Here is a 72,089-nt window from a genome sequence, read left to right on the forward strand (position 1 = left end):
TTGTGGTAGCAAGCCGCTCATTATTGGCAGTCTGCAGTCTCAGGCTGGTTAGTATTGGCTGTCTGCAGTAGCAGGGTATTTCTTTTGGCTGTCTGCAGTAGCAGGCTGGTTATTATTGGCTGACTAGAAGATGGTTATGGTTGTTGGAGGTCAGTCATCTCAGCTGCAGGACATCACTACTGGAGTTCCTCAGGGTAGTGTCCTAGGCCCAGCCATCTTCAGCTGCTTCATCAATGACCTTCCTTCCATCATAAGGTCAGAAGTGGGCATGTTCGCTGATGATTGCACAATGTCCAGCACAATGTTCGCGACTCCTCAGATACTGAAGCAGTCCATGTCCAAATGCAGCAAGACCTGGACAACATCCAGACTTGGGCTGACAAGTGGCAAGTAACATTCGCGCCACACAAGTGCTAGGCAATGACTAGCTCCAACAAGAGAAAATCTAACCATCACCCCCTTGACATTCAATGGTATTATCATCACTGAATCCTCCACTATCAACATCCTGGGAGTTACTATTGACCAGAAACTGAACTAGCCATAAAAATACTGCAACTACAAGAGCAGGTCAGAGGCTAAGAATCTTGCCATGAGTAGCTCACCTCCTGACTCCCCAAAGCCTGTCCGCCATCTACAAGGCATAAATCAGGTGTGTGATGGAATACTCTCCCCTTGCCAGGATGAGTGCAGCTCTAACAATACTCAAGAAGCTTTGTCCAGGACAAAGCAACCCACTTGACTGACACCACATCACAAACATTCACTCCCTCCATCACCGATGCACAGTAGCAGCAGTGTGCACCATCTACAAGATGCACAGCAGGAACTCACCAAGCCTCCTTAGACAGCACCTTCCAAACCCACAACCACTACCGTCTAGAAGGAAAAGGGCAGCAAATCATTGGAAACACCACCACCTGGAAGTTCCCCTCCCCTCCAAGTCACACAACATCCAGATTTGGAACTATATCGCCATTCCTTCACCGTCGCTGAGTCAAAATCCTCTAATTTCCTCCCTAACAGCACTATGGGTGTACCTACACCACATGGACTGCAGCAGTTCAAGAAGGCAACTCACCACCACCTTCTCAAAGGACAATTAGGGATGGGCAATAAATGCCTAGCCAGAGACCACATCCATTGAACGAATAAAAAAATATTGGCTGTCTGTAGTAGCAGGCTGCTTATTATTGGCTGTCTGCAGTAGCAGGGTATTTATTATTGGCTGTCTGTGGTGTTCCTGCAATGATTGGTGTGCATGATGACTGTTGGTAAAGGCGCCTGTTCATTGGCTGATTCGCCTGGTTTTCCGGCCGTTTATTGGTTGATTGGTCTGGTTATCCGGCTGGTTATTGGTTGGTTTCATTGAATGACAACAGATATCCTGGAGCTGGGCAGGTCTCTCTTTCTGGAAACTATTTCCTGGTGTGTTAGAATTGGGCGGCTTGTCGGACGAGGGAGTATGTCGGTTTTAGGAGGGGGGAGATGTGTTCGGGTTGTTTTGATTATTGTGTTCAGTTTAAACGTGCTGCTTGCAGAAGAAGTTAAATTGAAACATTCACCTCCTCCGCAGACAGCTGTCCGCCTCTTTACCGACACGGAATTGGCCAAATACAACGGAGAAAAGGTGAACAAAGTGTTTGTAAAAGTGACTTGATGGTAAACTATTTAATGCTTTTGTCTTCTCGCGTTGTGGCGGGTATTTGGTCAGAGGTTTCAAGAATATTTTGTGAAGTACCCAATGATATGCTGTGTCATTCCATTAATTTCTAGGTGTAGTTTCCTATAGCCTATACCCACCCTAATATTTCTCAAATAATTACTCGTTATTAATTAATAATGAGACTAATCTGTATTATACATCAGAACAAGTTGATAGCACACGAATCGTTGCTTTTTGTAAGTCCCTAATTGTTGATAAATATCACTTTGTGAACTTTGCAATTATTTTACATTTTAAAAAATATGATTGTAATAGTTCTGAGCAACCAGCCTTTTTTTACTATTTGTTCATGGGATGTGGGCGTTGCTGGCTCGACCATTTATTGCCCATCCTTAGTTGCCCTTGAGAAGGTTGGTGGTGGACTGCGCCTTAACCGCTGCAGTCCATGTGGTGTAGGTACAACCATAGTACTGAGGAAGGAAATTCCAGGATTTTGACTCAGTGACAGTGAAGGAGTGGTGATTTAGTTCCAAATCTGGATGTTGTGAGACTTGGAGGGGAATTTGCAGACGGTGGTGTTCCCATGCATCTGCTACCCTTGTCCCAGATGATAGAAGTTTGTGGATCTGGAAGGTGCTGTCAAAGGAGCCTTCGTGAGTTCCTGTAGTGCACCTTGTAGATGGTTCACACTGCTGCCACTATGTGTTGGTGGTGGAGGGAGTGAGTGTTTAAGGCGATGGATGGGGTGTCAGTTAAGTGGGCTGCTTTGCCCTGGATGGTGTTGAGCTTCTTGTGTTGTGGGAGCTGCACTCGTCCAGGCAAGTGTACAGTATTCCATCACACTCCTGACTTGTGTCTTGTAGATGGTGGACAGGCTTTGGGGAGTCAGGAGGTGAGTTACTAGCCACAGAATTCCCAGTCTCTGACCTGCTCTTGTTGTCATAGTATTTATATGGCCGGCCCGGTCCAGTTCAGTTTCTGGTTAATGGTAACTCCCAGGATGTTGATAATAGGGGACTCAGTGATGTTAATGCCATTGAATGTCAGGGGGTGATGGTTAGATTCTCTCTTGCTGGAGATGGTCATTGCTTCGCACTTGAGTGGCACAAATGTTATTTGCCATTGATTAACCCAAGCCTGAATGTTGTCCAGATCTTGCTGCATATGGACACGGACTGCTTCAGCATCTGAGGATTCACATATGATGCTGAACATCATGCAATCATCAGCGAACATCCCCTCTTCTGACCTTACGATGGAGGTACGGCCATTGATGAAGCAGCTGAAGATGGTTGGGCCTAGGACACTACCCTGAGGAACTCCTGCAGTGATGTCCTGGGACTGAGATGATTGACCTCCCAAAACCACAACCATCTTCCTTTGTGCTAGGTATGACCCCAACCAGTGGAGAGTTTTCCTTCTGGATCCCATTGAATAAGTTTTACAAGGGCTCCTTGATCCCACAGTTGGTCAAATGCTGCCTTGATGTCAAGGGCAGACACACTCAGCTCACCTCTGGAGTTCAGCTCTTATGTGCATGTTTGGATCAAGGCTGTAATGAGGTCAGGAGCTGAGTGGCACTGGCGAAATCCAAACCAAGCATCAGTGAGCAGGTTATTGCTGAACAAGTGCCACTTGATAGTAGTGTCGATGACCCCTTCCGTTACTTTGAGAAAAGCAAAATACTGCGGATGCTGGAAATCTGAAACAAAAATAGCTGGAAAAACTCAGCAGGTCTGACAGCATCTGCATAGAGGAATACAGTTAACGTTTCGAGTCCGTATGACTCTTCATCAGAACTAAAGAAAAATAGAAATGATGTGAAATATAAGCTGGTTGAGGGGGGTGGGACAGATAGAGCTGGATAGAGGGCCAGTGATAGGTGGGGGCAAAGAAGAGATTGCCAAAGATGTCATAGACAAAAGGGTGTTGACGGTGGTGATATTAGCTAAAGGCTGTGCTAATGGTGACATTAAAAGTAGAAAGCAGGACGAGCAAGTGACAGATGACCCTAGTGGGGGTGGGGTAGGGGGAAGGGATCGAAATGGGCTATAAAGTGGAGATAAAACAATGGATGGGAATAAATTTAAAAATGATAATAGAAATAGGTGGGAAAAGAAAAATATATTTTAAAAATATATAAATTATTAGAAAAAAGGGGATGGGGATGGAGGAGAGAGATCATGATCTGAAGTTGTTGAACTCAATGTTAAGTCCGGAAGGCTGTAAAGTGCCTAGTCGGAAGATGAGGTGCTGTTCCTCTAGTTTGCGTTGAGCTTCACTGGAACATTGCAGCAGGTCAAGGACGGACATGTGGGTATGAGAGCAGAGTGGTGTGTTGAAATGGCAAATGACAGGGAGGTCTGGGTCATGCTTGCGGACAGACCGAAGGTGTTCCGCAAAGCGGTCACCCAGTCTGCGTTTGGTCACTCCAATTTAGAGGAAACCGCATTGGGAGCAGCGAATGCAGTAGACTAAACTGAGGGAAGTGCAAGTGAAATGCTGCTTCACTTGAAAGGAATGTTTGGGCCCTTGGACGGTGAGGAGGGGGGAAGTAAAGGGGCAGGAGTTGCACCTTCTGCGTTTGCATGGGAAGGTGCCGTGGGAGGGGGTTGAGGTGTAGGGGGTGATGGAGGAGTGGACCAGGGTGTCCCGGAGGGAACAGTCCCTATGGAATGCTGAGGGGGGGGGGTGAAGGGAAGATGTGTTTGGTGGTGGCATCATGCTGGAGTTGGCGGAAATGGCAGAGGATGATCTTTTGAATGCGGAGGCTAGTGGGGTGATAAGTGAGGACAAGGGGGACCCTATCACGATTCTGGGAGGGAGAGGAAGGCATGAGGGCGGATGCATGGGAGACGGGCAGGACACGGTTGAGGTCCCTGTCACCCACTGTGGGTGGAAAACCTCAGTTAAGGAAGGAGGAAGACATGTCAGAACTGTTTTGGAAAGTGGCATCATCAGAACAGATGCGACGGAGGCGAAGGAACTGAGAGAATGATATGGAGTCCTTACAGAAAGCAGGGTGTGAGGAGCTGTAGTCAAGGTAGCTGTGGAAGTCGGTGGGCTTGTAATGAATATTGGTGGACAGTCTATCACCAAAAATTGAGACAGAGAGGTCAAGGAAGGGAAGTATCAGAGATGGACCATGCGAAAATGATGGGGGGTTGGAAATTGGAAGCAAAATTAATAAATTTTTCCAGGTCCTGACGAGAGCATGAAGCGGCACCGAAGCAATCATCAATGTACCGGAGAAAGAGTTGTGGGAGGGGGCCGGAGTAGGACTGGAACAAGGAATGTTCCACGTACCCCCTTTTCCCCGCTTTTTTTTCTAAAAATTTATATATATTTAAATATATTTTTCTTTTCCCACCTATTTCTATTATCATTTTAAAATTTATTCCCATCCATTGTTTTATCTTCACCTTTTAGCACATTTCGATCCCTTCCCCCTACCCCACCCCCACTAGGGCTATCTGTCACTTGCTCGTCCTGCTTTCTACCCTTTAATTTCACCATTAGCACATCCTTTAGCTAATATCACCACCCGTCAACACCCCTTTGTCCTTTTGTCTATGACATCTTTGGCAATCTCTTCTTTGCCCCCACCTATCACTGACCCTCTATCCAGCTCTACCTGTCCCACCCCCCTCAAACAGCTTATATTTCATCTCATTTCTGTTTTTCTTTAGTTCTGATGAAGAGTCATACGGACTCGAAATGTTGACTGTCTTCCTCTCCGCAGATGCTGTCAGACCTGCTGAGTTTTTCCAGCTATTTTTGTTTTTCCTTCTGTTACTTTGCTGATGATTGAGGGTAGACTGGGTGTTAATTGTTTGGGTTGGATTTGTCCTGCTTTTTGTGGTCAGGACATACCTTGGCAATTTTCCACATTGCTGGGTAGATGCCAGTGTTGTAGCTGTACTGGGACAGATTGGCTAGGGGTGTGGCAGGTTCTGGAGCACAAGCCTTCAGCACTATTACCAGAATGTTGTCAGGGTCCATAGCCTTTGCAGTATTCAGTGCCTTCAGCCATTTCTTGATAACACATGGAGTGAATCGCATTGACTGAACCCTGGCATCTATGTTGCTGGGAATCTCAGGAGGATGCCTGGATGGATCATCCACTTCTGGCTAAAGAAGGCTTGTGCTCCAGAATCTGCTGCACCCCTAGCCAATCTGTCCCAGTACAGCTACAACACTGGCATCTACCCAGCAATGTGGAAAATTGCCAAGGTATGTCCTGTCCACAAAAAGCAGGGCAGATGGTTGCAAATGCTTCAGCGTTGTGTTTTGCACTGATGTGCTGTGCTCCCCCATCATCGAGGATGGGAATATTTGTGGAGCCGCCTCCAGTGAGTTGTTTAATTGTCCAGCACCATTCACAACTGGATCTGGCAGGGCTGCAAAGCTTTGCTCTGACCTGTTGGTTGTGGGATTGCTTAGCACTGTCAATCGCATGCTGCTTTCACTGTTTGGCACGCACGCACTTCTGTATTGTAGCTTCACCAGGTTGACAGCTCATTTTTAGATATGCCTGGTGCTGCTCCAGATATGTCCTCCTGCACACTTCATTGAATGAGGGTTGATCCCTGGTTTAGTGGTAATGGTAGAGTGGGGGACATATGCCATGAAGTTGCAGATTGTGGTTAAATACAATTCTGCTGTTGTGGCCCACAGCGCCTCATGGATGCTCAGCTTTTAGTTGTTAGATATATTTGAAATCCATCCCATTTAGCACGGTGTTAGTGCCGCACAACACAATGGAGGCTATTGTCATGAACAGGGGAGAGGGAGACAGACTGATAACCCCCTAATTCTTCTACCCTTCTGTCCGTAATCAGTGTAGTTTAATTTGGATAAGGCTAAGGTTCATTCTCAAACCCCTGCCTGTGTGTAGTTAGATTTTACAAAATCACTAGTCTCAGACTTGCATGGATTTTTAAACCAGGAGTATTATTTACACTCTCTCTCTTTTCCTGTAAAGGTTTACTTCATGCACATCACATACAGACGAGAAAGATACGGTAAAAGAAAGTTTTATTTCAATGGATATTCAAACCAAACATAGTAATTAACAGTTCATGTGTTTTTAAGAGACCACTTCAGAGAGAGGTGTAGCAAATAGAGTAGACAGCCTTGATAATGCTTGTAGCCAGAGAGCCGGTTTCCCTTTTCCAGGCAAACTCAGGATCTTTCGGAAACAAGCATTCAAGGAGGCTTTAAAACTTTAGGTCTTGTGGCTTAGAAGACTAGATGTTATAGCCTGATTTCAGCTGTGATGCTCCTTCTGATGTTACTCCTGCATTCTGCTGTCTGCAGGGCTTCTAAGAAAAGGCTTTCAGAAAGCAGAGTTTTGGTCTTGTGCCGGCTGGCCATTGATGCACGATGGAAAACTATCGATAGTCTATTCATGTTAATGAAAGTTTCCACCTCCCATAGTCAAAAACCATTGCCATACAATAGAGGCAGACAGGGTCCTTAGCATTTCTCTTGTGCATAATCAATTTCATTAGTTCTCCTTTGTTACCTGGTAGTCCTGGAGACAGAAATTCTGAGACCTTATTGTCCTTGCTGTTTTGAGGTACGTCCTGGCAATGGCAGGTGCGACATTCTACAAGGATGTTGTCTAGGCATGCTCAAGTAATCCACTTTTAGAAGCTTCCGGAAGCATGGCAAACTTGCAGTTCTAAAAGTCAGGTGACCTGTGGCAGCCATCTTGATGATCAACAGTGCCCTTTTTAAAGAGGGCATGCAGGTTTTTAAAAAATTGCAATATCCTTATGTCTGCTTGGCATGACAGTATCCGTAATGTGAAGAGGGGACATGTCTCCACAAGGATTGTGCACTCATCATTTCTACCAACACTGTCATGGTCAGATGCATCTGCAACAGGTAGATTGGTGAAGATGAGGTCAAGTAGGTTTTTCTTTGTCCTTTAGGATTCGGCCAGCTTGATCAATAGTGGTGGTACTGAGCTATTCTTGATAATGAAAATTGATATCCCCCACCAGAGTACATTCTGTGCCCTTGCCACCCTCAATGCTTCTTCCAATTGGTGTTCAACATGCAGGAGCACTGATTCTTCAGCTGAGGGAGGGTGGGGGTGGGGCGGGGGGGGGGGGGGGGGTGCGGGTGCAGGGTAGTGGTGGGAGTAAGTAGTAATCCTCACCAATGTTGAGGACTCCCAGAGAAACTGTATACCATTGTGCCACCGCCTCTGGTGGGTCTGTTATTCCAGTAGCATTGGACATACCCAGGGATGGTGATGGTGTTGCCTGGGACATTGTAAAGTAAGATTTGATGGTTTTTGAGTATAACAAGCTGTTACTTGACGAATCTGAAACAGCTCTCCCAATTTTGGCACAAGTCCCCAGTTGTTAGTAGGATGATGTTGCAGGGTTGACAGGGCTGGGTGTGCCATTCTCATTTCCAGTGACTAGGTTGATGCTGGATAGCCTGGCTGATTTCATTCCTGTCAGGCTTCAAAGTGGTTTGGCATGATTGAGTGGCTTGCTAGGCTATTTCAGAGGACAGTTAAGAGGCAACTACATTGCTGTGGGTCTGGAGTCACATGTAGGCCAGGCCAGGTAAGGACGGTAGATTTCCTTCCCTAAAGGACATTGGTGAACCAGGTGGCTTTTTATGAGAATTGGCAATGGTTTCATGGTCACTGTTGGGATTAGAATAGTTAGGTACTTGCTTGACCTGCGCAGACTTGATGGGCCAAAGGGCCTTTTTCTGTGCTGTAGATCTCTATGACTATATGACTGCTACTGAGACTAGCTTTTAATTCCTGATTTCTTAATTGAATTTAAATTCCACCAGCTGCCACGGTGGGATTTGAAGCCGTGTCCCCAGAGCATTAGCCTGGGCCTCTGGAGTAACAATGTCACTGCACCACCGCCTCCCCAGACCATTTAAATCTTATTAGATGATTTTGTCCTCCTTCCATTTAGCTAACTGTTTACTGAATTATCATGTTAATTACATTATTTTTATTATTTACCAATAACATTGGGCAAAATCTTTTTTCCCCCCAGTTCCCATCATATCATAGCAAAACATTCTATGCCATTAGGCCCCTGTCCTAAGCTCAGACTGAGAAATGTTTGATTGGAGTATGCTTTAACTTTGAATCTCATCAATTGGATTAATGTTTTCTCCCAGGAATATAACTGAAATAATAACTTGTGTTTGTATAATGATGCTGTGGAATAATGTTTAAAAAAACGCCAAGATGTTTTGTAGAAATGCAAAGAAAATGGACGCAGAACCAAAGCAGGAGCTAGTAGCTGGTGTGACAAATTCAATCAAAGAGGGTCTGAAAGAAAGAGGAAGCTGGAGATATACGGGTGTGTAGGGAGAATCAGCAACGCTGGTCTAGATGGCTGAAGGCACAATTGCCAAGTGTGAGGCAAAGGGGAGCATGAGCAAGAGTTAGAGAAACCAAATTTATAGGTTTGAAATTTCTCATTCAACCCCAAGACATTGGGCATCTGGGAGCCAACGTAGGGAAGGGGTGATGGGCAAATAGGATAGGACATGCTCTGCAGAGGTTTCAATGAGTTGATGTTTAGGTGGAGGATGGAAGCTGGCCAGGAGGACAGTCAAATTTGCAGATCACAAAAGCATAGATAAGGACTATAGCAGCAGGTAGGGTGAGTTTATGGCAAAGGTAGGCAATATTATCTACCTCAATGCCACTTTCCCGCACTATCCCCATTCCCTTAATGTAATTTTTATCCAGAAATCTATAGATATCTGTCTTGAATATGCTCGATGATTAGAATTCTCTACCCCAGAGGGCTGTGCAAGCTCAAAGATTCACCACTGAGTGAAGAAATTCTTCCTCATCTCGGTCTTAAATGGCCTGTCCCTTTTTCTGAGACTCTGCCCCCTGGTTCTAGATTCACTAGCCAGGAGAAGCATCCTATCTGCATCTACGCTGTCACACCTTGTAAGAATTTTGTAAGTTTCAGTGAGATCACCTCTCATTTTTCAAAACTCTAGAGAATACAGGCCCAGTTTCTTCAATCTCTCCTCATAAGACAATCCTGCCATCCCATGGATTAGTCTGGTGAGCCTCTGTTGCACTCCCTCTATGGCAAGTTTATCCTTCCTTAGGTAAGGAGACCAAAAACTGTACACAATACTCCAGGTACTCTAGCACCTGTGGTTGTAGGAGGCTAATCATCTCAGTTCCAGCACACTCAACAGCACTACCATCACTTAATCCGTGATCATCAACATCCTGGGATTGCCATTGATCAGAAACTTAAGTACAGTGGCTACAAGAGCAGGTCTGATGCTAGTTGTCCTGTGGTGAGCAACTCTCCTCCACACTCCCTAAAGCCTGTGCACCATTTACAAGACACAAGTTGGGAGTGTGCAACCCTCCTCTTGTCTGAATGGCCACTGTTCCAACAACATACAAGAAGCTTGATGCCATCCAGGACAATGCTGTTTGTTTGATTGCACCCCAACCACTGGCTTAAATATCACTCCCTCTACCAAAGGCACACAGTGACATCATGTATACTATCTACAAGATGCACTGCAGCAACTTGTCAAGGCTCCTTCCAAACTCATAACCTCTACCACCTAGAAGGACAAGGGCAGCAGGCGCATGGTAACACCACCACCTACAAGTTCCCCTCCAAGCCACTCATCATCCTGACTTGGAACTATATTCACTGTCACTGGATCAAGAACCTGGAACTCCACTTTGGATGTACCTTCACCACATGGACTGTAGCAGTTCAAGAATGCAGCTCACCTTCTTTAGGGCCATTTGGGAGGGGCAGTAGTTACTGGCATTGCCAGCATTGCTGAAGTTCCATGAATTAATTTTAGAAGATAAAGTCCAAAATCTATTTGCTAAATTTTTAATCTGCCATTAATTCTTTCTTTTGCTGTTCTTAGAAAGATCAACCCATCTACATGGCAATTAAGGGAGTTGTGTTTGATGTCACATTGGGAAAAGGTAAACATTATGTTGCACATGATGACCTCTTTCTTAGTTCTGCACTAATGTTAAAGCTTGTGTGTTGTTAAATCTGTAACTGAAGCCTGATGGTAAATCTGAAATGGTAGTTTTTTTATGTTTACCCATAGTGTTATTATGGGTTTAATAAACAACGCTCTTCATTCTGACTAAAATTATCTGAGACATATTGTTAACTTTTGTATGCTTGTTCTAAATTTCCCAGTGACTGTAAAATTATGTATGCTGGAGATCCCTGAAAGCTTGTTCCCAACGCTGCTCTTTACTTAACATTTGGAGATTTTCTCTATCTTTTACTTTCTACAGTAACTAAACCAGGAAATTTTTGCTTCACTGTCTTAGTATATTGGAGATAAAATTACTATAGTTAGCCTCTTAGGAAACAGAATTATTAGGGACCTGGTTACATTTCTTCTGCAGATATCAATCTGCTCAATTGCTACCTCACCTCAGCTTTTGGTGTCCCTGTGCCCAGTAAACACTTAACACTCTCTCCCTCCTGCTAAGGCCCCATCTTCACTTTCTGAAGGGTCACAGACTGGAATGCATTTGGCTCACAACTGGTTTGAGCCATTCATTGTCCGATTCGACTCTGCTGCATTGAGCACTACTGGGCTTTGCTCTTGTCTGTCAACACCTCTCCCTCCTGAAATACCATGTTCACCCCCCACCCCATGACCCCTTCTTGTCTCCACTATTAACTGTCTCTCTGAGCTCCTGCCCTTCTTCACCCTTGACTCCAATAGAGGGTCTCGTAGAATTCTTTGTCATTAAAATTGAGACCATTCATTCAGTTAGCTGTTGCATTCCCCACCTCTCCCTTTCCCACCAAGCTAAGCTTTCCCTAAGCTCTCCACTCCTGCCTCAGCTTGAACCTGCATCTTTTTCCACTTGCTCTCCTATCACTCCACATACTCTCTTTCACTCGTTTTATCAGTGAAACTCACCTCCTGCTCTCTCGACTCTATTCCCACTAATCTGTCCACCGCTCTTTCCTTTTGGCCCCCATCCTAACTGTCACAAAAGGTTCCCCCTCCTTGGATTTTATCCCCATGTCTTTGAAAACTGCCATCATCGCACTTTCATCAAAAATTCACCCTTGACCCTTCTGTCCTTGCAAACTACCATTAGAGTTTGTTTTTATTGTATTGTACTGGACAGAACACACTTGATGGCCTTTCTCACTACTTTTTGTATGATAAACCACTTTCTATTTTTATTCGTTATATTGATATAAGCTGGGTGGCCTGTGTTTTGTTACTACGATATTTCTAGACTTTTTATGGCAAGTCTTCAGGTGCAGAAAGGCAATAGTATATTTCTCTGTGAACCTGATAGATGGAGTGACTGTCTGTCTGCTGTAAAAGTGTTTTTTCATGTGCATTGGAAAGGAGAGAGTTGTTTCTAATGGCAAAAGTCATTATTCATCTCGTAGGTATCATTAATAACTTTAGTAATTGAAGTAAATTGTAGTAGATTGTAAAGTTTAAATATTCATTCTAATATATTCCTTGACCGCCCACCTCTTTCCCCCACCATTTCTGTTTCACTCAATCTTTCTTATTACAGGCCCATAGCTGAACTTCGGGGGAAAGTTCAATGTGAAGACATTTTCATGTCTTCTCCTGGTTATCCTCTGACTGACTTTCGTTAAGAAGCCCTTGAATGAAATGGATGGATCTTTCTTAGCAATTTATTGTCATATTGTTTTGTTGTCCTCTGTCTCTCATGTCTCCTTTACTCTTCCACTGCTCCAAATAACTTATCCAAGATGGATAAAGTCCATTCCTGGGGTGGGGTGAGAGGGGGGTGATATGGTGGTGTCTGCACTGTTCAGTTATTTTATAGGAAAATCAGTACAGTACTTCCTTATCAGTTCAAATCCTAGACCTCTCTGTCAATCAGATTTGCTTGGCATAGTTCTGATGAGTGCTTTTTGTTCTCCACTGAGTCAAAATGCAAAGCATTGAATAAGTTGCGAAGATTTCATAGTGGTTGTGGTTGCCAAACTTTTGCTGAAAGTGGAAAGAAGAAATCTAATCTGAACCTTTCCATTTTCCAGCTGGTTGATGAGGGGTTGGATAGCATTGGCGTGTTTAAACATAATGCATCGAATACAGAAGTCTGCCCTTTTTTTAACTATAGGGTTTTTTGAGTGAAAACTACTAATAGGCCAGGCAGTGTATGCACTTGCAAGTGGTCTGGCCCACAGTCTTCAGCAAGGGTGTGCAATGTATATATTGAGCTGGTTCCATTTGAGGCTCAGGAATAAAGAAATTTGTATGGCGCATTCATGCTCAACAAATTTGAGTGTCAATTCCATGTGGTATGCTTGGTTGCAGCATAACAGATTCCTCAGCCTTTAGTACAAACGCTTGCACGAGGAGCTTGACATCTCTTCAAGACAAAAACCTGCTCTCATGAATCTGGTTGTCTTGACTTAGACCAAATGCTGCCAGGACCATTAGTCCTTGGATCTTTCACATCAATATTTTTACATGTGATGGCAGAACATTCAACATCAAGACTGTGTTTAAATTGGGAAGGTTTTAAAAAAAAAAAAATTCTTGACTTTTTGGGGGAGAGGTTTGGAGACCAGGCACCATTCAGACTCGGAAACTTCAGTTAGAAAATTGAAAAAATCAGTTTTCAATTGATAAAGCCAATCAAAAAAACTAAATATTGTAGAACAGGATGTAAATGGTGAATCTATTTTTAAAAAAATTTGAAGAGGTAGAGTATCACATGTAATTCAAAAATATGCATTTTTTCATAAATATATAACCTTGCCTTTATAGATTTCAATGTCAGTCTGTCATATTTTTACCCATTTTACCACCTTCACAATATCTCCTGGCAGCTCATTCCATGCTGGAGGGAGCGAAGTGTGTTTTTCTATTGTAGGAATTGAGTACTTTTGCATTACTGGTATACAATAATGTGACAAAGACCAAAATTTAAATTTATTAAAACAATTAGACAAGAACTTTACTTAATTCTTCAACAACTTTGTAATAACATCAGGAGATAGGGGGGAGAGAGCCTGAGAAAAAACAGTGACGGATTTTCCATTTTAAAATCAAATCCTCTTAAATTGACCTCAGAATTTGCAATGAAAATGTTAGATTTATGCAACAGAAATACTTGTGGCATTCAGGTCACCATGCAAAAATATGAAATAACTGAGTTTTAATCAAGTCCCTTTGTAGTTATCTGAATGGAAATGCTATCAAAAGGGTGTCCACACTACTTCAAAAGGGAAATAAACAGGAACAGGAATTTACTTTTACTTCTCGTAGATCCAGATAACATTTGTTACACAACAGGACAGCAGCCACAGCAACCATTACCATGGTTTTGTTAGTCTTGTATCTTGCCAGTTCTTTGTGACAAATCCATACCTTTTTACAGGGTTATTGGCTACACTCTGATCTCATTGTTTTCTATCAGATTTTTTGTTTCAAGTACCTTCTAATGAATTATCTTAATTGCTCTAAAGGTAATTTTTAAATGTCACATATCAGTATCCATCTTTGAAAACTACAATATAATTGAATCATCACAGAAAATATTGCTTCGATGTTCATAATGTTATCTCAATTATATTTATCCTATATATTCTATCAAATGATAATGCTAATGTCCTTTACTCCGACATTTATATCAGGCCAATTTTAAACTTAACCAGCAAAATCACTCCTGTATTGAAAAAATACTCATTTAGAACTAGTTAGGAATTATAACATGGTTAACAGGCCAGCCTGTGTTGGTGCTTATTCTCTCTGTGAGCAATGGTGCTAATCCCATATCCATCAATACTCCTTTTGTCAACCCCTTGTCTATTTAATCCTTTAAGATTAACACAGTCTCTCAACTCTCTGTTTAAAGCAGAAAGTTCCTCCTGCTTCCTGTCCTGAAATATCTTGCATTTAGTTTTTATCTGTGTCCTCTTGTTCTAGGTTCCTCAACCACTTGAAACAATTCTGTTTCAAGTTTACCCACCATTCATAACCATGCCTTCAACTGCCTAGGCTCCAAGCTCCAGAATTCTTCCCTAAATCTCTCTGCCCCTTTACTTTTCTCATCTCCTTTAACATGCTCCTTAAAACATACCTCTTTTATCAAGTTTTTGGTCAGCTGCCCTAATGTCTACTCACTTAACAAATTTTTAATTAATTTGTCAAATTTTAATTAATATTCTTATTAAGTGCCTTGGGATGTTTTCCTATGTTAAAGGTGCTATATAAATGCAAGCAGTTGTTTCTATACATTTCATAATTTTAAATAGCTCTACGCGATCACAGTTTGTTAATAAAAACAGGCCTAATTTTTCAAACCTGTCAAGGCAGTATTCTAGTGAATCTGCACTTGTATCTCTCTCTTATCCCAGCATGCTTCCAACAGTATGGAGCCCAAAATTACATAAGTTCTTTAGCCCTTGTCTTACTAAGATTTTTATTTAAATGGATTCACCATTATATCTCAACATTTATATTCTGTGCTTCCACTATTTTGTTTTTTTTGCTGGTCTTAGCCACTTAAACTGGTTTTAATGTCTTATGAACCTGAACTTTGAAATTTTGCTCCTTCAGATCATCTACCTTTCCCTCATTCAAAAAATACACTTTATTTCATAAAAATATACCACCATGCCTTTATGGATTTCGATGTCAGTGTGCCATATTTGTGCCCATTTTACCATCTTTTCAGTAGTCCCTTCCAGCTTTTTGCCCACGGAGTTTTGCAAATTTATCCACCGTCCTCTTTTATGCCTGTATCCAAATGATATTGCATTTTATAATCGCTATCCGCCCAGACTTCCAATGGAAAGTTACTTAGCAGGGTAAGGGGAGAGCATTGCATTTGGAAGGAGTGTTTACAGCTTTTAAGTTTGTTGCCTGCACAGCTGGCGAAGAGAAAGATAACATTTGTAAGTTAAAGCCTATGTTTTTATGTCTAGAATTTTATGGCAAAGGTGGCCCGTATAACGCACTAGTGGGGAAAGACTCCACTCGAGCTGTAGCAAAAATGTCCTTGGAATCTGAAGACCTGACGCATGACGTGGTAAGCTTTCCTTCCTGAATCAGTGAATTATTTTTCTCTTGAACGTTTGCCTCTGCTCATCCTGACTATTTTATCATGATAGGATGGATCCTGTTTAGATGTGTAGCAAGGATAATTTGGAATTTACCGTATATATAATTCTTTGAGGAATCACTATCAATTTAAATTGTGATATGTCCTTGTTTTAAGAGGCTACCTTGTTATTTTATAACTGCATTCTCTAATTAGTGGAATTATGCACATTAAATGTGAGTGTAATCAGAAGAGCTGTTGCCTCAAGTGAAATGTTATGTCAGATATTTAACACGGGTTTGGCTTTCGCATTATTTCACCTTAACCTTAAGGATGAATAGATCTTAAGTTATATTTTTGATGCCATAATCCAATGAAACTATTAAGACATGGTACGATTTTGTAATTTATAGTTTTTTTTTTAAAGCTGTAATATCACAAAAGCATATCTAATAGGAAACTGACTGTTCTTAAGTTTGAGAAGTGAGTGCAGTTAGTTATGTAGAATTAAATCCTGTTATAGCTTATATTTACTGTTTTACTTCTATTGATAAAACTGATGTCATGAAAGATGTCAGCTGTTTTTGGGAAGATTGGGGAAATGCTGCCACTTTAATCTTTTGAAAAAAATATTAAATGGCTCTTGCTGCATAAGTTATGTATTAATTCTTCTTTATTTCACTGTTCCTCTGAAGGAGGCCCTTCATTAATCCCACTATAGCTGTCATTTCTTCAAAGACAATCAGCCCAGATTTACGTTGGATTTTCTGAACACTTCTCAGTTTGTCAAAGCAGCAATGCTTAAGGTACTTAGACCCCCACCCCTCCCACCCCCTTTACTGTGCATCAGTGAAGAGGATACCACTGAGGCAGAAATACTAAATGAATTCATAAAGCCGTAGAATGGTTACAGCATGGAAAGAGGCTGTTCAGCCCATCAAGTCTGTGCAGGCTTTCTTCAACAGCAATTTAGCTAGTGCTACTGCCCTTTCCCCATATCCTCATAAATTTTTTCTCTTTTTGGCATTTATCCTATTCTCTTTTGAAAGCCACAATTGAATCTGGCTCCGATCCTAACCATTTGCTGTGTAAAAGTATATTGTCCTCATGTTGCCTTTGGTTCCTTTGTCAACCCCTTTCTACCAGTGCCCTCTGATTCTTGCCGAATGGAAACAGATTCTCTCTATCTGCCTTAGACCCCTCTTTTTTTTTTTCAAGCACCTCTATTAAATCTCCCCTCCATCTTCTCTGTTCTGAGGAATCTGTCTACGTAACTGAAGTCCCTCCTCCCTGGAACCATTCTCATGAAAGTTTTCTGCACCCGCTTTAAAGCCTTTACATCCTTCCTAAAGTGCGGTGCCCAGATGTAGACACAATGCACTAGTTGAGGTTGCATCAGTGTTTTATAAAGGTTCATCATAAATTCCTTGCTTTTGTGCCTCTATTTATAATACCCAAGATCCCATTTGCCATTTTAACCATTTTCTTAACCTGTCGTGCTATCTTCAATGATTTGTGCACGCCTACCCTCCGTCTCCCTGTCCTTCGCACCCTTCAATAGTTGTACCCTTTAGTTTGTATTGCTGCCTCTTGTTCTTCCTACCAAAATATATCACTTCACACTCATCTGCATAACATTTCATTTACCACATGCCTGCCCATTTCACCGGCCTGTCTACGCTCTCCTGAAATCCATCACTGTTCTTCCCATAGTTCAAACTACTTCCAAGTTTTGAACCATCTGGAAATTTTGAAATAGTACCCTGTACACCCTAGTCTGGGTCATTAATATATGTTTTGAAAAGCAGTGGCCCTAGTACTGGCCCCTGGTGAATCCTAGCATACAGCTTCCTCCAGTCTGGAGAAAAAACATTCACCCCTACTCTCTCTTTCCTGTCACTCAGCCTTAATTAATCGATATTTGTCCGAGTGATTGTTTATTTTATTCAGGTTTCCTGTTTCTCAAAACTTTCTCACTACCTGAAAAATTGTAACAATTATCCTGGGTTTATCTTTAAACCTTTTTTTTTCAGCAAGAGTGTAGGATTTGCAATTTCCCATTTCTCTGGCGTCATGCCTTCTTATTGCAAGGAGGCTAGGAAGATTATGACTTATATGTCCACAATTTCCACCCTTACTTCCTCAGCATCGTCCTGGTGACTTATCAAGCGCAGTCAGCCTTTTTAATACCTCTCTTTATTAAGTTTTAATCTATCCACACAAAAAAATATCTGCTCAACACTTCTGCCACTTCCTTGTTTCCCATTATTAATTCCCCAGCCTAACAGTCTAAGGGACCAATACTCACTTTAGTTACTCTTTTCTTTTTTAAATACTCATAGAAACTCTTACTAATTATTTTTATATTTCTAGCTAGCTTTCTCTTATTCTCTAATTTCTCCCTCATTATTTCTTTATCATTCATTGTTGGTTTCGAAAAAATCTGTCCAATCTTCTGACCTACACAGTATTGTATACCTTCTTCAATTTGATGCTATCCTTTAGCCCCAGATGGTGCATCCTTCTCAGAGTCTTTTCTTTTCTCAATGGAAAGTGCCTTTAAGAGCTATGAAATATCTCCTTAAACGTCTGCCACTGCTTCTCTACTGTCTTACCTTTTAGCATATTTTCCCAGTTCATTTTAGCCAACTCTGTCTTCATACCCTTGTAATTGCCTTTTTTAAAGTTTAAGACACTTGTCTTAGGCCCACACTTCTCAACCTCAAACTGAATGTGAAATTCTATCATGTTATGATCATTGCCTAGAGACGCCTTTACTATGAGATAATTAATTAATCCTGTCTCACAGCACATTATCGGGTCTGAAATTGCCTGCCCTTTGTGGTTTTAGAACGTACTGCTCTAAGAAATTATCCGAAATACACTCTTATGAACTCACTTTTCAAGCTACTTTTGCCAATCTGATTTGTCCAATCTGTATGAAGATTAAAATCACCCATGATTATTGCAACACCTTGCTTACAAGCCCCCATTATTTCTTCCTGTATACTCTGTCCTCTAGTGCAGCAACTGTTAGGAGGCCTATAAACTACTCCAACAAGTCATTTCTTATCTCTACCCAAGCTGATTCTACATCTTGATCTTTTGAACTACAGTCATCTCTTGTTGCGGCACTAATGCCAGCTTAATTAACAGAACTACCCCATCATGTTTTCCTAGCGCCCCGTCCTTCCCAAATTTCAAATATCTTTGAATATTTAGGTCCCACCCTTTGTCATCTTGCAACCACGTCTCTGAAATGGCTATTACAACATAAATATTTATTTATATTTGTGTTACCAATTCACCCATTTTTGTTATGAATACTGTGTGTTCAGATACAGAGGGTAGAATCGTCCCAGATTTGTACTAAGTGTGGTGGCAGGCATGAAAGTAGACATTTTACCCGCTGGCTGCAATGGCGTGTTTTCGCGCTGCATCGTCCCCTTTCCACCTCATTAGTTATGCAGCCACAGAAAGCACATCGTCTCGCTGGAGGGTGGCCTCCAATTTGCCCGCCATGCCATTACCTCACCGCTTCCTCATGCCGGGCACTGTGCGCACGCTTCTCAATGCTTTTAGCCATGATTGCTTTCTTGAAGACATGGTCCCAAAAACCAAGATGACTGTAGCCCCGTATCAGTGATGCATCCCTGGGATGCCATGGAGGCGTGCCGCGATGTCCTCTACTTCCGCTCTGGCTGCAGGAGGCCCATCAGTGTCACCACTCCAGCTTGGGAGGTGGTGGTAGAGGTGGTCAGTGCCAATGCTGCACACACGAGGTCAGCCATCTAGTGCAGAAAAAAGACAAATGATCTCATCCGTGCCGCCAGGATAAGGCAACCACCTCATCACTCTAAACTCTCACACTCACAAGCCCATCACACATTCACTGGCATCTTACTCACTGCCAGCTCAAGGGACATCATCACTCATCCTATCGCATATGCCCTCACATCTCCATCTGGCCTCATCATCTCTGGGAGACTGTCTCCTCAGCCCTCACCATCTTAAGCCACTTGCTCAGATCAACATGTGCCCCCACACACACCCTGGGATACCCCTCTCCCCAATACAGTGCTTGCCCTGAAGCCTCTTCCTTGCTTGAGGTCACTTCTCCTTCTCCTTCCCCAAGCAAGCCCTAGCCGTACGGCCATTGAAAAGCTACCCCTTCCTTATGGCTGGTCTGGTAGGTAGAGACCTGCCCATGAGCCCCCCTAAAAGTGATATGGTGCTGCCTGTGAAGCCTGGCGCTGATGACCGTGAGTGCTGCCTGAAGCAAGGTAGGTAAACAAACCTCGAAGTCCCAAGTGAGGGGCAGCTCGCCAGGTGCTAATGTACAATTGTGAAACATGTTGGTGTGCAATCACGCCGACGTGGCCAGATGATCCAGTGTGGGGGGTGACTCTGGTGAGCAGGGCTTGTAATGAGATGCTAAAGTATTGAAATTAGGTTCCCGACGTGCAGCAGCAGGAAACACTGCCTGTAATTGACGGGTGGAGCGGATGATCGCAAACTGATTTCACAATGGCATTAATCCAATTTTTGGCCTTCTCGCCATATTATCCACTCTCACCCACCATGACGCCCACCGCCAGTGGGACCAGATGATTCCACCCAGAGCGTGTGATTCTGTCATTTTGCCACTTTTGCAAACTCTGCCCTTATCTGCTGGTGCACTCTTAAGTTTGGAAGCTCTGTCCCTTGCTGCCAAATTCTGGTTATCATTACCCATACTGCTACCCTACCCTATTGCTTTGTCCTTTCTCTTTAATTTACCAACTCACCCCTCATGTGATCCCTGGCCCCTGCACTATTTTATTTTACAACCTCTCTACAGCCCTAATTCTACAACGCACCAGAACACTGGTCCCAGCACAGTTCAGGTGAAGACCATCCCAATGGTACAGCTCCCACTTCCCCCAGTACCAGTGCCAATGTCCCATGAATCGAAACTCATTTCCCACACACCAATCTTTGAGGCAACAACTTCATAAAGCATATGGATAAACATGCAAATACATATAAATTTTGATCCTTTTCCAAAGGTTACTTTGTAATTTTTTTCCTACTATCCAATTCGGGATCAACATTTTTCAGAGCGTACATTAAAAAAAATATCATGAAACATGACACTGGTTAATTTGATCAACCTAGTGTGACACTGGTATGTAAATATATTTTATATACCTGTGTCTTTGCTCCTTTCAAAATTGTTTTGTAAAAATTTCCAATGGAAATGCCAATATCGAAATGTCAACATGAAAGCAGAAAATGTTGGACATACTCAGCAGGTCTGGCAGCATCTATGAAAAGAGAAACCAGGGAGCATTGTCCGACGGGTTGGGGGGTGGTGTTGAGCATTGCTGGGGTTGCCATGGTGCTGGAGGCTTTGAAACTCCAGTGGATTTACTTTGAGGTAGGCTTCTCAGCAGGCTTTACACCTGCTAGGAACAGCTCTAGGCAAATCCATGTAAAAAGGTTTAACTATAGAGCAAACAGCCCAAGACTGTACAGATTTGGTCATCTTATCCCGATATGGTAGGGAATTATGTAACAGTCTGGGCAAGGTAAATCCGACAACAGAAGTTTAAATTCCCGTGTAAGCCCCGCGTGTGTGCACATTGGGACTTTCTCAGGGTCCCTAGGCACATTAACGATTTAAATTGAGTCATTCGCCACTCCCCATGTTGGAAGTTTCAGGTCGGTGATCTTTCATCATTGAAATGTCAACACTAGGTGGCACTCTAAAGGGAATTCTAATGTTAAATGTTGCTACTGTCTATCGTGCCTCTAGAGGGTGCTGGAAGATCTTTGCCTCAAAAAAAATTCAAATGGCAACTTTCACAATAACATGATTAAACTTGCTTCTTACCTGTCTTTGTCTTTTAATATTGTTACTAAAGCCTTTTGGCGCAACCTCCAGACTTCACTTGTGGGCTGTCACCCGCATTGCCCACTTGTAAGCCTGGTCCTACATTGCCAACCCCTTGGAAGGTCTCTACAGAGTGCTCCCCCCACCCCCCCACAACCCAGTTTGAGAACCACTGACCAATTGCAAATCCCAATTCACTCTTGAAACAAACCCGCAACAGAATAGCAAAACTTCTGTAATCAAATCTCTACTTAATGTGTGTGGCTAAGCATGTTCACCAAAGTGGACACAGTGTCTCAAGTTGGCATGCATACCAATGTAAATCTAATAAATGTTTCAATGTATAAAATACTCAAATTATATTAAATACACATTTTACTCATTCAAGCTATGTTCTATTCTTGATGATAATTCAGTGGCATTCTAGCCTAAAAATTTTAATTATCCAAGAAATATGACTAATGGGAATTTATTCATTCAAATATTTTGATCAGACTCGACTGTATTTTATGCTTTAACCAATTATGCATAATCTTCCATATCTTGAGTATTTCAATATATGATTTAATCTGATTTTTAATTTTTGCTGTATAATTTTTCTCTGCCATTTGTATTTTTCTTTGCAATATTTTCAATGCTTCTGTAATAATGTAAACACATCTTTTCAGCTTCCTACGAGTAATACTACAAGTTTATAATACCTGCATCTCTAAATCACTGCGTGGATTTGGCAGTAATAAGAATATCCACTTATTTTTCTACAATATGGAACTATAAACTCTGAGCCATTGTTACTTGCTACAGAGATAGCTCTGTAACAACACTCAACCGTACAACAAGTATAGCTAAAAGATATGCCACTTCCTCAGACTAATTATGAACAGGGCCTTGGAGATTCTCTTCTATATAAAGAGAGTTTGTATTTTGTGTATGGCAGAAGTTTTGCATATAGCTCAAACTTCCTTTGAGTCACACTCCCTTCTCAAATTTTCCCCATCATGTTAATATCCAAAACAAAAACAGAATTACCTGGAAAAACTCAGCAGATCTGGCAGCATCGGCGGAGAAGAATAAAGTTGACGTTTCGAGTCCTCATGACCCTTCAACAGAACTGAGTAAAATTAGGAGAGGGGTGAAATATAAGCTGGTTTAAGGTGGGGGGGCTGGGAGGAGAGAAGTGGGGGGGGGGTTGGTTGTAGGGACAAGCAAGCAGTGATAGGAGCAGATAATCAAAAGATGTCACAGACAAAAGAACAAAGAGGTGTTGAAGGTGGTGATATTATCTAAGAGAATGTGCTAATTAAGAATGGATGGCAGGACACACAAGGTACAGCTCTAGTGGGGGTGGGGTGAAATAAGACTAACAGGGAATAAAAGGTATAAATTTAAAATTAACGCAAATAGGTGGGAAAAGAGAAATCTATATAAATTATTGGAAAAAACAAAAGGGAGGGGGAAGAAACGGAAAGGGGGTGGAGATGGAGGCACATTCTCTTAGATAATATCACCACCTTCAACACCTCTTTGTTCTTTTGTCTGTGACATCTTTTGATTAACTGCTCCTATCACTGCTTGCTTGTCCCTACAACCACCCTCCCCCACTTATCTCCTCCCACCCCTCCCCCCACCTTAAACCAGCTTATATTTCACCCCTCTCCTAATTTTACTCAGTTCTGTTGAAGGATCATGAGGACTCGAAACGTCAACTTTATTTTTCTCCGCCGATGCTGCCAGACCTGCTGAGTTTTTCCTGGTAATTCTGTTTTTGTTTTGGATTTCCAGCATCTGCAGTTTTTTGTTTTTATCTCTGATGTTAATGTCCACGTTAACAGCTTATTCCCCAACTTCAGTATTCACCTTCCTTGTGAACCTGAATAGAATCTTTACCTGTGCTCACTAAATTGAGACCCCAGGTGTTTTTCTAAATCTTCCTCTTTTATTTCCCTGTCAATTTGATCATCTGAAGCAGTGGCGTAAAATTGTACCCTTAGGATGTCCCAAAGTGCTTTGCAATGAATGAGCCATTTGTTTAAAGTGCCAGAATATATGGGCAAACACAGCAGCTTGTTTATGCACAAGCCCACAAAGTAAACAAGATGAATAGCTACCTTCTGGTATTTTGGTGGTGGTGGTTGAAAAAGGTTTGCTAACCAGGAAATCAGGAGACCCTCCATTTTCTATCAAATATTGCCCCTGGGCATTTTATACCTGCCAGGGCAAGCAATCGGGAATTCAGTATAATGTCTCATCCAAAAGATAATACACCTGCATCAAAGCAGCATGTTCTCAGTACAGCCCTGAAATGTCAGCCCAGAGTTTGTGCTCAAATCTTGTGTGGAAGAAAATGGTGCAAGAGAAGCTAATTCTACCAGTAGTTCTTAAATTTCAGTGCAGTATTGATCAACCAGTCTCTTTAATCCCTATTAACACTTTGGGTTTCCATTCAGACTTGTAAACTGTGTTTCCTTTGTCGATATTTTGCTCCTGTGATTTGGGATATAATGAATACCAAATAAAAAGATGTAATCTTAATTTCATCCTTTATGATGGAGTGTGAACTAGTATTTTTGACTTTGTACCAATGATCTTTCAGTTCCAGCAGAACTGGAATGGAATGTCTACCACCATATTTCCAGAAACTTTATTCATTTTCATTTATTCGCGGGATGTGGGTGTTGCTGACTAGGCCAGCATTTGTTGCCCATCTTTATTTGCCCTTGAAAAGTTGGTGGTCAGCTGCCACCTTTAAACCACTGAAGTCCATGTGGTGCACGTACACCCATAGTGCTGTTAGGGAGGGAGTTCCAGGATTTTGACCCAGAGACAGTGAAGGAACGGCGATATATTTCCAAGTCAGGATGGTGAGTGACTTGGAGGGGAACTTGCAGGTGGTGGTGTCCCCGTGCATCTGATGCCCTTGTCTTTCTAGATGGTAGAGATTCTGGGTTTGGAAGGTGCTGTCGAAGGAGCCGTGGTGAGTTTGCTGCATGCATCTTGCAGATGGTATGTACTGCTGCCACTGTGGTGGTGGAGGGAATGAACACTTAAGGTAATGGATGAGATGCCAATCAAACATGCTGCTTTGTCCAGCATGGTGTCAAGCTTCTTGAGTGTTGTTGGTGCTGCACTCATCCAGATAAGTGGGGAGTATTCCATCACACTCCTGGCTTGTGCCTTGTAGATTGTGGACAAGCTTTGGGGAGTCAGAAGGTGAGTTACTTGCCACAGAATTCCCAGCCTCTGATCTGCTCTTGTAGCCAAAGTGCCATCTTTTGTAGTTCCTTTGAAACAAGACCAGAGTAGTAGAACTGCACCTCAGATGTCTACATGTTTGGTTGGTATTCTACACTCCTTTACGTTTATAGACCATGTACTACAGTTTTTACATTTATCTATGCTTTCTTCCCTTTTCCATCATTTTACAGACTGGACTCACTGAAGATGAACTGAAGTCTCTTGATGATGTATTCAATAATTTGTACAAGACCAAGTATCCTATTGTTGGCTACACAGCACATCGAATTCTTAATAAAGATGGCAGCCCCAACAAAGATTTTAAACCTGAAGATCAGCCCCATTTTAGCATTAAAGATGAGTTTTGACCTATTTTGTATTTTAAATGGTCTGTGTTTCATGTTTTAGTATTGAAAATATAGTATCTGTAGTTTATACACTACTTTTTTACAATGTTTTTGTAAGAGAATAAGAACAGGCTTCCTGTGAATGTCAGCGTTTGAGAAGTGACTTTTAACAATGTTTCACCTTCATAAACTAGGTACAGTGACTTTTGAACTTGCTATTGAAAATTGACGATCCAATTTTATAGTGAGTATACATTTAGAGATTGAAAACTAGGAAGGAAATTTGTATCAAATATTCCCACTATATTTAAGTTCTAAATTTTCTTCACGTTACATTTAATAAAATGTATTTGTTTTGGATTTAAGTTTCATGCTGTTTTTTAACTTGCCTGTTTTCTGGAGATCATTCATAGTGTCCGAGTGGGCGTAAATGATCATTAGTGATGTATAATCACACACCTGAATCTTCCATTTTTTTTCTTTGCATCTCTTTCCGCACCAACTCCATAAACAAGAAATGACTGATTATGGTGATACAGTCCCACAGCTACTGATGGTTGCAAGTGTTGTGTGTATCTGTGCATAAGCTCATCTCATAATTCAAACCTATCAATTTTGGACTAAAATAATGTAATTTAACATATGTCTTATGTAAAAGTCACCCCTACTTTTTCAGGGATCAAACTGTGTTGTAATTATTACTTACTGGTAATTACCAAGGTTCATCAATTTAAAATCAGGGACAGGAACTAATAGGTTTTCCCTCTGCCAATTCTAGATGCAAACTCCGAGCCAATTGATAATCTAAGGTGTCCCTTACAATCTATGAAGCTGTACAAGCAAGTACACAGCTCAATTTAAACGGGAGAAAAAGTGTCCGAGTGGGTTACCGAGCATCGGCATTATGGTCCCATCACCTGTGGAACCATCTGACTCTGCCCTCAGAGAAGCAAAGAAAGATGCTATTCCAGAAATCAAGGCCAGCACCAAGTGGTGTGCAAGATTCATGAAAAGGTCTGATTTAGTACTCTAAGAAAACACAAATTTCACAGCCTCTGCCACCTGAACTCGACAAAATCATCAGATTCCATTGTTTTGTCATCTGACTTCAACAGAAAAATGCGTGTTGATTGGCCTACATTGGACATATAGATGAAGGACAGATAACTGTGCCATGCCTGCAAACAAAACCATTATTGAGATGGTAATGAAGAACCATCCCTTGTAAAGATGACAGGCCACGAGAAGACGCAATTCACAACAGTTCCATCTTGTGTGGCGGGTGGCACAAAGTTAAAGCTGATGGTGATATTCAAGCACAAATCTATCTCCAGAGAGAAATTTCAGAAAGGCGCTGTCATCCGTGTTCACAAGAAAGGCTGGATGGATGAAGGCTGTTGCAACAAATGGATCAAAGACGTGTGGAATTTGAGACCAGGACGGACTACACAAAAAGGAATCATCTGGGACATTTCAAATCCCACCTTGTCGGTTTGTGATATGAGATCAACCAACACCCAAAGTGACAGTTATCCCTGGTGGTCGTACGAGTGTTATTCACCCTTTGGATGTATGCATAAATAAACCACTCAAGGGCAGTACCATATCTGAAAGATATGACCATGAAGGTTGAAAGCAAATGCCATGTTGAATAATTTCTAAACTTGTATATTTATATTTTGGTAAGCATATCTTTTAGTTCTTTGGTGTTTGTTAATCTTTTGTGACCATAACTGAGTGGATGCTGAAAGTAGCATTGTGTGTAAAGCACAGCTGCTGCTAACTTCTCGTGCCAGTTATGAGCGGAAGAAACAACTGCAACTGTCAGAATTTCCAGGTTTTAGTAGTATCTATGCACTCCAATATCTAAAAGATATTAATTTAGAGAAATCTAGTTCTCATGTGACTTTTACAACAAAATAACGTTGCGCATATCTGCACATAATGGGAAAACGCACAGCACTCTGTTATTTACAGTAGCTGATGTCCTGACAGTGCCTGCACCCAAATGAGTTGACTTTGTATCATAATGTGAGTTTGGCTCATAATGTAGGACTGCCACAGTTCAGGGATAGGAATTGGCAGACAGACCGTGAAGGGCTATTGGCTGCCCATGAAATGCCAATGTTTTAATGCTTGCGCTTTAAGGTTCTAATCAGGTGGGTTTGACTGTTGAAGAACACCCCCTCCTAAAAAAAAGACAGAAAATAAAAAAAGCCTGGTCCTTGAAACTGAAGAGACCCACCCTGCTTAAAATTCTCAAGTGGCCATTGGGAACAGGACACTGTAGCTGGAAGGATAATTGGGTGCTCTAGAGGTTGAATGAGTGGCTGCTAGATTTGTGTAATATTTGGGCACTTTCTGTACAAATTGAATGCATGGTTCATAGACTAAGCATTGATAATGCTTTAGGCCCACATTGCAAATAAACTTGAAAGAAGAAAGAGGTTTGCTTTTTATGCAGCATCTTAACACATTTTCCTGAGGTCCCAAAGCACTTTGCAACCGTTATTTTTGAAACACCAATTGGCATGAATAAACAGTTGATGTTTTTGATGGTTTTGTTTGTTGGGGAGGAGCAATGTTTATCAGGACACTAGGTGAGCTCTTCACAGCAATGCCAGGAGACCTCTTATACCACTTGTATCTCACCCATAATGTCTCATCCAAAGAATGCTAACATATGCAGTATTCCATCAATGCTACATTGGTACTGGAAGTTTTAATTCTCTGCTAATGTTACTTGAAACCTTTTGCTACATTTGAAAATGAACTAATCAGAATGGCTTTAATCAATATAAGTAATCTTTATAAATTTGTTTACTCAAAGTGGCAAAGGGATCCATGAAGCTGATTGAAATAAAATTGGTGCCCTGATTCCTTTTTGGCTGCTGAAGTACTTCTAATTCAAGAGAACAAAATTATATAAGTAAATTACAAACAGAGCAGTCTCTGCACACTTGGCTGTCAAAGCTGACGGAGGTTATATTGGAGTCACTTTAGTATGAGATAAGGACTGAATTTCACCAGGCATCTGAGAGAGATCAGGTCTCAAATGTGGAACGGGGCCAACCTGCTGAGTTTTGGAAAGTTTATTGTTTCAAATACACAAACTTGACTATCACTAGATGAATGTGACATCCTTTTGCTGCAATAAGCAGGGCAACATGATGAGGTGAGATTTATACCTGAGTGGCAAATAGCTATATCTAAGGGCTGCATTTTACAAATCAGCACTTCATGATATAGGTTTGCACAAGGGCTACACATAACAGAGATAAAAACAAAAAACTGCGGATGCTGGAAATCCAAAACAAAAACAGAAATACCTGGAAAAACTCAGCAGGTCTGGCAGCCTGACTCGAAACGTCAACTTTGCTCTTCTCCGCCGATGCTGCCAGACCTGCTGAGTTTTTCCAGGTATTTGTTTTTGTTTTGCTACACATAACAGAGGTCAGTGCGCCCCACCTAGTTTCCTAATTATTAAAATGAATGGACAGAGGATTGGGCAGGAAACCTCCACACCGAGATGCGTGATGCTCAACACCTGATCACTAAAACCTAACAGCTTAAATTGAAAGGATTAAATATTTCAGAAGCAAATCTCGTATCTAACATTGAGCAGAATTTTAACTTAGAAAAGGGTGTGAGTTTGGGGCTGACAGGGGAAGGGTTAAAAGCAGCAGAATTGCAGCTGGCTGCAATGCACCAGCTTCCACATTTGGTTGGAGTGTGCCAGGCTGTGTGCTCCCCCTGTCGGGGAAGGCAAGGTGTCAACTTCCATGTTCCAAACACTCAAATTGATGCAGGATGGAATTTTCCGCTCCAGAGACTAAGTGCAGTGGCAGGTGGGATTAGCAGCGAGTTTCCCTTTGATTGGCGGGTCGGGTTCTTACACTTGATCATCCGCTTGAAACCTCGTTTACTAAGCATAGGCGAGCTGCTCGCTGAATCACGTGGCGGGGTGGGCACTGATTCATCTGTCTGCCTGTCACATCATGGGGTTGAAGCTCCTGGCACCAGAATTAAATGCCACCCGAACACACACATTACTCTCCACCAACTGTATGGTCGGAAGTTCCGGAGATAGCCCCAAGGAGAAAGAAGAGTGCATCAAGATTTAACCACGGCTCCCTGGAGGCGTGACATTAGAGATGTCCGCCAGCACCGGGAGGTTCTTTTTCCCAGGAATGGATCCAGGAGATTCGCTAACCTCGCCGAGGCGGTCATGAAGGAGGTCAGGTCCGCAGCCAACCACCAGAGAAATGCCATGCAATGTAGGAAGAGGATGAATGATCTCATTCCCACTGCCAGGGTACGTCAATCTTCAGCTCACTCTAAACTCACTTTCATTATGGCATTATGCACTCAAAGAATCACACAGCTCAGTATGTCTCTCAATATTAGCGGGGGCAATATCAGCATTGAAAGCTTATTCACCAGCATCTCACCTATCATCCTGCACAAACAGCATCTCCAGCCCTTACTGGAGTGGGTTGGTGTGGAGAGGGGGAGGAGTGGTGGGGGCCTGTGTGGTGGGATGGCTCAGCACACACAGTAGTCATGCATGCTCCCCAACCTCTACTCCATCCCTTCTGATCCCATCCTATTTGTCTTCATGCAGGCCAAGCTTGTCCACAACTAGAGGAAGAGATCCCAGGCTGGAGGAGGGATGGCCAACATCCAGGAACTCTCCAAATTTGGGGAGGGCACTGCCAAATTGGCAGGAGAGGACAGAGATTGCTCCTGTGAAGGCGAGATCAGTCTGTCCCAGCAAGCCAGTACGGATAAGCCCTCGTGAGTTGATCATATCTTGACATTCACAGTAACGCACTGTTGTATTCAGCCTGTTCATGAGCCAAATCTATTTTCTCTGTTATAGGCAGAAGCAGGTCCAGACAGACCTGCGCAAGCAACATAAGCCCCCAGGCCACCTCAGAGGAGGATGCTGACGAGCCATTTGACACATCATAACATTCACCTGCACCCTCCACCAGTGCAGAGACACACACCCCAGTGGATCATAGATCTAGATTAGGCTCAAGGTCACATTCTGGGGAACACCTCACTGATATGTCTCTGCAGCAGTCGGGGACAGTGACAGCTCATGCCTCTGGCACTCAGAGGACCGCTGGGGAACAGCCACCCACTGAGTCTGAGTCAGATGACGGGCCTCTGCAAGCAGCTGCCACAAACATGCTGGAGATGCAAAGACAGGCAGTGGAACATCAGGCAGACTTACGAGAGGCAGTCAACAGACTAGAGCGAAGGACAGAGGAGTCCGCCCGCGTTCTGTCTGATCTCGTAGCTCCAACATGTGAGCACCTTGAGGTCTCCATGGAAAGGGTGACGGCCACCTTGGAGACCTCAGTCCAGCAGGTCCCGCCGGATTTGCGCTTGGACCTTCACTCCATCGCAATAGGCATTGGTGGGATCCATCAGTGGCTAGGCCAGGGGGATAGGGCACCTAGACCTCCCTCCAGTTGCCCCTTCTCCAAAAGGAGTCAGGCAGGGGCCCTTGGGCACCCACAGGCAGGGGAATCAGCAGCTGGACACCCCGGGGCCATCCACTCACGGGATTCCGCGAATGCTCAGCTGATCGCAATCCCTTCCTATTGTGACCTCATCACAGGCTGAGGAGGGAGCCCCTGCCTCACAGCAGGGGACTCAAAGCAGGCTGGGGCCCTCAAGGCCTCAGCCCTCCAGAGGATACCTACCAACTTCATCAAAGACAACAGGGCATAGCAGTGAGCATGGTGCCTCCACCTCTGCTGCAGATGTCGAGGATCCACCGGGAGATAGCTGTCGGGTTAGAAAGATTAAGAAATCTTGATATCACTGTTGGGACACGGGTGTTCACTCACTGTATATATTATGCACCTTTGCAAATACATTTGCTGTTCACCACAATAGTCTCGTCATTTGACTGTGTTGTGCATATACATCAACATGGCCTCTTATTGCGAGGGTGACCCAAGTTCCCACTCTGTGATCACCTCCCTTTGTTAGCCACACATACATGTGATGACTAGCTGAGTCATGTTAGTTAATCGCCCTTGTCTAATGTCAGGGAAATGTGTCAACCCCTTTATTGAAAGTGACTGCAAATTGCATTAGGAAGTGTCGGAAGGGCATCTTCAGGATGCCAATGGTCTTCTCTATGCTGGATCTTGTCGAACGAGGCACTTTGAGGATGATACATAGGTGTCATGAGCCATCGTTTCAGTGAGTACCCCTCATCACCAAGCAGCCAGCCCTGTAAGTGCCATGACTATCTGAGACATCTGGGAGTGCCTCAGGGTATATGAGTCATGGGAACTCCCAGGATACTTGGCACAAACATGCATCATTTGCCTCTGATGATCGCACGCCAGTTGAACGTTTAGTGAGCGGAACCCTTTCCTGTTAATGAACATCAGAGTCTGCTGCCATGGAGCCCTCAAAACCACACGTGTTCAATCGATTGCACCCTGTACTCTAGGGAAGCCAGAGATTGCCGTGAAACCCAGGAACCCTGAATAGCTTCAGCTTCATCCAGTGTGACCTTTACATAATGATAATGAGCCTTACTGTAGGAGGGCATCCTTCACCTCCTTGATACATTTAAGTATTGAGGACTGGGAGATGCCACATTGGTCCCCTGTAGATCCCTGGAATGACCCACTGGCAAAGAAATTGAGTGCAATGGTGACCTTCAGGGGCATTGGCAGGTGATGTCCTCCCAGTCCATGCGGCATTAGCTCCTCCCGCAGAACATGGCAGGTATGAGCCACCTCATCTCTTGACAAGTGTAGACGTGCGTGGCATTATCTCATGCTCATCTCCAGATAGGAGCAGTGTCTTCGGTAGACCCTTGGTCATGCGAGTAACCTTCGTAGGATGGATGCGACCTCCTCATCCTCCAGGTCTTGTTGGGGCTTCCCTGGACCACAATCCTCAGGCCAGGCCTCTTCTCGAAAATGTGCTGGGCCATTCTCCTCCTCAGTTGGATCACTGTCATCAAGAAGGCAGCATTGAACACAGGCTCCATTATTTAATCCTCCTCCTCCCTGTGGACAGAGATCCAACAGATTAAAGAGTAATGAGCAACTATAGTAGATGCCCCAGTCACAACCAGGAAGCCACTGTCATGCCGTAGAGCTGCGCCTGCCTTTCCCGGATTCAGTGTTCCAGCTGAGGCGCTACCTCATAGACCTAGGTGACCAAGATCCCACCCCAGCTACTTGACATCTTAATCCCAGAGAGGTTGGAAGAGGCTCAAGTACATCCAGGATATGTTCAGCCTTACCTAATGCACTCCTCCTATGTCTGATCTGGTATACTGATTATGTCTAACCTGCACTTTTGGGTGCCCTTTAGCCCGTTAGCCATGCCAATTGCACAAAGCACCTTAGAGGCTTTCATTGATCATTTTGCAGATGTCCAGCAGTTGTGTTCCCTTTGTGGTTGGCTGCACCTTCAATTCCCACATTCCTCTCTGTTAATGCTCAAGTTGATCAACTTCATCGTGAACCCAATGACTCCTACAGTCTCACGTTAAAGTGCTCCAACTGCACCTTCTCAATAAGCTCTTCCTGGGTTCTATCAGCTTAGGGTCCATTTCCATGTTGTTACTCTAAGCAGTATGAGGGTGCCCCCTGTTAGGGTCCCTGAGTCTGGCCGTGGGCCCCTCCCACACCACCTCAGCCCCCATCCCTTGCAGATTCTCTTCCAGCTTCGATTTTAAACTGTGCCATAACTTCAGGATCTCAAGATGGTGGTGCAGAATTTTTACTTTGAGACCACTTTCAACCCTTCCCCGTCAGAGTTTGGGTTCCCCGATCTTCCTGAAGCCTCACGATGTCCGATGATTCTCCCCCCATCCCCCAGTAACCCTGGATCCCATTGTCATTGTTGTGGGCATTCCTCCCCTCCCCCTGAACCCATCATTGTTGACATCCCCATGCCCCACGTGGACCTCGTCCCTCCCCATCTTGAGGCTGTGTGCAAGGTCACATGTAGAGCTGAAAGCAAAATACCACGGATGCTGGAAATCTGAAATAAAAACAAAAAATGCTTGAACAACCCAGCAGGTCTGACAGCATCTGTGAAGAGAGAACCAGAGTTAACATTTTGAGGCTGTATGACTCTTTGTTTCTCTCACCACATTTTTTCTTTTTATCACATATAGAGGTGACCTGCCCACCAGGAGAGTTTTGAGTAACCCCCCCCCCCCACCCCCTTTATTACATTTTCCCAATTTTCAGGCTGCAGATGCCTCCCCTGACCATGACCATCCCAACTGCAGTCCAGTACTGAGCCAGACACCCCCATCATCATCGACTGTGAGACTATGACCACATCCTGTATGCTAAGCTGTGCCTGATCCCAATTCAGCACACAGGCCTTGCCCCTCTTTGGAGCAGGAACATGTATGTGCCATGCATAACCCTGCAGCATAGCCCACAGAGCCCCGTGGCTGCCTTTAATCTCTCACCTTGACCTCTTGACATCAGTCCAGAAACTATGACTGTCTTTCACTCAGCTCTCTGACTCCTCAATGAATAACCACAAGACCGTTTCCCTAACCCCTCCACCACCACCCTGCTCTATGAGTCTCTGTGCAACCCTTCCACCTTATATCACACTTTTGTACTCTAGAATCTGCATGCATCCTCTCCCTTTCATACAAATTGAATCCGATCCACCCCCTTCTGCGGCTGCGTTCTACTCCTCCATATCAGGCTCCAGCTTCCCCATCCCCCAATCTTCCTTCTGCCTGCCATCATCCTCTCACCCACCCACCTCAACCCTAGCAAGCCCACTTCATCCTCATGTCCCTGTCATCTTCCCCTCGTGGTCACCATAGTGGTCTCTGTTTTAGAATGCAGCCCTGGCTGAAACTCGCAGCACACAATGCTATCCTACCAGAGTAGTGTGGCAACCACGGTGAGCAGTGCAGCTCAACAGCATCTACAAGGCACAAGACAGGAGTGTGATGGAATACTCTCCACTTGCCTGGATGAGTGCAGCTCCAACAACACTGAAGAAGCTTGACACCATCCAGGACAAAGCAGCCTGCTTGATTTGCGCCCCATCCACAAACATTCACTCCCTCCATCACCAATGCACAGTGGCAGCAGTGTGTACAATCTACAAAATGCACTGCAGGAACTCACCCAGGCTCCTTACTCAGCACCTTCCAAACGCACGACCCCTATCATCTAGAAGGACAAGGGCAGCAGACACATGGGAACACCACCACCTGCAAGTTCCCCTGCAAGTCACTCACCATCCTTACTTGGAAATATATCGCCATTCCTTCACTTTCACTGGGTCAAAATCCTGGAACTCCCTCCCTAACAGCACTGTGGGTGTACCTACACCACATGGACTGCAGTGGTTCAAGAAGGCAGCTCATCACCACCTTCTCAAGGACAATTAAGGATGGGCAATAAATGCTGGCCCAGTCAGCGATGCCCACATCCCGTTAATGAATAAAAAGAGTATTCATGACCTGCTGATGCAAGCAGATGGCGTTCCCAAAGTGGATCAGCAGGAAAGCTGACCTGGCATCATCCCGCCATGAATATGGTGAGGGGAAAATTCTGACTCGTTTTCCGCCGGCAGGAATCCGACTTTTGGCCTCACTGCGGATTTTCCTCTCCCGCCCACCACGAAACCTGCCACTGGCAGGGAGGAAAATTCCACCAGCAACGTTTTCACTTTAATGCTGGGTCCACAGGTTTCTTCAGCTTCCCGAAACTCGACAATTACAGCAAAGCACGTCACAGTAGAACTTGAGGGGCCTGAAGCAATCTCAGGCATGATGCCAATAAGTGCTCAGTACTCACAGCTGCTTTCTTACCTGCTGGTAGGAAAGGGTTTGTTCGCAGAAGTTTTGCTGAGAATTTACTTTGTACAATTTAGAGGTTCCTTTCTACATTTTGGGGGTTTCTTTATCAGATGAAGATAGGTGCTGATCGGACCTTAGATTGGACAAGTGAGGACCAAAATGACCAGCAACAGTTCCTCAGCAGCTCACTGCTCACAGCCCTTTAACTCCACAGCAGAGAGGGCAACAGCAAAGAGCTGCAGCTTATATGAGGCACAATCACAGAACAGGGTGTACAGGCAGAAAAGCTCAGTTTCCTTGACATGTCTAAACAGTAGTCTTTCAGGAGGTTCAGGATATCATGTCAGTTGGTGTTAGACGTCTGCAGCCATCTAGAAGAAACCTACTACCCGCTGGCCACACATTCTCAATAGTTACAAGTGACCACAGCTGGCAACAGTTTTGCCTCTGGATTTTTCAGGGATCCTATAGCAGACGTTGTAGGATTTCTAACTGGCCATCCGCAAATGCATAATAAAAGTAACCTTCCAGTCCTACTCAGGCCCCCTCCCACAATCCTTTCTTCAGTACACCGATGACCGTTTCGGTGCCGCTTCATGCTCTCTTCTAGACCTGGAAAATTTATCAATTTTGCTTCCAATTTCCGCCACTCTATCACCTTCACATGGTCCATCTCCGACACTTCCCTTCTCTTCCTTGACCTCTCTATCTCCATTTCTGGTGATAGACTGTCCACCAATATTCATTACAAGCCCACCGGCTCCCACAGCTACCTCGACTACAGCTCCTCACACCCCGCTTCCTGTAAGGACTCCATCCCATTCTCTCAGTTCCTTTGGCTCCATCGCACCTGTTCTGATGTTGCCACTTTCAAAAACAGTTCCTCTGACATGTCTTCCTTCTTCCTTAACTGAGGTTTCCCACCCACTGTGGTTGACAGAGCCTTCAACCGTGTCCGGCCCATCTCCCGCGCATCCACCCTCACACCTTCCTCTCCTTCCCAGAACCATGATAAGGGTCCTCCTTGTCATCACTTTTCACCCCAATTTTCACCCCACTTTTCACCTCACATTCAAAGGATCATCCTCCGCCATTTCCGCCAACTCCAGCATATGCCACCACCAAACACATCTTCCCCTCACCCCTCCGTCAGCATTCCATAGGGATCGTTCCCTCCATGACACCCTGGTCCACTCCTCCATCACTCCCAACACCTCATCTCCTTCCCACGGCACCTTCCCATGGAATTACAGAAATTGCAACACCTGCCCATTTACCTCCTTCCTCCTCAACGTCCAAGGGCTCAAATACTCCGTTCAGGTGAAGCAGCGCTTCACTTGCACTTCTTTCAATTTGGCCTACTGCATTCGCTGCTCCCAGCGGAGTGTCCTCTACACCAAACGCAGACTGGACGACCACTTTGCGGAATATCTTCAGTCTGTCCACAAGCATGACCCAGACCTTCCTGTCGCTTGCCATTTCAACGCTGCACTCTGCTCTCATGCCCACATGTTTGTCCTTGGCCTGCTGCAATGTTCCAGTGAAGCTCAGCGCAAACTGGAGGAACAGCACCTCATCTTCCGATTAGGCATTTTATAGACTTCTGGACTTAACATTGAGTTTAACAACTTCAGACCATGAACTCTCTGCTCTATCTCTACCCCTTTTTCAATCCTCTTTTTAAAAAAAAAAAAATTTTTATTTTCTATCCACTTATTTTCATTTTTATTCATTTATTCATTGTTTTAACCCTTTTATCCCTTTTCCTATCCTTTTTTCCCAACGACTGCCCCATCCCCTCACCCCACCCCCAAAAGGGCCATCTGTTACATGTTCCATGTTGTTCTTCCACAGAGTGCTGACCCTTGTTCTGCTATTAACACACTCTGCTTTCTTGCCTTTATGCATCAGCACCTTCTTTTGCCCTCACCACTGCCATTAACACCCCCTTTGTCTTTTTGCCCATGATATCTTTGTCAATCTCTCCTTAGTCCCCACCTATCACTGGCCTTCCATCCAGCTTCACCTGCTGCACCCTCATTAAAGAGTATAAATTTCATCACATTTCTACTTCTCTTTAGTTCTGAAGAAGGGTGATACAGACTAGAAATGTTAACTCTGTTTCTCTCTTCACAGATGCTGTCAGACCTACTGAGTTTTTCCAGCATTTTCTGTTTTTATTATAAAAGTGACTGGGTTGTTTGACATGGCAGGCAATTATGTCAACTTTGCCACAGAGAATGCCTGTTGGAATGTGCAGATGCTCGGTTTTTGGCCCTGGCTGGCTTCCCATGGGTGCAGGGCACCATGAACTGCACACACGTGGCAATCCGCGCACTCCAACAACAAGTAGGAATGTTCATCAACTGCAATGGTATCTGCTCCATCAATGTGCAGCTGGTATGCAACCACACAAAGCTCTTTGTGCAGCTGAGCACAGGATTCCCAGGCAGCTGCCATGATGCCTTCTTCCAGCAGCAGGCCAGGCTCCCTGATCTCTTCACACCTCGAAGCAGACTTGAGGGGTGGCTGCGAGGCAATCAGGGATACCCATTGCAAACTTGGCTCATGAAACTCATCAGAAGCCCGACCACTGAAGCCCAGCGGTGCTACAATGAATTCCATATTTCCATCAAATGTGTGATTGAACAGGCCATCAGCATGCAGATGTGCTTCAATTGCCTGGGAACATCTGGAGGTGCCCTTCAGTGAGCACTAGCCGGAGTCTCCAGAATGGTCGTGGCTTTCTGTGCTCTGCACAACATTGTGTAACAGTGAGGCCAGGACCTGCAAGCGAAGCAAGGCGAAGATCTCAGACCTTGCTTTGATGACTCAGAGGGAGAGGGAGAAAAGGAGGAGGCTGATGAGGTCCATGCACCCCAAGCTGCTCATATTGCTGCCAGGGATGCCTTTAGTAACACAAAAACAAAAAGACTGCAGCTACTGGAAATCTGAAATAAAAACAGAAAATGCTCTAAATACTCAGCAGGTATCAGAGCAGCTGTGGAGGGAGAGAGGGAGAAACATTCTGGTTCATGACCTTTCATCAGAACTAGAAAAAGTTAGAGAGGTAACAAGGTGACATGGACTGCAGCGATTTAAGAAGGCAGCTCATAATTCTCAAGGGCAATTAGGGATGGGCAATAAATGCTGACCTAGCCAGCGATGCCCACATCCCATGAACGAATGAAATAAAAGTACAGAAGGAGGGAAAGGGGGAAGAGGAGGAAATAACAAAAGGGAGGGTCTGATAGGGTGGAAAGCAGGAGAGATTAAATGATAAATGGAATGATGGTGCAAGGCAAAAGGAGACAGCAATGGGATATAAAGAAATAAAACATGGTCTAGATGAGGTGTGAGTTGGAATAGCAGAATTATTACCAACAACTGGTGTCTGAAAAAATGTGAGCAGTGATTATGATCTGGAATTGTTAAACTCAGGGTTGAGTCTGGAAGGCTGTAAAATGTCTAGTCAAAATGAGGTGCTGTTCCTGGAGCTTCCATTGAGCTTTATCAGGAGAGAGGCTGAGGGCACAGAAGTCAGATAATACGGGGCGGAGAATTACAGTGACAGGCAACTTGAAGCTCAGGGTCACACTTATCTACTGAAAAGGTTTTTCCACAAAGTGATCACGTATCTATGTCTGGTCTCCCAGTGTAGAGAAGACCACAGCATGAGCTGTGAATAAAATATACTAAACTCAAAGACATACAAGTAAAACACTACTTCACCTGGAAGGAGTGTTTGGAGCCCTGAACAATGGGAAGGGAGGAGGTAAAAGAGCAGGTGTTGCAGACTCTATGTTTGGATGGGAAGGGGAGAGGGTGTTGTGATGATTGAAGTGTGCATCAGACTGTGGCGAGAGGAATGGGCCCTAGCAGCTTTAGGCCTCAGGCTCCACATGCTCCAGGAAAGGCAGGTAGACAGCAAGGCAGCTTCAGGTTGTATATGTTTCAGGCTCCAGGCTCAGCAAGGCAATGTGCTTCAGCAGGCACAACTTCTGGCTTCCTGTCCAGTCGACTCTCCGGAGCCCAGGCACATGTAAGGGGTGTGACCAATTGAGGGCACATTGGCAGTCCCAAAATGACTTTCAGACTCCCCAGGTGGTCTTCAGACTCTCCGATGCACCTGAGCAAGGACTAATACGCCTTGCAAATACTCACTTATCATTGAATTATAGAGTGATAGAATTATTGACTGACAAATCCTCACCAGCTTCCTGCTTTAATAGCACCATTTGAGATCCAGAGGCCATTGAGAATCTGCACTTCTGTTTCTGCCTTAAAGTTGTAGCCTTGAACTTGTTCCCTTCATTCTGACTGAAATAATTTTTATCACTTCCTCCAGATGGGAAAAAACCCATAAAATTCCAAAGAAGTAACTATCCTATTAATTAGGGGACAAAGGTCGATACTTAATAGCGGAGATGGTGGTCTCACCTGCTGGCAGGAGATTCAGCGAGAGCTGTGTGTCACCTCTTTTAGGGAAGACCCACCATATTAAGTGCCGGCACTTAACTATGTAGTGACAGGTCTTCCCTGGGATCAAGGACACCAGGGAGAGAATTTTCCCCCTGTTGGTTGGGTTGTGTGGGGTCAGACGCGGGCAGGTGTAGACCTGATCGGCACCCCCGATTGGGTCCGCGCCACCATTTTACATGGGTGGTCCAATTAAGGCTTAAGGCCTTTGTGCCTCAGGGAGATAAGTTTTAAGATTTAAAAATTTTAATAAAGAAGAAAAAAATTTAAGACATGTCCCGTTATGTGACAGTGTCGACTTGGCTGCGTGCCCGCCGAACTGAAAATCTAAATGACATGCGGTGACGTTGGGACGCACACCCGACGTCACCCCGCGTCATTTTACGCCTTGGCGTGCGGGCCCCGCCCAGCTTGCCAAGCCGAAGATTCAGCCCCAGGAATGGAAGTCACGTTCACCAAGAGCTTCCAGCCAATCAGGGGTATAATGGCAGCTGTATTGAAAGGCAACGGCACTGAGAAGATGGTGGCTGCTGCCAGTACGACACCCACCCGAGGCCTAGTATCATCGCTGGGTCCCAAGCCACAGGTGAGTGAGCGATGGAGTGATGGGGGTGGAGGGGTGGGGATTGCGGGGGAGGGGGATAGCAGCAAGGGCAGGTGTGTGGCTCTCAGAAGGCCCCTCCATTCCTGATGCCGGGCACCTTGATCAGGCATTGAGCACTTTTGAATGAGGGACTCCCCCACTCCCCGCCCCACTCCAGGGAGCCCATAAGCAACCCCACAAGGGTTTGCTTATGTCATGATCCAGCATGATGAGACCCCCACCCATCGCTGGGTTAATCTCAAATGGTGACGGGGCAAGAAGGCTGTCATGGGCCTTCCCACCATGGACTTAATCAGAGTGAAGGCGGGAAGAAGCAGATTTCCCAGCTGCTACCATCCCATCTGATTAAATGGTCTCCCCCACCACCAAACTCGCCAGGGGGGAGGGCATTAAATTCCACCAAAAGTATTTTGTTTTACCTGGCAAGGACAACTATAATTACAATTGCAGAATGCTAGATAAGGACCTTCATGAAGGTAGCCACAGCTCAGCTTTGCTTTCGACTAAATCACTATTTTTACATGATTTGCACGTCATTTATATACTATTAAAACAGCACTCTGAACTTTGGAATTTACCTGACCATGACCGCATCAAATTATACATTGCAGAAACCTTGAATCACTCTACGGCAGACAGGATCAAATTACTAATGCAAAGTTGTGGTAATTATAGTTTTGATAAAGGTAGGATTGTAGCTTTAGGAATAATCTTGTGTTGTAAGATCACATGATCTGTGTAAACCAATGAGTTAGCAGTGTGGGGAACCTCTAGGAGGGAGTTCTTCTTTAGTTATAGAGTTTGATGCACATGTGTAGCTGCTGCTGCTGTCTTGTAAATAAAGTTCAATGTTTCCACTAAGAAAAGTTGCCTGGAAAATCAACTCTATAACAAAAGTATTGTGGGTGCTGGAAATCTGAAATAAAAACAGAAAATATTGGGAACACTCAGCAGGTCAGGCAACAGGTATGTAGAGATGAAATGTTAATATTGCTGGCTGGTGACCTTTCATCAGACCATTTCATCAAATTACACATTCCAGGTAAATTGTTTGGTATATTTTACCCTCCAAGGGGACCAGTCAGGAATCTGGTCCAACACACTTGTGTTGTACATAGACAGTGCCAAATGCTTCCTGTTTTGATGTAAGGTCCTCAAGCTGAAACATTAGCTCTGTTCCTCTCCACAGATGCTGCCTGACCTGTTGAACATTTCCAGCATCTTCTGTTTTCAGAAGTTTGAAGTGATTCATGTTGGTAGGAAGAACATGGAGAGACAATATAAAATAAAGTGGACAATTCTAAAGGAGGTGCAGTAACAGAGAGACCTGGGTATATATGTGCATAATTGATTGAAGGTGGCAGGGCAGATTGAGAGAGTGTTTAATAAAGCATTCAGTGTCCTGGCCTTTATCAATAGGGGCATAGAGTACAAATGCAAGGAAGTTATATTAAATCTGTATAACACGCTGGTTCGGCCTCAACTAGAGTATTGCATCCAGTTCTGGGCACCACACTTTGGGAAGGAGGTGAAGGCATTAAAGAGGCTGTGGAAAAGATTCAAGAGAATGGTTCCAGGGATTCAGTTATGTAGAAAGTTTGTAGAAGTTGGGACTGTCGTCCTTGGAGAAGAGAAGGCTGAGAAGAGATTTGATAATATGGCTGAGGAAACCATAGGAATGTGATGGAATACTCTTCACTTGCCTGGATGAGTGCAGTTCCAACAACACTCAAGAAGCTGGATATTATTCAGGACAAAGCAGCCCGCTTGATTGGCACCCCATCTACAAACATTCACTTCCTCCACCACACCGACACACATTGGAAGCAGTGTGTACCATCTACAGGGTGCACTGCAGGAACTCACCAAGCCTCCTTAGACAGCACCTTCCAAATTCGCGACTGCTAACATCTAGAAGGACAAGGGCAGCAGATATGTGGGAACACCACCATCTGGAAGCTCCCCCCCAAGACTCTCACCATCCTGATTTGGAAATATATCGCTGTTCCTTCACTGTCGCTGGGTCAAAATCCTGGAACTCCCACCCTAACAGCATTGTGGGTATACCTACACCACATGGACTGCAACAGTTCAAGAAGACAGCTCACCACCACCTTCTCAAAAGGCAATTAGGGATGGGCAATAAATGCTGGCCTAACCAGCGACACCCACATCCCATGAATTAATTTTTAAAAATCATATGAGAACAGTGATATGGTCGAAAGCAAAGTGGAGCTGTGGCTACCTCTGAAAATGCTGGGAACACTCAGCAGGTCAGGCAGCAGATGCAGAGAGAGAAATGTTAATTCAAGACCATTAGGGATCCGGATAGAGTAGATAAGGAGAGACTTTTCCCATTGGTGGAAGGATCAAGAACCAGGTGGCACAGTTTTATGTAACTGGCGAAGAAAGCAATGGTGACATGAGGTAAAACTTCATCATGCAGCGGGTGGTTAGGATCTGGAATGCACTGTTGGGAGAGTGTGGTGAAGGCAGGTTCAATTGAGGCTTTCAAAAGGGGATTGGATCATTATCTGAAAAGGAAAAATTTGCAGGATTACGGCGAAAAGGCAGAGGAGTGCTACAAGGTGAATTAGTCCTTCAGATGGCCAGCACAGACAAGATGGACTGATTGGCCTTCTTCTGTGCTGTAACCATTCTATGATTCTATGATTTATGCCTTTATTAATGCAGTGTTCATTAAAGTTAATTTTAGGTTTCACCAATGTATCCATGTCACCAGAAAATGAATGGTCGCTTTATTCCCTCGCCCCACTGCCCCCAATGCTCCTGACACATAGCAGTCTCACACCAACCAACCTTTAACATCCCTCCATTAGTTCCCATCAATTCATGTCTTCACATTCACCAGGAAACCAGCTAGTAGCCCACTCCCACAAAGCACCCAAGAATAGAGAAAAGTATCTGAGCTGGTGCATGGTCTGCATGAGTGCTGTAATGGCACACTTTCAGAAGGACTAAGCTTCTCTGAAGATTCATTGTCAGCAACCTCCAATGTCTTCTGCTGCTTGTGTGAAGGTCAAATATGAGATAAAAGACATGCATTAGCCCTGGTTAGGCAAGAAGATGTTGCAGCTTAGCATTTTGAGGGTGATTACATTTCACTTGCTGTTGGAATCAAGTAAACATGACTGGGTGCCATATGATTTTTATTTAATTGTGTTACAAGGTATTGGGGAGCTCTCGGTCTCCCCATCTCCAACAGCCAAGCATGCCCAACTCTGCTGCCTCCTCCTCTGTGCTTGACAGTTGTGAGATGTTTGGAGGACCCCATCCAGTTTTCTCCCTCTCCATGTTTTTCTGTGCTCTCTTTTCCTGTAGAATTTCCTGATTAGATAAATAGTCTAAAAGGTATGGGACTAAAAGTTATGGTGGTAAATAAACAGTGGGAAAGCTTTAAAGAAACAATTCAAAATGTTCAACAAAAATACAACCAATAAAAACAAAAACTCAGCAAGAAAACCTCATCAAGGCTTATAAAGGAAGGTAAGGATGGTAGCAGATTAAAAGAAGGTTTATAATGTGCTAAAGTATAATAGCAAGCCTGAGGATTGGGGCTGTTTTAAAAACCAGCAAAGGGCCACCAAAAAGTTGATTAAATGAGGAAAAGTAGAATATAAGAGTAAACTAGCCAGATTGTAAGAGCTTTTACAAGCATATAAAAAGGAGAAGAGTAGCTAAAGAAAATGTTGGTCCATTAGAGGAAGAGACAATAAAAGTATCATGGGGAAGAGACATTGAACAAATATTTTGTGTCTGTCTTCTTTAGAAGACAGAAATAACGTAGCAGAAACAGAGGGTAATCAAGGTGCTAAAAGGCATGCAGAACTTAAGGTAATTAATATCAGCAAAGATAAAATATTGGAGAAACTTAAGGGACTAAAATCTGGCAAATCCTCAGGACTTACATCCAAGGGTTGTAAAGACATAGCTGCAGAGATAGTGGATGCGCACATTATGATTTTCTAAAATTTCCTAGGTTCTAGAATAGTCCCAGTAGTTTGTAAGTTAGCAAATGTAACAGCACGATTCAAGGTAGGAGAGAGAGAGAAAATGGAACTACAGGCCAGTTAGCTTGACTTCAGCTGTCAGGAAATTGCTGGAATCTATTATTAAAGAAGTTTTAATGCATTTAGAAAATCATAGGATGATCAAAGTCAACATAGTTTTATGAAAGGGAAATTGTGTTTGACAAACTTATTAGAGTTTTTTGAGGAGATAACTAGGGTAGATAAAGGGTAACCAGTAGATGTAGTAGACTTGGATTTCCAAAAGGCCTTTGATGAGGTGTTTCATAAAAGGTTAATACACAAGATAAGGGCTCATTGAGTTGGTGTAATATATTAGCATGGATAGAAAAATGATTAATGAACAGGAAGTAGAGATTAGGGGTAAATGGAGCATTTTCATGTTGGCAGGCTGTGACGAGTGGAATGCCACAAGGATCAGTGCAAGGGCCTTAGCTGTTTACAATCGATATTAATGACTTATGCAAAGAGGCTGATCGTATTGGATCTAAGTTTAGTGATAATACAAAGTTAGGGTGGAATGAAGTGAGGACACAGAAAGACTGCAAGGTGATATAGACAGGGTTAAAATCCTGGAACTCCCTCCCTAATAGCACTATGGGTATACCTACACCACAGGGACTGCAGTGATTCAAGAAGGCAGCTCACCATCACCTTCTCAAGGGCAATTAGAGATGGGCAATAAATGCTAGCCTAGCTAGCTATGCCCACATCCTGTAAATGAATTAAAAAAACAAGCCGGCAGATGGTGTATAATGCGGGGAAGTGTGAGATTATTCACTTTGGTAATATGAATAGAAAAGCAGGCTATTTTTTAAAAGGCCATGAAACTTCTAAATGTTGATCTAAATGATGGGTGTACTTGTACAAGGAACAAAACAATTTAGCATGCAATTATGAAGTAAAATGGCATGTTGGCAGTACAAGAATAAGGAAGTCTTGCTACAATTGTACAGGGGTTTGGTGAGTACTGTGTGCAGTTTAGTCTCCATATTTAGGAAAGATATAATTGCATGGGACGCAGTACAGTGAAGGTTCACTAGATTTGTACCTGGGATGAGAGGTTGTCCTATGCTGAGAGGCTGAGTAAATTGGGCCTATATTTTCTGGAGTTTAGGAGAATGAATGGTGATCTCATTGAAACATACAAGATTCTGAAAGGGCTTGATAGGATAGACACTGGGGGGTTGTTGCCCTTGGCAGGGGAATCTAGGACATGGAGCATTGTCTCAGCATAAGGGGCCAATCATTTAGGACTGAGATGGGGAGAAATTTCTTCACCCAAAGGGTTGTGAACCTTTGGAGTTTTCCATCCCAGAGGTTGTGGATGCTCCATTGTTGAATGTATTTAAGGCTGAGATAGATTTTTGGTCTCTCAGGCATTCAAAGGATATGGGAAGCAGGCATGTAAGCGGAGTTAATGTTGATGATCAGCGAAAAAGGCCCAAGGGGCTGTGGTCTACTCCTGCTCCTGTTTCTTATGTTCTTATAAGGAATGCAAGAGGAGTGTGTGTTCATCTGGTGGACAGAGTGTATTTGGTGAGGATATAAGATTTTTGTTTGGTCGGACCTAACAAAAGAGTCAATAGTAAGACCACTGAATTGTAACAAGTTGGAAAGATTTATTAAATATAAAAATATAAGGCTTAACACACTAGGCAGTGATGATCAGATTTGGACAGGCTTTCCTCCCCATTTCAATCTTGGAAATGGAGAACGCAGACTCAAATCAGTCTTTGCCTTCTCATTGAATCTGGCAGTTTTTGTGCTACCAGATGCTGTCTTCAGTGGTTTTCTTCTTCTCCATCTGGCAAACTTGATCAGGAGGGCCTCTTTTATCCTAATCTTATCCAAATAACCCGTCCCTCTCCCCAATCATCTCCAGCCTTGTGGCTGACCATGCACTGAACATGTATTTTATCACCAACCAGGTACAACTCATGTAAGCCTCACACCATTACACAATGCTTCTTATATCCATCCTTGTTCAACTCCCTTATCTCAAGACTTCAAGGTTTTATATCTTAGAGGAACCTTCTCACATTCCGTCCCTGTCGGTTTGGCCGTTATGAACAGTTTTAATGACACATAGCAGGTAGCAATAAGCTCCTTTGGTGCCTGAGGTTCCATACAATAGACTTTCCCTGAGAACCTAAGGATCGATACAAAAGACTAACTACCTATACGAATACATAAAGAATAAACACTTCTATAATTTTATTCATTACAAAATATTAAAGTAATAAATATGTTCCAACCCATAATTTGATTACAAGAGAGATCATGAGGGTGAAGCCTGACATTGCTTAAGGATGAGTGGGTGGAAGTGGCGACGGATGGATAGATGGGGTATGGAGCCTTGTCTCCAGGAGGCAGACTTGGAGGGGGAGCACCGGAGCGGTGAGTATAAATCTGGCATACCTCGGGGATTCGAGGCCTTGTCTCCAGGGAGCAGATTCGGAGGGAGGAGCACCGGAGCGGTGAGTATAAATCTAGCTTACCTCGGGGATTCACGGCCTTGTCTCCAGGGAGCAGACTCAGAGGGAGGAGCACCGGAGCAGTGACCTTGGGGCACAGAGTAACTGAAGCCAAAACTGAAAAAGTGACATCACAGGAAAGCTGTGACCTGATTGGTTGGTAGGAAATCTGCTCCAAATTAGAAAAAAAAACACTGCAAAGCTAATTAATAAATTAATTAATTAAGTAGAGATGGCTGGGCAGGTGATGTGCTGTAGCTGTATGATGTGGGAGCTGGCAGATCCCATTTCGAGCCGCAGTGACCACATCTGCAGCAAGTGTTGATTGCTGGAGGAACTCCAGCTCAGAATTGATGAGCTGGAGTCTGAGCTCTGGACGCTGCAGCACATCCGGGAGGGGGAGAGTTACCAGGATGCTTTGTTTCAGGAGGCCGTCACACCCGGTAGTTTAAGTACCTCAAATTTGGTCAGTGGTCAGGGTCAGCAGGGTGTAACTGCAAGTGAGGCAGGTAGAGGGATCCTGTGTTCAGGAACAGAGGAGCCTCAGCTCTTGACCTTGTCCAACAGGTACGAGGTACTTGCTCCCTGTGTGGATGAGGAACAGGGCTGTAGGGAGGATGAGCCAGCTGACCAAGGCACCGTGGCACAGGAGGCCATTCAAGAGGGGGGAGCAAAAAGACAAGTGGTAGTTGTAGGGGATTCTATAATTAGGTGAATTGATAGCATCCTTTGTAAGCAGAATTGAGAGTCCTGCATGGTATGTTGCCTGCCCGGTGCCAGGGTGAGGGACATCTCTGACCGGCTTTAAAGGATATTGGAGAGGGAGGGGGGAGGATCCAGTTGTTGTGGTCCACGTCGGGACAAATAACATAGGTAAGACTAGGAAAGAGGACCTGTTTGGGGATTATCAGGAACTAGGAACTAAATTAAAGAACAGGTCCTCAAGGGTTATAATCTCCAGATTACTACTCGAGCCACGCGCAAATTGACATAGGGACGCGAGAATAAGGGAAGTAAACACGTGGCTAAAGGAGTGGTGCGGGAAAGAGGGGTTCCATTTCGTGGGGCACTGGCATCAGTATTGGAACAGGAGGGATCTGTACCGTAGGGACAGTCTCCACCTGAACCGATCTGGAACCAATGCTCTAGCGAAAAGGGTAAATAGTGTGGTCAACAGGACTTTAAACTAGAAAATTGGGGGGAAGGGAAGGTTAACACTCCAAGAAGTATGACTAATGGGAAACAAAGCAGCAGGTTAGCATGTGGGGGGTGGATTCAACTTCATGGAAAATTATGAAAAAACTGAAAAGAAAGGAGAGCCCAGGAGAGGCTATTAAAGTCTCCAGAACACAAAATAAGACAGAGTATTTGGAAAGGACTAGGAATCTAACTTCAAGCACATCAGATAAAGGGACGACAATGAGAAGGGGGACGGGAAATACAGGACTGAAGGTGTTGTATCTGAATGCACGCAGTATACGAAATAAGGTAAATGAGCTTGTGGCGCAGATTGAAATTGGCAGGTATGATGTGCTAGGCATCATGGAGACATGGCTGCAAGGGCATCAGGACTGGGAGCTAAATATCCAAGGATATACATCCTATTGAAAAGATAGGCAGGTTGGCAGAGGGGGTGGGGTTGCTTTGTTAGTAAGAAATGAAATTAAATCGATAGCAAGAAATGACGTAGGGTCAGATGAAGTAGAATCTGTGTGGGTAGAGTTGAGGAACCGCAAAGGTAAAAAAACCATAATGGGAGTTATGTAAAGGCCTCGGAACAGTAGTCAGGATGTGGGGCACAAGATACACCAGGAGATAGAAAAGGCGTGTAAGAAAGGCAAGGTTACAGTGATCATGGGGGATTTCAATATGCAGGTAGACTGGGAAAATCAGGTTGGTAGTGGATCCCAAGAAAAGGAATTTGTGGAATGTTTACGAGATGGCTTTTTGGAGCAGCTTGTGGTGGAGCCCACTAGGGAACAGGCAATTCTAGATTTAGTGATGTGTAATGAGGCAGATTTGATAAGGGGGCTTAAGGTGAAGGAACCCTTAGGAGGAAGTGACCATAATATGGTAGAATTTACCCTGCAATTTGAGAGGAAAAAGCTGGAATCAGATGTAATGGTATTACAGTTGAATAAAGGCAACTACAGAGGCATGAGGGAGGAGTTGGCCAGAATTGACTGGGAGATGAGCCTAGCAGGAAAGACAGTGGAACAGCAATGGCAGGAGTTTCTGGGAGTAATTTGGGAGACACAGCAAAAATTCATCCCTAGGAAGAAGAAGCATACTAAAGGGAGAACGAGGCAACCATGGCTGACGAGGGAAGTCAAGGAGAGCATAAAAGCTAAAGAGAAAGCATACAATGCGGCGAAGAGCAATGGGAAACTAGGGGATTGGGAAGCCTACAAAGGCCAACAGAGGACAACTAAAAAAGAAATAAGGAGGGAGAAGATTAAATATGAGGGTAAACTAGTCAGTAATATAAAAGAAGATTGCAAGAGTTTTTTTAGATATATAAAGGGTAAGAGAGAGGCAAAAGTGGACATTGGGCCGCTGGAAAATGATGCTGGAGAAGTAGTAGTGGGGAACATAGAAATGGTGGAGGAACTGAATAGGTACTTTGCGTCAGTCTTCACGGTGGAAGACAGGAGTAACATCCCCAAAGTTCAAGAGAGTCGGGGGGCAGAGGTGAGTATTGTGGCCATTACCAAGGAGAAGGTGCTAGGAAAACTGAAAGATCTGAAGGTGGATAAATCACCTGGCCCAGATGGATTACGCCCCAGAGTTCTGAAGGAGATAGCTGACGAGATAGTGGAGGCGTTAGTGTTGATCTTTTAGGAATCACTGGAGTCAGGGAGGTTCCCAGAGGACTGGAAAATTGCTAACGTAACCCCCCTGTTTAAGAAGGGAGTGAGGCAAAAGACGGGAAATTACAGACCAATTAGCCTGACCTCGGTTGTTGGTAAGATTTCAGAGTCCATTATTAAGGATGAGATTTCAGAATACTTGGAAGTGTATGGTAAAATAGGGCAAAGTCAGCAAAGTCAGCATGGTTTCATCAAGGGGAGGTCATGCCTGACAAATCTGTTAGAATTCTTTGAGGAGGTAACGAGTAGGTTAGACAAAGGAGAGCCAATGGATGTTATCTACTTGGACTTCCAGAAGGCCTTTGACAAAGTGCCGCACAGGAGGCTGCTCAGTAAGATAAGAGCCCATGGTGTTAGAGGCAAGGTACTAGCATGGATAAAAGATTGGCTGTCTGGCCGGAGGCAGAGAGTGGGGATAAGTCTTTTCAGGATGGCGGCCGGTGACTAGTGGAGTTCTGCAGGGGTCAGTGTTGGGACCACAACTTTTCACTTTATACATTAATAATCTAGATGAAGGAACTGAGGGCATTCTGGCTAAGTTTGCAGATGATAGGTGGAGGGTTAGGTAGTATTGAGGAGGCGGGGAGGCTGCAGAAGGATTTAGACAGGTTAGGAGAATGGGCAAAGAAGTGGCAGATGGAATACAATGTGGGGAAATGTGAGGCCATGCACTTTGGTAGGAAGAATAGAGGCATAGACTATTTTCTAAATGGGAAGAGAATTCAGAAATCTGGAGTGTAAAGGGACTTGGGAGTCCTAGTCCAGGATTCTCTTAAGGTTAACTTGCAGGTTGAGTCGGTAGTTAGGAAGGCAAATGCAATGTTGGAATTTATTTCGAGAGGACTAGAATATAAAAGCAGGGATGTGCTGCTGAGGCTTTATAAGGCTCTGGTCAGACCACATTTAGAATATTGTGAGCAATTTTGGGCCCCGTATCTCAGGAAGGATGTGCTGCCCTGGAGAGGGTCCAGAGGAGGTTCACGAGAATGATCTCAGGAATGAAAGGCTTAACATATGAGGAATGTTTGAGGACTCTGGGTCTATACTCGATGGAGTTTAGAAGGATATGGGGGGATCTGATTGAAACTTACAGAATACTGAAAGGCCTGGATAGAGTGGACGTGGGGAAGATGTTACCATTAGTAGGAGAGACTAGGACCTGAGGGCACAGCCTTAGAGTAAAGGGAAGACCTTTTAGAACAGAGATGAGGAGAAACTTCTTTAGCCAGAGAGTGGTGAATCTATGGAATTCATTGCCACAGAAGGCTGTGGAGGCCAGGTCATCGAGTGTATTTAAGACCGAGATAGATAGGTTCTTGATTGGTAAGTGGATCAAAGGTTACGGGGAGAAGGCGGGAGAATGGGATTGAGAAACTTATCAGCCATGATTGAATGGCGGAGCAGACTCATTGGGCCGAATGGCCTAATTTCTGCTCCTATGTCTTATGGTCTTATGTGACAAAGTCTGTATGAAGAGAAGGGTGGGTGCATCTGCAAGTTAATTGGCTGTGAAGAGTGGTGTGCTTACAGTGGACTTGAGAAGGCATTGTGTGGGGCTGGGGTGATGTGCAGAGCAGAAGTAGATGAATGTGGCACTAAACTTTCCTGACCAGTTAAGGTCATTAAAGTGCTTTCTGCACTGAATCCAGCAGCATGATTCCACGCTCCTTCTGTCAGCCTCCTCTGCTGCCTGCAACCAAATCTTCTTGGCCTTCACTGCAGGCTTTTTCCTACCATTGATAAGGAATGGTATCTCTCACAGTACCTCCAGGGAACTGTCGCTGAAACAAGATGTAACCTTTGCACGTGTGCACTCCATTCTGCCCCTTGTTTCTCTTTTTTCTTGAATCCAAACTCCTTCAACTCTCCAACTTGCATCTTTCCATTGCCCCTTTTAATATTGGAGTTGAGATTATGACGTGTGGATCCACACTATGTCTGCTGCCATTGATTAGACATCAAACCTGGAAGTAAAGTTATAATGAATTGGCTGAGTTAAAAGGCCACTGATAGACAAGCTGCACTTACTCCTCAGTTTCCCTTGTGCTACTGACCGTCCCCAACCCCTTGGCCCCATTCCCTGCACGTTGAAAAATTAAAATTGCAGCCGCTCCACTCAATGAATAATACTTTCTTTGGACAGGCTCCTTGGTGGGAGAGAATCGTCCCCTCCAATGGTAATTTAAGAGAACTGCGCTCTTTGAGTTGCAGCTTTGGAGGTACTTCACAGAAAAGTTTGGTGCAGAGAGATAAACTTCAGATCAGAAACTGCAGGGAAGGTGAATGCAGTTCTACACGCTCCAATCATTTAATTGTGGGAATAGATGAGAGAAATCTGCTGGTTCCTGAAAGGTTGCCAATGTAAGAGCATTCACACTTTGTCCACTTTAGCACAGTACAGTATGTGTCAACAGCCTGTCACTTTAAGCTTGGTGCAACATCACAGAGGGAGAATGCACATCGTTTTGGCAAATGTTCTTTTGCTTTCTCAATGCACAGGCACTTCCACCTTTTTGCTGGACATAATGTAATGCTGCTGTATGAATGTACTTGCACTTTATGCCATTAAGTGTTGTAAATTACAAATACACCAAGCGTACTGCCAATCCACATTAACATGATTATGTTGATCATGGGAGATTTAGCGATGGTAATGCTTTTGAACGTCAAGGGGAGATGGTTGGATTCTCTCTTGTTGGAGATGGTCATTGCCTGCCACTTGTGTGGTCTGAATGTTACTTTCCACTAATCTGCCCAAGGCTGAATGTTGTCTTGGTCTTGCTTCATTTGGACATGGACTGCTTCAACATCTGAGGAGTTGCAAATGGTGCTGAAGATTGTACAAACATCAGCGAACATCCCCACTTCTGACCTTATGATGGAGGGAAGGCCATTGATGAAGCAGTTGAAGATGGTTGGCCCTAGGTCACTTTCCTGAGGAACTCCTGCAGCAATGTCCCGGGGCTGAGATGATTGATCTCCAACAACCACATCTTACTTTGTGCTAGGTATGACTCCTATCTGTGGATAGTTTTCCCCCTGATTCCCATTGACCCCAGTTTTCCTTTATGCCACTCTGTCAAATGCTGCCTAAATGTCAAGGGCAGTCACACTCACCTCACCTCATGAGTTCATCTCTTTTGTCCATGTTTGGACCAAGGCTGTAATGAGGTCAGGAGCTAAGTGGCACTGGCACAACCCAAACTGAGCATCAGTGAGCAGGTTACTGCTGAATTAGTGCCACTTGCTAGCATTGTTGGTGACTTTCCATCACTTTGTTGATGATCAGGAGTTGACTGATGGGGCGGTAATTGGTTGGGTTGGATTTGTCCTGCTTATTGTGGGGTAGACACCAGTGTTGTAGTTGTACTGAAGCAGCTTGGCGAAGGGCATGGCTAGTTCTGGAGCATATCTTCAGTACTATTGTCAGCATGTTGTCAGAGCCCATAGCCTTTACAGTATCCAGTACCTTCAGACATTTCTTCAGACATTCACATGGAGTGAATCAAATTGACTGAAGACTGGCATCTGTGATACTGGGGACCTCTGGAAGAAGCCGAGATGAATCATCCACTGGGTGCTTCTGGCTGAAGGTGATTACGAATGCTTCAGCTTTGTCTTTTGCACTGATGTGCTGGGCTCTCCCATCATTGAGGATGAGGATATTTGTGGTGCCTCCTCCTCCAGTCAGTGTATTAGTAGACAGCCTATACCCAGAAATGAAGACATAGGAAGGGAAGGGATGTGTCAGAGATGGACCATAGGAATGAAGGGTGTAAATTGGAAGCAAAGTTGGTGAAGTTTTGCAGTTCTGGCTGAGAGCAGGAAGCAGCATTGATACAATCATCAATGTACCCGAAAATGAGTTGGGGGTGGGGACCTGAGTAGTACTGGAACAAGGGATGTTCCACATATATCACAACAAGACAGGCATAACTAGGACTCATGTGGGTACTCATAGCCATACCTTTTATTTGGTGGAAGTGAGACAAGTTAAAGGAGAAATTGTTCAATGACAGAACAAGTTCAGCCAGGCAGAGGAGGTTGGTGGTTAATGGGGTCTGGTTGAGCTTTTGTTCAAGGAGTCCTCAGACTGTCCTGGTGGGGATGGTGGTGTAGAGACATTGGACGTCCATAGTGAAGAGGAGGCGGGTAGAGCCAGGAAACTGGAAATTGTTGAAATGACGTAGGTCTTAGAAGAGTCACGACTGTAAATGCAAAGAGACTGGACAAGGGGAGAAAAATAATTAAGATCAGAAGAAATTATGTCAGTGGGGCAAGAACAGGCTGAAATGATGGGTCTACAGGGACAGTCCAGTTTGTGGATTTTGGGAAGGAGGTAGAGTGGGCCTTTTGGGGTTGGGGGGCTTTGAGATGGGAAACAAAACATTTTCTATAGCTTTCCATTACCCGATTGACCCTCTCAGTGAATGTGGGGGAGACTCCCTGCTTGTTGGTCCCCTTGAACTAAACCTGCCCTCCGAATCTTCACTTCTATTAACCTGAGAAGGGCCTGGGTCTTTACATTTTCCCCTTTCTCAGCAGAGTCTCACCTCTTCTTATCACTGACCTTCCTCTCATTCCAGTTTCTCTGGAAGGTCTCAAAGTCGGGCCTGTCATTAATCATCTTATGAATTAACTCATAATCATTTGCCATTACCTAGGCTTCCCTTTTAATACTTTGTGGCTTTCCAAGTGAGGCCTTAGCTCGAAATGGACACTGTTTTTGAATTCCTCACCAACATCATTTCCCTAAAGTTATGGAAGTTCTTTTCCACTTTCATTGACCTACACCACCCATTCTCTTTTCTCTGGTAAATTCTACATAAGTCTGTCCCCTTCTCTTTCACAAATTTCTCAATTTCTGCCTGTAGGCTTCTCATCTCAACTCGTAAGCATTGAGTACAGCACCCTTTAGATCACCGCAATCACACAAGTGCTCTGCTGAAACAGATGTGTACACCTTCAAAGCCTTCCCTACTAGAGGAGCCCAGTGTTCTTTTGGTCAATTCAGATTCATGGCAATTTTCTTGAAGGACATGAAGTACATCAGCATTCTCTCCTCACGCTAAATTTAAGTGCTAAGTGAAAATTCTTCATCAAATCAAATTTGAGGGGCTCTCTCTGAGTCAGCCTCAGTTCTGCTCATCAACTCAAGTTTGCGTAATGGAACCTCATGTTCCATTTTGTGCTTTTTCATCTCTCTTTGTCTCTTTCTTCTATTTCCCTATCCCTTTCCTCTCTTGCTAATTTCTCTCTTTCTAAATCAACCTTTCTTAGTTCTGTTTCTTTTTCAATTCCAGCCAGTTGTACTCAATCACGAATGGAACCAGTCCTTTCTTCCTCGAGCCCCAGGTGCCTAGTCGATACTTCAAGGATCACGACCCTCTTAACTCCTGATCTTAGGTTAATCCTGACGTGCTCTGCTACAGCCTGTAACTTGTCTTTTCTCAACTGTTTCAAGTCTCTGAAAGTCAGATACTCTCTTGAATAAAGGTTTGAACCTCAAAGGCACTTGTGTTGTTTTCCCAATACAATATAGCAAAAGCAAATCTTGCTTGTTTGAATGTTGGAAAGTTCCAGTGAACTTGTTTCAGTCTCTGGGTTTATATCCTGTATCTCACAATTTTGTTATGATTCCCTTGGGGGAACCAAAAACCAAAATAACCAAAGTTACCAAACGACCCCCAATTGAAGAAATTACCAACAAGATTTTACTTTGTGTAACTTTTACTTTAACACGAATCAGAACCACTGCAAATTAAACATGAATTAACAGTTAAATGATACTTCAAATAAAAAGTTAAATTTTGCTTTAAATAGTTAATACAAGAAAGATACATCTTTAGAACCTCAAGCGCCCGCATCATGCCACACAGACTGTGGCACCATGCAGCTACACAGTTCCACAATACGCTGTTTTTTATTCATGCATGATAGGTCAGGAGTCCTGTCACGCAATAGCTTTCACCTTCAAGTTCATGTGTACAATTATCATCAGTAAGGCACACTTCTATGTACCCTCTCTGTCTTGGGTCATGATAGTCCTGATGGTGTAGTTTTCCAGAGTTCCCTTTTAACCAACCAACCAGTAGCACCCCAGTTCATGATTTGGCCACTTCTGGGAAAACAACTAGCTCTTTTAGTGCCTCCAAGCTATTGACACAGCTTTCCAGGTTTTAGTTCCTTGTAGCCAACTCACACATTGCCTCCTGTCTCCTTCTCTGCCAAACAGAAAATCTGACCTCTTCCTGAGAGTAACTTGCTTCTTCTCCTCACAAAAATTCAGTGTTCCTCTTTTTGTCTCTGTCTGCGTTCTCCTTGTGTCTACATCTGTGCCTTTATTCTCCTGCTCCTCTGCTTGTAGCTCTGTATATTAACTTCCTTCCTGTTTTGGCTGCTCCCAGGTTAAATGTTACTAGGTCAAATGGATTGGTATTTCTTAGAATTCAAGAAAATTACAATTCATTCCTTTTCAAACGATGCAAACTCTTAAAAGTCCTTTTCAAACATTTTAAAAATCAATTACAGATTTCACAGACATTTTAAAGAGATTACAGATTTTCCTCACTCTACTGTTTTCTGGTCAATGATCATCACAAGACTCCAATCTACAATGGAACACGAATCAAGCCATCAGCCTCTGGTTGGTTTCTCCAAGTAAAAACACACCAAATATATAAAAACTGGAAGAATGCTCCGTTATCTTGGTGCTTCCTTTGAATGAAGCCTAACAGTCATGTTCCAATGTAGACTGCAGTACATTTTATATCATTGTAAGTTTTGAACCCCTAAATATGGTTGGGCTTTTATAATAGAAATAAATTCTTCAACAGCAAACATCCAACACATTTCATTATTGGATATTGAGTACTGAGGTCTACTATTACTATGAAATCCTAACATGCTTGTAGAGCAGTGGCAAATAGGGAGGCTTGGTCCATTTTGTTGGTTGATTAATGCAAATACTTTGTTATTTGGTCTGATGAGATAAAGGAAGTATTGAATTTTATGTTTGTTGGGGAAGGATGGTAGCAAAAACTGAAGAAGAAGACAAGGCCAAACATGAGAGAAAGATTGCTTGTTGCTCATCAGGCAGGATCTAATTATCCAAAGCCTTCTGATCAAGAGGTCAAAATGAAAGCTTTAATTCAAAGTTCAAAATGTTTTATGCCCATAATTGAATGATTACTGTGAAATGGTAAAGGCTGCTTGGCACCTTTATAATGTACTGAGCAGAGTCTACAAACCTTGCCAAGCTCCATCTGTAAATAGAATTATTCTGAGGGCGTTGTATGCAGATTGCTAATTATATTTCGGAATGCAACCTTGTCACGTTTCGTCTAATTTTCAACTTCAAAAGGATCGAGTAAACAGAACATTATGTTCTAGAAGGCTTGCGGAAGTTGATTTATTTGATGAAGTACAAGCCATGTGAAGTGGCTTGAACCATTCATGATGATATAATTAATGTAGATACCAGTGAAGGAAGGAGCTTTAGAAATTGGCAGGAATTGATGTAGTACACCCAAGAATTCTACAGGGGACAATGAAGAAAATAACTCAGAGTTTAAACAGTCATTTTCTGTACTTTCTAAAAAAAAATGTAAATCCTGAGGACATGAAGGTGGATAATGAAAAATAGAATTTTTAAGGAAGTTACATGATACTGAGAATCACCCCAATAAAAAGAGATTTATTTTTAGCCTAGCACACAGAAGTGTGCGATATAAAAGAAAATTTAAACAGCACCTTATCATATGCCATGTATGCATAAAGCAAAACCTCACAAAGTACAATGAAATATCTGATGAAGTACCTATTTTTTGATGTAATATCATGACAGCGGATCACAGCCCAAATAATTTACGGGCATATTGAGCTTTTTGAGGAAGATATGTGTTTTTTAAAAAGGACATACAAGTAAAGACAGGCTGAGACTGTGAAGTAACCATTTCCTGGAAAATTCCTATGTGGATTATACTTGACTGACTAATCCAGAGGGGCCCTGAAATGTCGTACCTAAAAAGTTTCAAGGCCCACTTCAGACAGAGACATTTGAAAGGGAGGGATGCAATGCAAAAGAATGAACTTTAATCTCCTGTGGTTGCGGAGGAAATGGAGACTGATTACCACATCTCAGCAGAAACCATCTCCTCTTAAGTGATTTTTCAGAATGTGGAAATGGTTTGAGTTGAAAGAAAGCAGTTTCTGGGTGAAAGACATGTTTGTTTTTCCCTTCCAGGAATACTCAAGAGAAGGGGTTAAAAAGCCAGCTGCGAACCTGATCTGTGTGTGCTAGTTCTGGTGTGCTAGTGAGAGCCACAGCTGAAGAACAGCAACTTGGCATTCCTGCAGCTTGCAGGCAAAAGTTTCTATCTCTTCTCTCTCTGGCTGGAGGCAAGTCAGCAAAGCCACAGGTGAGAAGGAAACAGGGCAACTCCTTCAGCTAACCCGCAGAACCCAGTGTCTCCAAACTAACTGCTCAACTGCCAAAATCAGCTCTACCGGAATTGCACAACTTAATGGCCGCAACATTTTGCTATCTACTCTTCACGGACAATCCAACGACTGATTTGTATATCCTTTTTAACTTTTACTTTTGGACTCACTTTCTCATTCCTGATCTGTGTGTATGTGTGTTGTGTTTTTATAATTTTTTTTCTTGAGTTTTAGTAACTAATAAACTTATTCTTTCTTTGACTCAAGAAAGTCTGGTTAAATTGGCTCCTTCTAAAACATAGGGAAGAATTTTCCCCCCGTTGGGGGTGAAGTGCAGGAGCGGACGCTTGCAGGTATGCCTCCAATCGCCGCCCCTGATTGGGGGCAAGCTGCCATTTTACATGGGCGGGCCAATTAAGGCCCACCCAGCGCGATGTCTGCCAGGAAGTGCTATGCGCTCCCTGTGCGGGCGGAGGGGGTTTCTCTCAGCCGAGAGAGTGCTCTTTCGCGCATGCACATGGAAGAGCACACTCATCTCCCTGAGGCTAAGTGCTGCCTCAGGGAGATCGGCGCCAAATTTTAAAATAGTAAATGTACAAAAATAAAATTTCCCTGACGTAGCCCCTCATGTGACACCATCACATGAGTTCGGACATGTCCATCACTTTTAATCAAACTTTTATTAACTTTTTAAAAACTCTCATGAAACCTCATCCCGCCCATGGATGAGGTTTCATGCTTTTTCCGAAGCCCGCCAGGGCTCTCGACCTGCCCGCCAACTTTAAGGTTGGACGGGCAGGTCCATTAATTACTTGAAATACCTTTTAAATGGCCTCAATAGGCCGTTGACAGGTCAGTGGGCGCACAGCTGATTTGGCTGCACCCCTGCCGACCTGAAAATTGAAATGACGCGGGGTGACATCGGGAGTTCCGCCCGACGTCATCCCGTGTCATTTTACGTGTCGGTGAGCGAGCCCCGCCACCCGCTCGCCGACCTCAATATTCTGGCCATAAATACATTCGGACTGGGAAAAGGTATCCACGAGGGAAAGGATCCTTTTTAAATTAACCTTGTTTTGACCAATTGAGGGGGTTGAATAAAAAAGGAGCGCAAGCTCATTCCTCCTCAGCCAGGAGCATAACAATTTTGGGTATCTCATCCGGGATCATAACAAATTGGGAGATCTTGCCCGGGGACCAGTCATAACAGGAATCATGTAGGACACTGGAAGAGCTCCTTCTCTTCTTTACAAAGTGGAGGCAGATCCTTAGCAACTACCTGAAGAGGTAGATAGGTCCTTGGCTTACCATCTCATCCAGAGGACTGTAACTCTTGACACTACAGCATTCTCATGAATGGTTTAGGTTATACATTCAAATTTTAAAGTAGAATTTGAGCCCATAATATTTTGAATGAGGGATGAAAGAGACACTGATTGAGCTAAGCTGAAATTTGAATGCATAAAATAAATGTATTTATAAATGAGTATTAAAGGTTTTTTTTTAAGGAGATCGTTCTCTCATAAAGGATTTATGTATTATACTCACATTTTTTCAACAAAACAGGCTTTTGACTGATTGATTGAAGTTGGCTTACACAGGCAGTATTCAGCAGCAGCTTACATGTGGGAGATGTCAGGCAATAGGATGCTGAGGTAAGTAAAAAAAATCAATATTGTTTTGAATTGCATTATTGCAGGACACTTCAGGGATTGAGGACTTTAAATGGAAACCTGGTGGGATACAGGCCTGTATACCACATGGTGCTGGTTTCAAAGAGAGCTGCCAAACAGAGGCTGTCATTCTCCCAAGGGGCTAGGGTAATTCACCACCCTGGAATCTTCTTTGAGATCCCTAATACTCGAATCCAGGACGTGCTTCCTGCTTTATATTGCGCCCTGACTCTCCACAGGAAGAGATTGGTAGAAACAAGTGATAGGAACAACATTGTGAAATGAAGCAAAAAGAAAACGAAACTTAATCTTCACAACCTGCGCTTTTAAAATTATATATTTGCATTTTGTTCTTATTCAAATCTATAGAAACATTCAGATTGTTTTACTGTGGTTTAAAAAACAAAGTTCAGATCAGTAATTGTACCATGATACTCATAGGGTTAGGATGTTTTGTGAAGCCAAGATTAATCTAAGGAACATTGTGTTTTCATGTGTCAGTGTCTTGTTTCTTTCCTGTATTGAGAGAATATCAGCCAAGTACTGTCATGTTTTTTGCAAGAAAGCTGCAATTACCATCACATGACTAATGAACTCTGTGGATTGTGGTGTTGCTGGTCAGGTCTGGTAAAGCTGGGAAATCCCCAGCACATGGTTGCTGCATACTATCTGAGATCACTCAGGGGCGTTAATCAGACATTATCAACTTCTTGTTCTTTTGTCTGCTCAGAGCATCATGATTTGTGTTTTTGACTTGAAATATTGGACCAAACTTGTTAAAGACAGAGAAAAAGCAGCAGCACTCTACAGAGTCAGACTGCCACCAAACAATCACTATTGGGCTGGGTGCACACACCCAGGAATAGTCTGGCAAACAGATGTTAAAAGACAGTTTATTTTTCTCAAAAGAAGGTGAAAGGTCTCTTCATTTTTGTTTGTTGTCTCGAGATGAAACCAGATAGAAATCACATGACAGAGAGGAAGAAACAGAACACGCACAACATATATGCAGTAAAATCCTAAGTGGCTGCACGATGGCTGATCTCAAGGAATATTTTCCTTCTTCCTTCATACTTAACCCATCACAAGCTGGTGTTTATTTTGGTTATTCAGTCGTTTTAAAACAAAAGGTGGGGTTTTACTAGGAGCGGGATTCAGGCGGGATCCAGCCCTGGCAAGTTCATTTCCTGCCCAAACAGCAGATCACCCCAATGCTGTTAGCTGCTCATTTAAACTTTATTTCCAGCTTAGAATGGATGGGAAGAGGAAGATCCAGTGGCCAGGGGGTTACCTGTTGCCTATCAGGTAAGTGGTGGGAAGGGGGATTTTCAGGGCAGGTGTGATTCATGGGATGCAAAGAGGGATGAGGGGAAGGGCCTCCTTAAGCAGCCTGGAGGGACACCCTTGCACTTCCGGGTCCTGAAAAAGAGATACCTGGACATCCTTAATGTGGACCCTGATTTGCAGAAAATCATGAGGTTCCAAACTGCTTTAGGTGCAAATCTCATCTGTCTGTAAAACCCTACAGGTTAGTACATGGGCTAGCGGGATAGCAGGAAAGGTTCAAGTTCTGAGTGATTAAGTAGCTTGTTTGAATTTAGCTGCCCACCCACCAAGTTTCCATTAGTCAGGTAGGGTAAAATTTACTCCATGGGTTGGACAATGGAGATTGGAATCCATGTCAACAAGAAATCAATTCAGCAGATAGCATAGCATCTTATAGAAAAACAGCAGCAAGCAGCAATATACAACGTTGGACCTGAAGACTGTTACTCCAATACACTTCTTTTCAGACTATTTAAAGATAATAATTTAAAGATTATTAATAAAATTTGAACAAATTTGACACAACTCTTATCTATTCACACAGATATAAGCACCAGAAAGCACAATGAATTCTGCCAAGAAATGTATATTAATTTTCCAATTCCTGCACAGAGCACTGTACAGTAGGAGCACATATCAAAATGTTGGGCATAGGATTCATAAAGCTTTATGCAGCTCACATGATTTCTAGTCTAATTATTTAAATGGATGGAATGTGAGGTGGCCTTTGTAACAAACACCATCCCACATGTTCAGTATTCTGATATGCATTCCCAGCTGGTGCTGCTCCGTTCCCATAGAGCCAATGAGGTAAATTTACCCTCTCAGTTCGCATTGCTGGACTGAAAAACATACTGGAGCCTGCAGCATTTTCATTAAGAACCATTGAATAAGTTGCTCGCCATCCGCTACCAAGGGGCAAAGCACATGCAGGGCTGGATTTTATCAGGGCGGCACTGGCCCTAGCAGTGGGCCAGAAAGTCGGGAGCAACCCCACCTAGGCATTTGGGGGAGACCTGCCCAGATTATATGGCAATCTAGCAGCTAATGATCTGCTGCCATGGCTGCCGTCCCCTTAAAGGACAAGAGTCCACCTCCAAGAGCTGTCAGTCAACCGGGAGCTGTGGCCAGTGCTGTAACTGCACCCAGCTGCGCAACTCATTGATGGTCGCTGGCCTCGCAGCAAGGTAAGTTGGGTTGGGGGTCACTGGGGCCAGTCCGGCAGGCCCCAGCAAGGGAGGTAGATGGCTAGTGAGGGCGGTAAGGGGTATTGCTGTGGGGGAAGCCATTGCTGCTTGGGAGAGCCTCTCTGTGGGCCACAGAGTGCCCAATTGGGAGGGCCCCCTGACCCCACAGAGAAACTGCCAGGGGTCTCCTCACATGGCTGAGGGTCCACCCACCGCTGGTAAAATGCCAGCAGCGGTGGGAAGAGGCCCTTAATTGGCCACTGAAGTGGCTCAATTGACCTCTGGGTGGGAGTGCCATCCTCCAACTTCCCCACTGTTGGCAAAATGCCATGAAGGTGGGAAGGCAAATGGCCTCCCGATTTTTCAGCCCCTTCCCCCACCTCCTATCACATTGCTGCAGGCCCCATGAAATTTAGCCCGCAGCATGCACTCAGTCATTGCTACTTAAAACTGCATCAGAGTCCTTTTGACACCATTACATCCTGATTTGCATTATATAATGAGGCTCCTGTCTGTTTCTGGTAGAAGACTTGGGGCTGGATTTACATCACGATGGAGAGCCTTTGTGTCATGCTGAATGTGGCAGAAATGCCCGAAAATCAGAAGACCCACCCCTGAACACAGCACTCCCCATTTTCATGAGGGCAGGAATGGTGGCAGTTCCCGATTTGTGCATGCATGTTTCACGGAGGCAGCTGGTCATTTAAATTAACAGCTGCCTCCACACAAGTTGGATTTTTGTATCCCAGGAGTGTGATATGGTTCCAGGTCACCTTTTGGAAAAGATCAGGTGGCATTTGGGGAAGTAAGGTATCCATTGGAATTGTTAAGGGTAGGCATTAATGTATGTTAAAAAATACATAAACTAATTAACTGTCAAGCTCATTGGAACTGTCAACAGACCTGACAAAATCAACTGTCAAAAGTGTCAAAAGCAACTGTCAAGAGGGCCTGTTAAATGGACCAGTCAAAACTATCAAGAGAAACTGTCAAGAAGGATGGTCAAAGGTATCAATAAGGAACTGTGAAAAGCAACCATCAAAGGGAGCTGTCAAACTGTCAAGGCATTTAAAAGTCCTGCTCTTCAGGTCTTTGAAAAGAATTTCTGGCATGTAAAAAAAACATTGCTTGCTATTTCACTCTGTCTGTTGACATAACCCTGAGGGTTTCAATAAGTGGATTAGGGCTGCATGACTGATTTCACAACCATCCATTGTCAAAGTAGAGTGTCTGTTATTTCACAGTTTGATTCACAGCAACAAGTGGTTATGGCTCTTTGAAGTGGGACTATGAATTCTGTTGCTTTTTGTTATAAGGCATTATGTAGTTGAAGGAATGTAAATAGAGTAAATGGATTTTTTATGAATGAGAATGTTTCTTAAATATTGTGAAGTCTGCTATAGGAACTTCATTTTATAAAACTTCATTTTATTTCATCTATGTGTGGCTCCTGAGGTCTGCCCATGTTGGATACTGGGTGAGTTGGCATGGTAAGCGAAAGGGCTTAGGGTGTTGGATGGGGAGGCATGGTTTAGCACGAGTTGGCACTAATTTGGCACAGGGGCTATATAGGACCATATGCAAGCGGTTACAGGGGCATAAGTTGATATGGAGGGTATGAGGGGCTTTGGGGTGAACACAAGGCATGAGGTTGCATGGGTTGGCATGGATGGAGCAGGGGTGTGTGTGGGGGGATGAGGGGTGAGGGCTGGAGGGATGTTTCATGCCTTATTCCTTTTTCTAAAACTTTGGACACAGTGCTGGAGCCCCGAGGCAGGCCTTCCATCCAGCCCACTTCCACATACCGGCATCCTCACAACTACCAGGGCCACCTGTCCCGACTTCAAATATAGCCTATCCCTCTCACCACCCCCCTCCCCCAACCCACAGGACAGAAAACTTGGTGATCGGACAGTCATTTTTAAAAGTAGGGTTCACAGAGCTAGGAATTCTCTCAACTTTGCGTGCCTGACTCTTGGACAAAAATCCAGGCTTTGGGCACCCTATCTGAAAGCCCGAAACAAAATGGCAATGAGTGGAATGGTGCAGAAACAGTGGAGGGTAAATTCTCCACTCAGATTTTGAGTGAGCTACCACCATCATTCTCAAACAAAAGGAAGATATGAAGAAGGGTCACCGTATGTGATGGAGAAAATCACTGTAGTTTTATTTGTTTATAAGTGGTGCTGTAGGTGGATCTGGATAGCGAGTTTCAGTGTACCTTGATCATTAGGCTATTTTCATTTTGATTTTACAGTAAGCTAACAATGTCAAGGAAGCCATTTTGAGACTAACATTAGGCTGACAAAGCTATTTTGTATCCTGTAACTTGCAAATGCTTAAGGGCAGGATTTTCCTGTCGGTGAGCGGGGGGGCGGGGCCCGCTCACCGATGCGCAAAATGACGCGTGGTGACGTCGGGCGGAACTCCCGATGTCACCGCTCCCCATTTAAATTTTCCGGTAGATGGGGGGGCGCATCAAAATCAGCTGTGCGCCCACTGACCTGTCAATGGCCAATTGAGGCCATTGACAGAGTCGTTAAACTAATTAATGGACCTGCCCGTCCAACCTTAAGGTTGGCGGGCAGGCCAGGAGCCCCGGTGGGAATTAGAAAAAGCATGAAACCTCATCCATGGGTGGAATGAGGTTTCATGTAGGTTCTTTAAAAATTTATTAAAGCTTTTGTAAAAATTATGGACATGTCCCAACTCATGTGATAGTGTCACATGAGGGGACTGTCAGGAATTTTTTTATTTTTAATTTTTAATGTTTGTCACAGATCAGCCGATCTCCCTGAGGCAGCACTAAGCCTCAGGGAGATGAGTGTGCTCTTTCCTGCACATGCGCGAAAGAGCACACTCTCGATTTTGGGATTCCCCTCCCGCCCACACAGGGAGCGCATAGCGCTTCCATGCGGACGTCACGCTGGGCGGGTCTTAATTGGCCCCCCCATGTAAAATGGCGTTGCGCCCCCGATTGGGGGTGCCGATCGGAAGTGTGTCTGTGCATGCCCACCATTCAACTTCACCCCCAACGGGGGGAAAATCCTGCCCTAAATGTTCTAATCAAGAATTACTGCATCATTTAGGTACCAGTCAGAAACAGATGATTAAATAACTAGTGATTCTCAATTGTGTTACAATTGAAGAGTCAATAATTAATCAATATTTATATTAAAAGATTGGGTTATATTCTAAACTTTGTAAGTCTGTTTTAATTCCATTGTAGTTTCTGTTTATGAGAAGTAATGTATAATCAAATAAAATATGCCAGCAATGAAGCTGCCCTGACCTTGGTCAGCCTCAGTTAGAGTTACACAACCCTACAAAGAAGTGAATAATGAATAAGAGAGCTTGTACAAAATCATAAAGGAAGACACAGTGAACAACTCCATTGTATTCTTGCCTGGGGTGATGTGTGTAGGTGACTGAAATCCAATTGGATTAATTCAGTCATATTCTGAATATTAATTTAGTAACAAAATTGACCAATTATCAAGTTACAACAATTTGAGATGAGGTAATGGTCATCGAGGGGTTATAAACTGAAGCTCTGAGGGACTTCCTGGCTAGCTAGCCACATACTAAAGGCTCCTGAGGCAGGATTCCTTAAAGTAATTGCCAAAGGAGTTTGTAAGAGTTATGCTTCTTCAAGTGAAGTTGTAAAAGTCTGCCTTGTATTGATAAGTATACCTTTTTAAAAAATAAACTTCTATTAAATTTACTATCCAAAGTTCTGCTTTTGTCTTAATTGGCTAATGTCTTGTCCGAACCAAAGTAAATTTAATAAGTAGCAAGTTGGGATGGCTGAGATCAATTAAGTTACAGCTAACATAAATCTTAGAGTGCGCAATTCCTTGGTTCATAATTATGACATTACAAATCATAGTGTTATATATTTAATGGTCTTGCATGCAATACATGTACATCACACTTTTTTTCATTCATGCAAAATATGCATCACTTTGGAATCTAATTGGTTGAAAAGTAACATTCCTAAAGTAACAACAGATCACTACTGAGCAATCTTTAAAAAAAAAGAAAGCCAGACACTCTGCTGATCATGATCACTCCCCTTCCACCTCCCCACACCCCACCAAAAAAAAAAGAGCTGGTGATATACAAGCAGCTGCCAATCTAGATAAATTATTCTCAGCAACAGCAATTAGTCTCTAAGTGACCTTGGTATGTACCAATTTAAACAACCTCCTCACAAGGACCAACTCAGCAATGACTTGAAGGAGATAGGCTAGGTTAAACACAGCTCCACCTTAGCAACTAAACATCAAATTCCAGGCCACTGTACAATATCACAGGAGATCAGCTAACAGAGAAAAAAATCTTATTTTTGTTTAGCAAGACTGGTTTTGATTTTGGACACAAACATTTTATCTAAATCTATTTTTTTTATTCTTATTTTTGTTTCAGATATCAACATGAAGGACCAATGCCGAGAGTGTGCAATACAACCAACACAGAAAAGAGTGAACGAGAAGTCAAGGCGAATCAGAACATAGCGATTAGGCATTGAAAAATGTGGATTTTAAGAACCTGAAAATTGTAAGAGCCTGAAGATTGTGACAAGAAGTAAAAGACAGAATCCACAGTTTTGAAGTCTTGGGAAATGAGTTAGAGCAGGACCCTATGCAAAGAACCAATTTGAACAGAGTGAGCAGATAGCAAGGAGGAAATGGGAGAGAGTGGTGTGGTGGTAATATCACTGCATAGGCTAGTAACCCAGAGGCCTAATGCTCTGGGGACATGGGTTCAAACCCCACCACAGAAGCTGCTGGAATTTAAATTCAACTAATAAATCTGGAATTGAAAGCTAGTCTCAGTAATGGTCACTATGAAGCTATCATCAATTGTCATAAAAACCCATTTGGTTTACTAATGCCCTTCATGGAAGGAAATCTGCCATCCTTACCTGGCCAGGCCTATATGTGACCCCAGAATTGTTCTCCTAACAAGCCAATTAGTTCAAGGGCAATTAAGGATGGGCAACAAATGCTGACCTTGCCATTGGTGCCCACATCCCATGGAATATTGCATTTTTTAAAAATTGCACACTGCAGCACTGTCATATATTGATAAAGGTAAAGTTGTGATGGCAGGAGAGGGTACAGGTTGGAGTTAACAGGGTGATTGCTCATCAGACAGGAATGCATATATATGTCTGTATTTGGTTCTTCGTATTAACTTTTATTTCAATTTCCAGGGACTTTTTTCAGTCCTCCTTTTAAAGCATATAACTATTTGACTTGAATACATATAAAGTTTGATTTTGCAAGCTTGGATAGTAGAGAGCCCAACAGAAATCATCTCATCAAACCTCCAATTCCTATGTGTGAATCCCATATTAGATTTAATAATTAAATGATTTTTATGCTGCCTCCTTGCCACAAGTTTACCTTAATCTGTGCCTGACCTGTAGGAATCGGCTTCTTAAAAGTCAGTAGTGTATTGGAGAAGAGTTAGAACTTTTTGCTTACTTTATATATTCCTTCATCTGCATTTTCATTTTTCAGTTGCTGTTTAAACCTGATTTTTAGCATTGCAAGGGGCTTTTATTTACAATTTTTTTTCTAACTGACTTGCTTCAAATTGCTTTCCCAATAGCAGTAAGGAAAGAGGGAAAGATGGCCAGCACAGCTAGGTGTGAAGGAGGAAGAGATGTTTTTGAAGAAAATAAAGAGTGACTTAGTATTTATATAGTGTTTTTCATAACCTCAGAACTTCCCAAAGCACTTTACAGTCATTGAAATGCTTTCCAAGTGTAGTCACAGTTGTAATATATGAAATGTGGCTGCCAGTTGTGGGATCTTGCAAGATCCCACAAACAATGACGCGAGAAATGATCAAAGAATCATTTTTTTAGTGATGTCGATCAAGGGATAAATATTGGCGCTGACACCAGGATAACTCCTTTGAGTAGTACCATTGGATCTTTTACAGCCACCTTAGGGGGCAGGCAGCAGCCTTTGTTTAATGCCTTATAAAGACAGCACCTCCAACAGTGCAGTACTACATCAATGCTGCATTGAAGAGTAAGCCTAGATTTTGTGCTGAAGCCTCTAAAGTGGGACTTAAAATTACAACCTTCTGACTCAGAGGCAAGTGTTTGAGCCATGAGAGACACAAAGGGCTGAAGGACAAGAAAGACTGTTTCAGTTATGTAAGCACACTTACTTACTCCAAACGTAAATTTATTAGTCCAGACAATACTTTCTGGGCATTCCAGTGGAAGCCTGTCTTTGGCACTCTTGCTTCAGAAGGGAAAGTGTGACATGGCTGAGCAATGACCTCATGGCCTTTTTTCAAAATTCATTTTTACGGGATGTGGGCGTTGCTGGCTAGGCCAGCATTTAATTGCCCTTGAGAAAGTGGTGGTGAGCTGCCTTCTTGAACAACTGCAGTCCATGTAGATACACCCACAACGCTGTTAGGGAGGGAGTTCCAGGAATTTGACCCAGTGACAGTGAAGGAACGGTGATATATTTCCAAGTCAGCATGGTGTGTGGCTTGGAGGAAAACTTCCAGGTGGTGGTGTTCCCATGAGTCAGCTGCCCTTGTCCTTCTAGTAGTGGTAGTGGGTTTGGAAGTTGCTGTCTATGGAGTCTTGGTGAGTTTCTGCAGTGCATCTTGTCAATGGTACATATTGCTGCCACTGTACATTGGTGGTGGAGGGAGTGAATGTTTGTGGATGGGGTGCCAATTAAATGGGCTGCTTTGTCTCGGATGGTGTCAAGCTTCTTGAGTGTCGTTGGAGCTGCACTCATCCAGGCAAGTGGAGAGTATTCCAACACACTCCTGACTTGTGCCTTGTAAATGGTGGACATGCTTTGGGGAGTCAGGAGGTGAGTTATTCACTGCACGATTCCTAGCCCCTGACCTGCTCTTGTAGCCACAGTATTTATATGGTATTTATATGATGATTACATTGGGAGCTCCGGAGGCAGCGACACTGGTGAAATGTAGGGTGCCATTCATTTTGGTCTGGACCAGTTTCTGGTCAATGATAACAGCCCAGGATGTTGATATGGGGGATTCAGCGATGGCAATGCCATTGAATGTCATGGGGCGATGGTTAGATTCTCTCTTGTTGGAGATGGTCATTGCCTGGCACTTCTATGGTGCAAATGTTACTTGCCACTTGCCAGCCCAAGGCTGGATATTGTCCAGCTATTGCTGCATTTGGACATGGACTGCTTCAGTATCTGAGGAGTCACGAATGGTGCTGAACATTGTGCAATCATCAGCGAACATCCCTACTTCTGACCTTATGATAGAAGGAAGGTCATTGATGAAGCCCCTGAAGATGGTTGGGCTGAGAACACTACCCTGAGGAACTCCTGCAGTGATGTCCTGGAGCTGAGATGACTGACCCCCAACAACAACAATCATCTTCCTTGTAGAGAAGAACAGCTTTTCTCACAGCTGTCAATATTGCTGCAGCAATAAATCATTTCATCATGCTATTATCGTAATTGATAATAGAGTGACTTTTCCCTGTTGCGCATGCCCCACGGAACTCATTGTTTGCTATCTTGACTCCATTCTCTCTCCCCTCGTCCAGTCTCTTCCCACCTACATCCGCGAATTCTCTGATGCCCTACATCATATCAACAATTTGCAGTTCCCTGGCCCAAACCGAATCCTCTTTACCATGGACGTCCAATCCCTCTCCACCTCCATCCCCCACCAGGATGGTCTGAGGGCTCTTCGCTTCTTCTTCGAACAAAGGCCCGAACAATCCCCATCCACTACTAGTCTCCTCCATTTGGCTGAACTTGTTCTCTCACTGAACAATTTCTCCTTAAGCTCGTCTCACTTCCTCCAAATAAAAGGTGCGGCCATGGGTACCCGCATGAGGCCCAGTTATGCCTGTCTCTTTATGGGGTATGTGGAACATTCCTTGTTCCAGTCCTACTCAGGCCCCCTCCCACAACTCTTTCTCCGGTACATCGATGACTGCTTCGGTGCTACTTCATGCTCTCGCCTGGACCTGGAAAAATTTATTAATTTTGCATCCAATTTCCACCACTCCATCATTTTCACATGGTCCATCACTGAACTTCCCTTCCCTTCCTTGACCTCTCTGTCTCAATTTCTGGTGATAGGCTACCCACCAATATTCATTATAAGCCCGTCGACTCCCACAGCTACCTCGACTACAGCTCCTCACACCCCGCTTCCTGTAAGGACTCCATCCCATTCTCTCAGTTCCTTCACCTCCGTCGCATCTGTTCTGATGATACCACTTTCCAAAACAGTTCTGACATTGTCTCCCTTCTTCCTTAACCGAGATTTTCCACCCGCGGTGGTTGACAGGGCCCTCAACTGTGTCCGGCCCATCTCTCGTGCATCCACCCTCACACCTTCCTCTTTCTTCCAGAACCATGATAGGGTCCCCTTTGTCCTCACTTATCACCCCACCAGCCTCCACATTCAAAGGATCATCCTCCGCCATTTCCGCCAACTCCAGCATGATGCCACCACCAAACACATCTTCCCTTCACCCCCCACCTCGGTATTCCGTAGGGACCGTTCCCTCCGGGACACCCTGGTCCTCTCCTCCATCATCTCAACCCCCTCCCACGGCATCTTCCCATGCAACTGCAGAAGGTGCAACACCTGCCCCTTTACTTCCCCTCTCCTCACCGTCCAAGAGCTCAAACACTCCTTTCAAGCGAAGCAGCATTTCACTTGCACTTCTCTCAATTTAGTCTACTACATTCGCTGCTCCCAATGTGGTTTCCTCTACATTGGAGAGACCAAACGCAGACTTGGTGACCGCTTTGCGGAACACCTTCGGTCTGTCTGCAAGCATGATCCAGACCTCCCTGTCACTTGCCATTTCAACACTCCACCCTGCTCTCATGCCCACATGTCCGTCCTTGGCTTGCTGCATTGTTCCAGTGAAGCTCATCGCAAACTGGAGGAACAGCACCTCATCTTCCGATTAGGCACTGTACAGCCTTCCGGACTGAATATTGAGTTCAGCAACTTCAGATCATGAACTCTCTCCTCCATCCTCACCCCCTTTTTGATCCCTTTTTGTCTAATAATTATTATATATTTTTAATATATATATTTGTCTTTTCCCAACTATTTCTATTATTATTTTAAAAATTTATTTCCATCCATTGTTTTATCTCCATCTTTTGGCCTATTTCGATCCCTTCCCCCCACCCCACCCCGACTAGGGCCATCTGTCACTTGCTCATACTGCTTTCTACACTTAATGTCACCATTAGCATCTCCTTTAGCTAATATCACCACTGTCAACACCCCTTTGACCTTTTGTTTATGACATCTTTGGCAATCTCTCCTTTGCCTCCACCTATCACAGGCCCTCTATCCAGCTCCACCTGTCCCACCCCCCCTTAAACAGCTTATATTTCACCTCATTTCTATTTCTCTTTAGTTCTGATGAAGAGTCATACGGACTCGAAACATTAACTCTGTCTTCCTCTCCACAGATGCTGTCAAACCTGCTGAGTTTTTCCAGCAATTTTTGTTCTTGTTTCCTTGTTGCACCTGGCTGTCTGTCCCTTGGGCCATGGATGGTGCAATCTTGGCAAATTGGAACAAATCACGTACACCCTATTCTTCATTGTCAGCTGACTTTATTGCAATTCTGGGCAAATATTTTCATGTTACAACAATGACAACCTGTACTTATATAATACCTTTAACATAATAAAACAACCCAAGGTGCTTGCAGCCCTCTCTTTCATGTCACCTTCTACTAATAATATACAGGCAGTGCTATTATCATCTCACCAACTTTTACAAAACAAATTACCTATGTTATAATAAAACAAATCAATTTACAAAATAATATTTGGCCCCTCAACCTTTCAGTGACCTATATGCAACTGTTACATGGGTTAATCTCTCAAAGGAAGTAAACGATCTCAGTAAAATGTCCAAAATGATAAA

General features: G+C 43.7%; 1 protein-coding gene across 2 annotated transcripts; it reads left to right on the forward strand.

Annotated features, from left to right (window-relative positions):
• Window positions 1–1,393: 1,393 nt before the first annotated feature.
• Window positions 1,394–25,562, forward strand: nenf (neudesin neurotrophic factor). 2 transcript variants are annotated; one of them, XM_078557017.1, is made up of 4 exons: window positions 1,394–1,630; window positions 10,589–10,649; window positions 15,631–15,734; window positions 25,047–25,562. In XM_078557017.1, exons 1-4 carry the CDS (start codon window positions 1,466–1,468, stop codon window positions 25,221–25,223), a joined length of 507 nt encoding a protein of 168 aa, XP_078413143.1. In that variant the 5' UTR covers window positions 1,394–1,465; the 3' UTR covers window positions 25,224–25,562. The 2 variants fall into 2 exon arrangements, with proteins under 2 accessions (XP_078413143.1, XP_078413144.1); XM_078557018.1 differs by having other exon boundaries at window positions 1,609–1,662.
• Window positions 25,563–72,089: the final 46,527 nt, after the last annotated feature.

The sequence above is a fragment of the Cetorhinus maximus genome, chromosome 14 (assembly GCF_964194155.1).
Source record: "Cetorhinus maximus chromosome 14, sCetMax3.hap1.1, whole genome shotgun sequence".
NCBI classification, from domain to species: Eukaryota; Metazoa; Chordata; class Chondrichthyes; order Lamniformes; family Cetorhinidae; genus Cetorhinus; species Cetorhinus maximus.

What these genes read in the sequence shown, in the direction of transcription:
- nenf (XM_078557017.1), top strand. Translation starts at nt 1,466, where the DNA reads ATGTCGGTTTTAGGAGGGGGGAGATGTGTTCGGGTTGTTTTGATTATT. An exon ending in CCAAATACAACGGAGAAAAG is followed by an intron (nt 1,631 to 10,588) that starts GTGAACAAAGTG and finishes TGCTGTTCTTAG; the next exon opens with AAAGATCAACCCATCTACAT. An exon ending in AAGACCTGACGCATGACGTG is followed by an intron (nt 15,735 to 25,046) that starts GTAAGCTTTCCT and finishes ATCATTTTACAG; the next exon opens with ACTGGACTCACTGAAGATGA.